The 60,876-nt window shown below is 35.2% G+C and overlaps 2 protein-coding genes across 3 annotated transcripts; one reads left to right on the top strand and one right to left on the bottom strand.

The window, feature by feature from the left end:
- Positions 1–2,727: 2,727 nt before the first annotated feature.
- LOC123531194 (heterogeneous nuclear ribonucleoprotein A/B-like) lies at positions 2,728–31,457 on the bottom strand. Its single transcript, XM_053516733.1, has 5 exons — positions 31,282–31,457; positions 20,639–20,697; positions 15,691–15,798; positions 6,421–6,458; positions 2,728–3,569 (listed from the first exon to the last, which is right to left on the bottom strand). The coding sequence occupies exons 1-5, from the start codon at positions 31,367–31,369 to the stop codon at positions 3,536–3,538; spliced, it is 327 nt and encodes a 108-aa protein (XP_053372708.1). The 5' UTR covers positions 31,370–31,457; the 3' UTR covers positions 2,728–3,535.
- A 20-nt stretch (positions 31,458–31,477) lies between these two features.
- LOC123531177 (nucleic acid dioxygenase ALKBH1-like) lies at positions 31,478–60,578 on the top strand. Of its 2 annotated transcripts, none has more exons than XM_045311961.2 (6): positions 31,478–31,765; positions 46,290–46,389; positions 51,771–51,927; positions 52,885–52,963; positions 53,688–53,881; positions 55,951–60,578. In XM_045311961.2, the coding sequence occupies exons 1-6, from the start codon at positions 31,559–31,561 to the stop codon at positions 56,564–56,566; spliced, it is 1,353 nt and encodes a 450-aa protein (XP_045167896.2). In that variant the 5' UTR covers positions 31,478–31,558; the 3' UTR covers positions 56,567–60,578. The 2 variants fall into 2 exon arrangements, with proteins under 2 accessions (XP_045167896.2, XP_045167903.2); XM_045311968.2 differs by lacking the exon at positions 31,478–31,765 and adding an exon at positions 35,019–35,402.
- Positions 60,579–60,876: the final 298 nt, after the last annotated feature.

Genomic DNA, 60,876 nt, shown 5'->3' with positions numbered 1-60,876 from the left:
GTCAGAGTTATGGACCGGACACGAAACAGACCCTGTTCATGCTATGTTAACATTTGACTGCTAAGTGTGACCTTGACCTTTGAGCTAGGGGTCTGAAAGTTGTGCATGACATATCGTCTTATTATGAGGTACATTTGTGCCAAGTAATATTAAAATCCTTTCACGGATGGCAGAGTTATGGACCGGACAGGAAAAAAGCCCTGTTGACCTTTGACCTCCAATTGTGACCTTGACCTTTAAGCTAGGTTTTGCGCATGACATGTCGTCTCATCATGGGGAACATTTGTGACAAGTAATATTAAAATCCCTTCATGGATGGGAGAGTTATGGACCGGACAGGAAAAAAGCCCTGTTGACCTTTGACCTCCAATTGTGACCTTGACCTCTGAGCTAGGGGTCCGGGTTTTGCGCATGACACGTCGTCTCATCATGGGGAACATTTGTGCCAAGTAATATTAAAATCCCTTCATGGATGGGAGAGTTATGGACCGGACAGGAAAAAAGCCCTGTTGACCTTTGTCCTCCATTTGTGACCTTGACCTTTGAGCTAGGTGTCCGGGTTTTGCGCACGACATGTCGTCTCATCATGGGGAACATTTGTGCCAAGTAATATTAAAATCCCTTCATGGATGACAGAGTTATGGACCGGACACGAAATTGCGGACGGACGGACGGAAAAGCGCATTCCTATAGTCCCCGAAACTGGTTTTCAACCAGTAGGGGACTAATAAAATCATAAATGAAACCACTATCGTGCAGACAAGAAATTGTTGACGGACGGACGCACAGACGACTGACAAAGGGTGATCACAAAATAGATTAGACAAACAATGTTCCTGTATTTGTGAATTTCGATAAGTCCTGCACTAAATGGCAATGTGTGAACCAATTTCAAAATCCAAAAAGGGCCATAATTCAGCCAAAATAGTTGTCAGAGTTATGTACTCTTGCCTACAGATGGCAATCATGATGATAAACAAGTGTTCAAAGTTTAAAAGCAATATGTCAAATAGTTTGACAAAACGTGGACTTGTATGAAAACAGAACAAATTTCCAAGTCCAAAAAGGGCTATAATTCAGCCAAAATAGATGACAGAGTTATGTACTCTTTCCTACAGATAGAGACTATTATACTGAACAAGTGATAAAAGTTTCAAAGCCATAAGTCAAACACTTTACACAAATTATGAACTGGTACAAAAAACTTAACCAAGATTTCTAAGTCAAAAGGGACCATAATTCAGCCAAAATCCTTAATGGAGTTATGTACTCTTGCCTATAACTGGACATGGTGATGGTAAACAGGTGTTGAAAGTTTCAAAGCCTTATCTCAAAAGACTTTGTCAAAATATGAACTGGTACGAAAAACTTAACAAGATTTCTAAGTCAAAAAGGGCCATAATTCAGCCAAAATCTTTGATGGAGTTATGTGCTCTTGCCTATAACTGGCTGTGGTGATGGTAAACAAGTGTTGAAAGTTTCAAAGCTTTATCTCAAAAGACTTTGTCAAAATACGAACTGGTACGAAAAACTTAACCATGATTTCTAAGTCAAAAAGGACCATAATTCAGCCAAAATCCTTGATGGAGTTATGTGCTCTTGCCTATAACTGGCCATGGTGATGGTAAACAAGTGTTGAAAGTTTCAAAGCTTTATCTCAAAAGACTTTGTCAAAATGTGGACTGGTACAAAAAACTTAACCATGGAGTGACGCCGATGTGAGTAGGATAGCTATACTTATTCTTCGAATAGTCGAGCTAAAAACCAAGTTTGATGATGATTCACCAAGCAGTTAATGAGAAGTTGTTTAAAGGTATTATTAGCTCTAGCTGCCCCTGTAAAGGTGGTGGTGCATCCATTTTAACAAAAAGGGACCTTATTATGTTACCAGTTCTGATAAAGATCCATCAAAGGGTTCATGAGAATAAATTGGTTAAAAGTTTTCTATTTTTAGTTCTAGCAGCCCCTAAAAGGGGTCAAGAAGAGCCGTTGGAATAAACTTCATAAAGGACCTTGCCCAAGTTTGGTGTAATTTTAACCGGTAGTTTTAGTGGAGATGTTTATGTAAATTGTGGATGACAATGGGTGCTGGACCATCCACCTATACAAATAACTCATCTGGAACATTTGGTACATTACCCCCAATTGTGTTTATTCCATTGAATTGTTGCTGATAGCATTATATTAAAAAGAGGGTCATGATGGCCCAATATTACTCATCCAACTAAAATGGGTTCATGGTTAAAGCTTGGTAGAGGACCTCTGCACAATGCTATTTTTATGCCAAATAGCTACACTCTAGGCCTTGAGGTTTTAGACAACAAGATTAAAGATTTTCTTATACAAGTCTACTTAAAACAAATGACCCTCATGAGCTCAGCAAACTTTGGCCCAAGGGAAATTATTTGAATAAACTTTGTAGAGGACCACTACCTCTTTGTATAAAGCAAATTCTGAGCCCCCTCCCCCCACCCCCAACACACAAAAAGGGGGGAAAACGAAAGAAAATGGCTTAATCCCCCTAGCAGTCCTGTTCTCAAATAGAATAATGTTATTTAGGTAAAAGGTCAACATGGAATCCTTTCTGTAGTTTTCCTAAGTTTTCCTAATTAGTACTGGGGACAAACTCCCAGCAGGGATAATCTCTCCTAGCCCTATATCAATCACTGTTGTCACAAATACCATTTGATCATGAAATCACATGACCACTGAAAAGAAATTCAAATATTATTTTCTTGTTTTCGATTTTATTTTTTCATGTTTTCTCCAACATTAACATTAAATCTCTCATCAACAGTTTCAATAACTAAAATCTAATACCAAATGATGAATTAATGACCTATCAAAGTCATGATGAAAGTGTTTGTGGTGGAAGAGGTCTCTTTACTTTACAGGAAGACCATTGCAGAGGAGATTGTACTGGGATATGGAGAACTGTAAGGATGTCTGATAGTTCAATAAGGGATCAGAAAGACTCTAAAACATCTTCCCAGTCATCAAAAAAATGGCAGCCAGTTCTTAAGGTATTTCTGTACAAACTTGTCAAGATATATCGAGGAAAGCTGGAAAATTTCAGGTATCCATTTATCAAGGGAAAGCCATTGTTCACGTAAGTAATGTAAAGGGAAAGCCATTGTTCACGTAAGTGATGTAAAGGGAAAGCCATTGTTCACGTAAGTAATGTAAAGGGAAAGCCATTGTTCACATAAGTAATGTAAAGGGAAAGCCATTGTTTTCAAAAGTACTGGGAAGGGACAGCAATAGAAAGGCTTAAATTTACAATTTATTAACATTTAAAACAAATCCAAAATAAGTGTAAAGAGAAAATGCTTATTAAAACTGACACAAAAACATATGTAGTTGATATTATAACATGGGTTTGCAAATTATTTCAAGCAGAGAAACATGAACATATTCTCAATCATCTGACTTTAGCTACAATCCTTGAAGAATGTTATATTACTTCAGTCGTAAAAAGTTTCACAGCTGCTACAGATGATCCTTCTGTTATATATGAAGTACCCATCAGAATTCGTCATGTGGTAGCTTGGTCTGTATCGTTTTGTTGGCTGAAAAAGGATGCGCCCTAGTGATATAATAATGCCCTCATGATATAATAATATGCATCTAAACGACAAACAATGATTTTATTCATGAGCAAATCACTGTTTGAGATATATTATTTCGATTCTAACACGTTATCAAGGATTATTATATATGTCCTTGACGATATCCATCAAATATTTGCCTGATATCTCCTGATTTCTTTTCCAGCATGCCGCTATGCCATCTAATGCTATGACGTAATAATTGTGACGTCAGAAAAATGAACTGTTGAATAATAACACACAGTTTTCAGCCTTCTTTGTTTAATAGGAGATCAAATTTGGTCGTGTTAGAATTAATATCATATAATCTTAAGATATGAAAATGCAAATTAAAGACACTTTCAACCCGTCCTGACAATGACCTTCAACAGTGGCTGATAGCATGTTATGATAATACTTAAGGAAGTAGTATACCATAAATTTGAATATGCGCATGTCCAAATGGAAGCGGAATGTGGTAATTTACTAGAATCTTTACAATAAACTAAACGCTTTTGCATGGAAACATGAGCCGCACACATACACATTTTAAGCTTCTATTGGAGAGCTAATGCATATACTAATAAAATTATCAACAAGGCAGACACTGCGTTTCAGAGTGAAACCAAATTAAGCTCAAAAGTATTAAATATTTCCTTCTTACATGACTCTACTTGATTTCCAGTTAACAAAAGAAGGAAATCAAGCTCTGTATATTCTGCGATAAACAACGGTTGACGCGCTGACTGTTGAGAGCATTATGACGTCAATTATGACGTCAAATTGCCGCATGACATCCGATCAATACTCCTCGGGTAAATGAAGTCCAGCATGATATTTATTAAAATATGTCAATGAGCATGTCAGAATGAAAACAATCAAGGCCTTCTTGTGACTTATCATCTAATTTACCATGATTCATTGTTTAGATGCTTTAGTATTAACCACTCGGGCTAACGCCCTCGTGGTTCAATTCCTACATATCTGAACTTTAAACCGTGGTAAATTAGACAATAAACCACTCGAAGGCCTTGATTATTTGTTAATTCAATATGAATTTCCATTAGAGGGTCATGTACCTAAACTCTGAATAAACTGTTTACTGGAACGGACACAGACAAACATGCATGAGATTTAAGTCACTAAAACATTTAAGTACATGAAGGTTATGAACTGCTACAGTTAAACAAATATGAATCTACCCTTGTTATAAGGTACCCTTCATCCTTAAATTAACAAGAGCTGTCTCCATAGGATGACACATGCCCCCGATGGCACTTTGAATGAATATATAGTTATGGCTGATGTTAGAGTTTAGGACCTTTAACCTACGGAACTGGGTCTTGCGCACGACACATCGTCTTACTGTGTCACACATTCATGCGTAGGTATTTTAAAATGCATGTATGAATGACAAAGATATGGACCGGACACGCCTATCAATGCACTATCATGAAAAATGACCTTTAACGTCTAAGTGTGACCTTGACCTTCGAGCTACGGACCTGGGTCTTTCGCGCGACACGTCGTCTTACTGTGGTACACATTCATGCCAAGTTATTTGAAAATCCATCCATCGATGACAAAGATATGGACCGGACACGCCCATCAATGCATTATCCTTTAACGTCTAAGTGTGACCTTGACCTTTGAGCTACGGACCTGGGTCTTTCGCGCGACATGTCGTCTTACTGTGGTACACATTCATGCCAAGTTATTTGAATATCCATCCATCGATGACAAAGATATGGACCGGACACGCCCATCAATGCACTATCCTTTAATGTCTAAGTGTGACCTTGACCTTTGAGCTACGGACCTGGGTCTTGCGCGCGACACGTCGTCTTACTGTGGTACACATTCATGCCAAGTTATTTGAAAATCCATCCATCGATGACAAAGATATGGACCGGACACGAAAATTGCGGACAGACTGACAGACCGACAGACAGACTGACAGACCGACAGACAGACGGTTCAAAAACTATATGCCTCCCTTCGGGGGCATAAAAACTACAATAAAACTAGTTTGGACACAGATGCACACCCCCCACCCGCCTCCACAACTTCTGCCATTGTACATGGCTTCATGACTCTAGTTGAAATATTTTTTAAGATGTTTGGAACACAACTTTTCAGAACTTTAAGTGTATTTTTCAGTAAGTGAAGGGCCATAACTCTGGCCTAGCTGAGTGAAATCCAAAAGAGAATACCAGGTGCACTCACATGCTAAATAACAATCCTCTATTGTTTTATGAATCTAGGTTAAGTACATTATGAAATAAATGTGGCAAAAACTTTTATTTTTTACAAAGTTAAGGGCCATAACCTTGGTCTTGCAAAGTTGCATAAACTCACATGCTGGATAATATTCCTACATGGTTTCATGACTCTAGGTGAAATATTTTTTTAAAGATATATGCAACACAAACTTTTAAGCACTGTATGTGTATTTTTCACTAAGTCAAGGACCATAACTCTCATCTGGCTGTGTGAGATCCAAATTAAAGACCCTGGTGCAGAATTTCCCAATCTGAATAACAATTCTGTCAAGTTTAATGACTCTGGGTCAAATACTTTTTGAGATATGAACAACACAAATTCAGACGGACAGACAGATGGACAGACAGACAAGGGTAACTCTTAAAAGTGCCCCCAACAATTCTGTAACCAATTTATGGCACAGACAGAAAATCTCAGATATGAATGAACAGAGACAAGGCCACAGTGAGCTTCCACCTAAAGATGGCAGCATCATTTATACTATTGGTATGAAGAATTAGAGAAAACTAAAAACTTTTAGTGAAACTGAAAAATCAGAAATCATAGTTACCTATCAAATCTATTTCCTTTATTTATTTGTACTGTCACCTGAAAAAAAAAGAAAAAAGAGAATATATCAGGCTTTAAAAATTGTCAGCAAATGGTCAAATTTTTCTGTAAATGTAAGTAACAATGCCATTAAATCACCAGTATTATTAACAAATATATGTGGCTCTGGTAAAATTACTTATTGAAACTATGCAAGCAATCTTCAACATAACATCTTACCATGTTAAACTTTGTGTAAACTGCCACAATTAATGTTATCAGAAAAAGCAACATGGTTTGTTGGAGATATTCTCTGATTTGTTTGTTTTGGGTTTAATGCCAATTTCAACAGTACAGTGCAACCTCTGTAGAGCAACACCTTTTGGGAGATACAAATAATGCAGAAGTTGTTGTTCTGGAGAGGTAAATTTGATAGTATATTTCAGCTAAGGGAAATTTTGACGATGTTGTTATAGAGGTTTTTGCTTAAGAGAGGGCTGCTCTGGAGAGGCTGTAATGTATTTCTTTAATGTAAGGATGGGCAGTTAACCAAACAGGTTGTCCTGAATTCTGTACAAATAAAAACCTGTTCCCCACATGTAACTGCTAACTTCCCTACATGAATCACAGGTGGAGGACCAATTATTTCAGACACGTCTTTTAACAAATTGCCACGGATAACATATGCCCTGGCGGGAATCAAACTTACTACTCGCGCTTCATAGATCGCGCTCTCCCTATTGAGCTAAGTGGGCAGACTGAAATATTCTTTGACACTGGCAAATAAGTGAGTTCCTTTCATTTTTCGTGAGCTATTCAAATCAAGAGTTAAAATAAAGGTACAAACTCGCATAGTGTGAAATCATTTATTTTTTTGATGGACTACTTTCATTGATTTTGTGGCTCAGTCATTCCAAGAAATGATATCCCAACAAACTACAATTTTCATTTATTAACTTAAAAAGTTGACTTCCAAAAATATCCCGTTAAAATTGCTGTTTTGGCAAAAACCATGAAATTTCTTGTTCAAAATAAAATGATTTCACAATACTGTGAAAAAATCATTTTTCTTGGGGGACTAATTTTCATAAATCTTACTTTTATTTTGCTTCTAAATCTTAAAGACCATGATTTCATGTCTCTGTGAAAGATCCTTTATGGGCAAAACCACAAACTTTCATGTCAACTTAATTAAATGATTTCACAACACACTGTTACATTCTTTCAGAATGAATCAATACCAGAATTAAACATTCAATATTTCCAAAAGTTTGTACTTGACTTGTTGTCCGTTTCCTGTTCTGACAACACTGCTGTCAGTTCTGATTTAACAATAATTTTTACCTGTATTTACTCAATTACTAATGGTACTTACTTCATAATTCAATCCAATTAATTTGTTAGTTCTTGATTTATTTCTGTTAGTACATACTTGCTTCACTACTGCTAATACTTGCCAGTACTTCACTACTACTTAATTGCTGTTCCTACTTACTTCATTTCTGGCAGTACTTTACTTCATTATTATTCTATGTATTAGTAGTTCACATCATATTTGTATCTGACATCAATTCTGTTAGTTTTGTTTGTTTGTTTGTTTTTGTCGGGTTTAAAGTCACACCCACTCAAATACAGGTCATATGACGACTTTCATGCTTTGATGGTGGAGAAAGATCCCAGGTGCCCCTCTAAGCATTATTTTATCACAAGCAGGCACTAGGGTAGAACCACTGACCTTCCGTAAGCCAGCTGGATAGCTTCCTCACATGAAGAATTCAATGCCCAAGTTAGGCTCAAATCCACATGAGGGGCAAGTGATTCATTGTCGGTGACCTTAACCACTCTGCCACGGAGGCTCCAAATTCTGTTAGTATGTACTTAATTTCATAACTTACATTTCCTTATTTTATTTCTATTGGTACTCTATTTCATTACTGCTGGTACCTAGCTTCATTTCTGGTAGTACATTACTTCACTGTCTTACTTCGTTTCTCTGACTTAATAATTAACTGTATAGCACATTCTCTAATCAGCCCCTGTGTCTATTTTTAGAATGACCTGATAAAACCCAGGTTTATGGTTTCAGAATAGTCGGACATACATTCAGAGAGATATGTGTTATTCATATAGTCCAGGAAGGTCTAATACGGGGAGTAGAAACTCCGTATAAATCAATACATTTATCTGTACTATGCTGTCTTCCATACCTGTAAATATCGACCAGTCGTTAGCGATCGATATTTTGTTTTTGCCACTATCGATTAGCGCGTAATTAGCATATTACCTCATGTTAATCATGGAGCTATAATACTTATTGTTCCAGTGTTCATTCCAGGCCGCGCCATGGGGCCACAGGCGCGTATTTTACCGTATTGGCGCATAAAAGTTTGCCCTATAGCGCCCATCGGGCGCACACTTTTTCAGAAAGCAGTCCGTTTACAATGAGCCAACTTCCAGAAGTTGTGAATCGAATACGTCTCTTCCGATGACGTAACGCGCATTTTCATTGGTCGATGTTAAAATAGTAGCCAGTCTCCGGTCGCCTAACAACATACAGTTTTCAATGTTGCTATGCAATGGCGGACAAAAAAAAAACAGTCGCGAATCGGAGAAAAAAGAAATCCAATTTTACGTTTTTCTCTAAACGTCGAAAAAAGCAGACGACGGAGAACAAATTTCCAAAGAAAGATGACATGTTCGAGACCGCTAGACCGCTCAATAGCGTAACCGCTTAGCCAAAATCAGGCGACAAACATTCATTCCGTAGTAAATCCTCATTCATGGCTGTCGGACTTTCCGTGGTTAAGTTTCGGTAACGGTCAAAATACTACCCATTAAGAAGACGTTTCCCGTTTGCCAGTTTGCAGTCGTTTACTTGTGAATCACTCAAACACCTGTTTGCCCTTCGTGACCTCGGTACATGTCTTTGAAGCTTACCCGACATGTCATCGGGAGTTGCGCGTGTACATTTTAGTATGGATGGAGTTTATCGATAGGCACGTTGCAAACACTCGGTTAGGCCCAAATCAAAATTTTGTTTGTTTTCCGCTTTATTTGTTTTTATTTCTGTTCATTAAAATATTTCTGTATCAGCCTGTCAAATTTGTAATCTTGCTATTGCTTTAAAATTCATAGAGTGCCCTTATTCGGTAAAAGTTTTACGTGGCTTCTGTTTTCTCAATACAATTTCTGGAATAAAAGATGTAATAGATTAGTATCGTGCTATCGGTTTGTTTTACTGTGTCATGCACTTTAAATGTAATAGTCGACTAAGTCCGTTTATTTGAATTGGACATGCGCACTCGTGTACAATAAATGTAAGTATGCCATGTATAGGAGAGCATAATGCCGTGAAATAACATCTACTTTTATTATTATTGTAATTTTATTTCATTATATCCAGTAACAGAAACAAAAACTTAAATTCGAATTAATGTAAATCAAGTATGTCATTTTGCGCTGTGTTGAAAAGACAACGTGAGTGGTCATGGCAGCGAAATGGAGAAAAAAACACTGTCGGAGATATCGCCAATTTTAATCTGTGAAAATTTTATAACAGACCGTCGAAAAATGAGGGGTGGCGCATTCTATAATAAACGAGAAAAACATATTATGCTTTTAAACATATATTTGTTATCGGTAATATGTCATTTGTTACGACATTGACAGAAAGGTATCAGTGTCTGATTCATGGAAGTGTCACATACATAGCGAAACATGTTTTATGAGGACTGTGTTCACAAATATGTGATTCAACGTTAAAAATCTCTTAATTGCAATTTTTACACGTCACATGTTTTTTCTGCAAAGACGTTACGAACAAATTGGATGTAACTGTTGTGCAATGGGAATTGTACCTATTTTTCAGTCGAATCTTCCCATCGCCAAAGCCAGTTTGCATCTCAAACAGCTTTTTTAGGTCATAATGGTGAGCTGATTTAAAGCTAATGGTGGGTAAATGATTGCAGAGATATCCCTTTTTCTGCATTCGAAATACTTTTGACAAGATCAGTGTGCGACTTTTGTCAAAAATTCGATTTATACTTTAATCAAAACACAAGTAAGACTTTTTTAAACGTGGAAAATTAATATTTCATATGCTTTTTCTGAACAGTTTCTGTCTTATTATTCATAACAATCGTCAACATATATCACAAAGTGGTAATTTTCGCGTTATACCCATATTTGATAAAAGTGTTTTTAAAACCTATTTGGCCGAGACATGCACCATACGACATCTTTATCCTTAGTGTTATGGAGCTGCTTGAAATTTAAGAATGAATCGGGACTATTGTTCGAGGAATCGCCAGTCTTTTCGGCGTCATGACATACATGTACTTTTTAAAGTCAAGATGCCCTTGACGGAAAATAATTCTTTCAAAATTGTATTTTGTTGAAACAGTGTCTTATACATTATCTATAACGCCATTCTGCTTTTTATTATTAAGAACGACACACTTTCTGAATGTCTCGTAAACAAGAGCTACTTTATACGTGTTTTGGCGGAGAAGTTGAACGTGCCTTCCATGATGTGCAAATGTTGACGTTACATTTTCGTGTAAATAGAAATGTTGAACTTTCATACTGCATTTGAACAGTTATCTTTAATTAGAAAAACCAATAGATAAAACAAACAACTAATTTTTAATTGGCCTACACGCTTGTCATTGTAAGAGTAAACGACAGCTGGCGACTGTGGCGTATATACTGCGGCGATATCAAACTATCGGTTTTTTGTTTGAAGTTGTTCAAAGTGAAACGCGGGAAAATTGTCAAACGGGAAAGATCTTCTTAACGTGTAGTATTATGAATTGTTTCGTTTTTGTCGTGTTGAGCGACCTGTGAAGTGTCCACTTTTCTCTTTGTAATTATGTTTTACAAACCGCGAAAATAATACCTTGAACTCCATGTAAGAAAATTGTTAGAAATACAGCCTTTCCTTTCATGTAAATCAGTTTTTCTTTCATGGCCCCTATTTTTTTCAAATGTCCCCAATTTTTTGCCATCATGGGGCCCTTTGACCCCACTTAAAAAAATCCTGGAATGAACACTGTTGTTCAAAGGGTTTACCAGTCACATGTTAAGTGGCATTAATTAGATGATCAGAGATTGATCTAAAGGGATTCTGAAGCCAAAACAGCATGCGACTGCATGTGGTGATATGCTTAATTATTATGAATTAACTCGAGCTCACTTCCCTGAAGAAATATTTTACCACGTAACTTCAAACCTTTATCAAAGGGCCGATTTTTGTTCGATTTGAATAAAAAAAAAGGAAAATAACAGAAAGCTGACACTTTGCTTAATCTTGTAGAGCCATAATTATAATTATTGTTTATAATGTCAGATTTCTAAATACAGAAACAAACATTCTTCTTGAACGTAGGGAATGTTTCAAATGAAATTGTTGTTTAAACTCCAAAATTAGTTAAATAAATTTAATCTTAAAACTGATGTGTGAAAATACAATGTATTTAAATTAAAATAACAATATTTTTTTTAAAAAAGGCTGACAACGAAGTTACATTTAGTATTCCGAACTTTTAGATAAAACTGCAGAAAATCATCTAGGTTTAACACGCATTTAAATGGTGAAGAACAGAGCAATATCATAAACAAATATTTTCAGGCAAAGTTTACAGTTTTGACTTGCTATTTTCATTAAAATATTGTCCTAATTTTTTTATTCTAAATACTCTGAATCAACAAGGCAAATATCATGTAAAAAACGACATCTTTCTCTCTAGGTAAGACAAGTCTAGATTTAGCCATTTTCACAGGGCGAAAAGTAACATTAATGTAGACATTTTCCATTTAAAAACAGATGCAGGCAATAATTTCATGGCAGAACTTTTGTTTTCAACAAAAAATTCAACAAAATGCTTTCCCAGATTTTCACTGAAAGGACGAGTTAAACTGTAAGGCGTAAGTGTTTGAGTAATAGCAGAATAACCTATGGCATACGCTTCGATTGGACGACAGCATCAGATAAGATAAATGCCTGTTTCCAGTCCCCGTATCAGTTGTTCCAGATATAGTCTCAATGAATGTTATGTGATGGTTGAATATTGTTTTACACATTATTTTTTCTGTTTAAGAACTTAAATGGATTCAGACATGTCATAGAACTCTGTTGACTGAATTACAGAAACATCTACTTTACCTGATGTTATTATAACATGTAGTAAACTGTTTTCACACCAAGTTAGATCATTAGTATATCTTATTTGTGTTGAAATTTAATTAGATTGACTATACTGAGAGCTATGACATTAGTTATAACAAATGATAATTCAGGAAAACTTGATGAATAAAAAATAGCATTAAAAATTGGTTTTAACTAAGATTATCATAAAATCAAATGACATATTGTTCTGTATTAATTATCATTGGTGAATGTAAACAACAGATGATACCGATAGGAAAATAAACCATCTGTTATTGAAGCCTTAGATTGAAATCTATATCAATAAAAAATACATATTAATATGAAAGTTACATAATGTGATCTGTCAGTATAAAACAATTTTCCCTTTTTTGAGAACCAGAGTGGGGAGATCACGAACAACTGTCTAAACTTTGTAAGAAAATTATTTTGTTTTTGTTTAAAACATATTCAGTATTTTAGACAACTCAGTGTGACCAATCCAGATGTTGCGAGTTTGATCTCGGTGACAATTTGACTAGAAAGAGTAAATCGGAAATAATTTGTTCTGGATCCAAATTTTGTGGGGAGGGGAAGTTGTATGACAGTTTACATTACTTCAAAGACTCATGATACATAGCCTAAATAGAACTAAAACGATAGTAATGCTGTAACAAACAATAAAGAAAAGAAAAAAACAAGTAGAATCTGTTAGAACAAATGTTACAAATTTATTATGTAACAAAAATTAAAAACAATATATTTTTCTGCATTTTTACTATCATTCAAGATTATATACAGTCTAAGGAATCTTGGTCAGATACAGAAAATATCTGTGGTTTGCCACCCAGCATGTTGTCTCATGATCACTGACAAGCTAACTGACCACAGTGAATTATGACCCAACACTGGAGGCTGATATAATGTTGAACATCTTGGTAAATTGTAATCTAAAACTCGTAACACATGAACTTTCTGTTTTTTTTTTTCTTGATCAAAACTTGAAACCTTGTCTAAAGAAAAATTAAAATGGTGATGTGTACGACTTCAGTCCAGATGCACATTTTACAATATCAGTGAGCTTCCAAGCATGTCTAAAAAGCACTAAAACACAGCATTCATGAGAGCACCACACAAAAAAGGTCTCAGACAGAAGCAATCTCTGAATTAACCCCTAAGTCTATCAAATATTGTGTAAATTGATTATGGAAGTGCATGTTACACTGACACTACAGTTCATGTGCAAATATAGTAAATGTATCATTTACTGGACATAACTAGACAGAGGGAAGGGAGTAGGGCATCAGACAAGGGCTTGGGGGAGTGTGTAGTTTGCCCCCACCTCCAACAAGTTTAGTGTTGATATGATGTAAGCTCAAGATCTAGACTACTTATACTAATTTCAGCCCGCCCACTTAGCTCAGTAGGTAGAGCGTCGGTCTACGGACCACGGGGTCGTGAGTTCGATCCTCGTGCGGGGCGCATGTTCTCCATGACTATTTGATAAACGACATTGTGTCTGAAATCATTAGTCCTCCACCTCTGATTCATGTGGGGAAGTTGGCAGTTACTTGTCGGGGAACAGGTTTGTACTGTTACAGAATCCAGGAACACTGGTTAAGTTAACTGCCAGCCGTTACATGACTGAAATACTGTTGAAAAACGGCGTTAAACCCAAAACAAACAAACAAACTACACTAATTTCATCTGTGGATATATTTAATTTTATTATAAGTTCGAAACATACTTCCAGACTCATATTTGTGTCCTCCCTGATCCCCATGATAATAGGACCCCCGCCCTCCTTGTTGAAATGGCTTCTATGTGGGTATGTATGTATGTAATTAATATATTACATATTTATACATGTATAAATTGTATACATCATGTAATTGTTAGGTTTTATTAATGTATTTTAGCTGGATTGTGAAGAAAGCTTGTAACTAAATTATTGTTCAAGCAAGGTCAAAAGTTCAAAACTATGTACTTTAAATAATTTTAACTCTAAGTATTATGCTAGCGGCAATTGCAGTGGCAATTGTATTTGCCTCTGCGACCATTGCAGAGCAAGATCATGATCTACACAGTTAGTAAGTTTTCGATTAATACCCCTATAAACTATAAATGGTACTGTCAAAATTGAAAGATGGGCAAGTTTATATTGTAGAAACAAGGTACATAGTAAAAGTTAAAGCTTCAAAAGGTTCTAATAAAAAAAATTAAGAAATCATGATCATTAATATTCTACAGTTGAATATAGAAAAAAATGTATTTTGTGTTGGCTAAATTTAAAACATACTTTTAATTATCATTGTTACTTATTTTTACTTTTTTGTTCTAAAAACATGAAAAGCCGGGTTTTTATATTGTAAAAGCATAAAAATGTTTGAGGTCAGAATGTTTAAATTAATGTCAACCAGGAGACTCAAGAACACCAAATTCATTTCTTTCCCGTCTGACGTTATACATGTAATAAGACATTATAAGACATGTGCATCCTTCTTATTATGCCTATTCAAATGTCAGGCTGGTCTGGATCCATGATGGTCGCAAAGCCACTATGTTTGTTTTTTCATGGCGCGGCTCATATTTTGTTTCATTTTCATAAAATGTTACTAATTGTTATTAATATATACATGTATTTTGTTACAGAGACTCTACATATTATAATTAAAAACTATAACTATTTAGGGCCTTTGATTGTTAGCAATGTTTTACCTATATTTGACATTGAAGAAAAAACTGAAATTAAAATATAACAGAATTTAGAATGATAATTTAAATTTATACTTTAATTTTGACACCCTATTTTTAAGAAGCAAAATCATTCACTAGCAATAACTGTATATACAAAAAGCAATCTTCAAATAAAAAATCATGAGATAATTGTTGCTATACTGATGTATAAATTATGCCCATAGGTCTTCTTTAATATTGTTTAGTTTCTGCTGTGTGCTTGTAATTCTTATCAGCCCCACTCTATCCCTCAGATGGCTGACCACTAGCTGACTGTCATGGTATATTAGATCAAAGGGTCTGTAGAGTAATTATAACTGTATTCCTGCTGAGGTGTTACTGCTCAGAGCTGAGCAGTTTCTTGTCAAGATTCCTTAGACTGAGAACTAACTGTGTTCTTGGAAAACTTACTTCCTGTCCATCAATATAATGGTGAGATTGTTTGAACACAGAGTCTACTGCTTCCTTATCTCTAAACTGCACTATTGCCTGCCCTTTACTAATTCCTCTGTAGGCATCCTGAAATATAAACAGCACAGTCTTATTGACATCAGACAGTTGTAAAATCTCTAAATTGTCATTATTTGAACATAAATCATACATAAGGACAGTAACTGTTGATTCTTGCATGCCAGACAGGACTTTCCCATTTTTGCCAGTGCTAGAAAACTATTGTTACACCTCGGGGTGTAAGATGACTCACGTGCTTAAATTTTTTGAATGAATGCGTAAATTCATACCCCACTATGATAAAATAGTGCTAAAAGAAAAGCATTTGTTTTTATATCATTTCTTCTATTCGTTGAAAAATATGGTATGCAAGAAAAAGAATCTATCACTAGCTGAAAGTGCGGATGGAAATATCTGGCTCTCTGGTAATTGTTTCATGGTAACTCGGCAGAGCCTTGTTACCTCCTTAACAGTTGCCTTTCAGCCAGATATCTAAATCCGCACCTTCAACAAGACTCTTATATTAGTTACTACTTATAAACTGGTTCCATCAAAAGATTTTTTTCCATAAAGCACAAAATTGTTACATTTACAAACAAGCGGGCCATAATCACCCTAAAGACATTGACCTAAAGACGATCATCTGATCCTGATCTTTTGACTGTAAGATATGTCATCACACACTGAGGAAGCTGGAGCTGTCAATGGCGTGTTTAATGACTCAAATGGTGGATGAAGATATTGCACAATAGCTTGAGTCTGTGTAAAAAATATTAAGTAATAAGAAAGATAAAGTGTATCAAAACACTTAATAAGTATAATTCTATGCAAAAAGGGGGCATAATTAATAAAATATTGGTGCAAGAGTTATGCACCTTGTGTCATATGATGTGGGTGATGATGTGGAACAACAACTACTTCAAGTTTGAATCAAATCCATTTAGTAATAAGAGAGATATAGTGAAAATGCATCAAAATTAACCTTAAATTCTAAGTAAAAAGGGGCAGTAAAAAGGGGCATAATTCATGAAATATTGGCACCAGGGTTATGCACCTTGTGTCATATGATGTGGGTGATAAGGTGGAACAATACTTTAAGTTTGAGTCAAATCCATTTAGTAATAACTGAGATAGGTGAAAGTGCATCAAAACTATCCTGAAATTCTCAGTAAAAAGGGGAGATCAAAGGCCTGAATGGCCTGAGTCGGCTAATGATTGATGTACTGACAGTATAGTCTACCAGTTTCAGTTTGTTTTTAGTTTTTTTCTTAAAATTTCATAACACAGCTCGATATTTACCAAAAATATTATATCCGGATACGATTACACTTTTCTCCAGTTTGAACAATATATTTTACAAATTGTGATGATACGAAGACATTTAGCAGCAATTGGCAGTATCTGACATTGAAGTTTACGGTTAAATTACCTCTTATTTAAATCTTTTCATAAAAAAGTTGTTTCGTTTAGCCAAACATAGACGATCTACTTTCGATTTCAAAAACTACAAGAAAATACAATTTAATGTTTCGCCGATTTCTTTATTTCTCGAAAAATAAGAATTAAAATCATTTTTAATATCAGTAGTAACTAAACAAACCAGTAACAGCTTCTTCTTCCGTTAATTTATCCGTTTACTGACTGCAAATTCAACCCACGCAAAGTTTATAGAAATCATACGATGCGTGTTTACGTTCAATGTGGGAGAATTAAGGCTGATCGGCTATGTTACCTAACGCATCCAGACGATTCAGATTTTGTTTTTAAAAAAGCATTGTGTGCGTTTCTGTAATTTTATATACGTTTTTATACGCTTAGAAATTATTAGACATGCGTATTTGCATTATTTCTATACGTAATTTACGCTAATACGCATCTTATCTGGAGCCCTGCTGGAACTATTTTTGTCTTTCGCTGGATGTTACCCAAGCTTTGTAAGCCTGCGCAGTTCTTAAATGCACATTTATGCTTAATGAGTTACATTCGAGAATTGCACAATTACAAGTCATAAATATGACAGATTACATCGTATATTGGTCATAGCAAAGGGAATTGACACAACTTAACTTCATTCATGCAGTGAACTGTTTGAAATTTGAGAAATCTAATGGAACTACATCCCTTCACATGTTATTCGGTCCATTTAGAGAATCGTTGGATAGCAAGGACTCGTCAAAAGGCTTTCAGCCTTTAGCCGACTCAATAATTCATGAAATTTTGGTGCAAGAGTTATGGTTCTTGTGTCATATGATGTGAGTGATGATGTTGAACAACCATTTTAAGTTTGAATCAAATCCATTTAGTAATAACTGAGATAGAGTGAAAGTGCATCAAAACTTTAACCTGAAATTCTTAGTAAAAGTGAGGGATAATTCATGAAAAATTGGAGCCAGAGTTATGGACCTTGTGTCATATGATGTGGGTGATGATGTGGAACATCTATTTTAAATTTGAATCAAATCCATAAAGACTTAAAAGTAATAACTGAGATAGAGTGAAAGTGCACAAAAACTTTAACCTGAAATTCTAAGTAAAAAGGGAGGATAATTCATGAAATATTGGTGTGAGAGTTATGGCCCTTATGCCAGATGATGTGGGGGATGATGAGGAATAACTATTTTAAGTTTAAAGCAAATCATCAAGTAATTACCGAGATAAGGAGAAAAGAGAGAAAGTGTAAAAAAACTTTAACCAAGGTGGGGATGTGGAAAGACGCCAATGGCGGGGTGAGTAGGATAGCTCTCCATATACTTCGTATAGTCAAGCTAAGAAAACCATTTGCATAAAATTGAGAGAAAATGCTACAGACCAAGTTTTGCAAAGATTCATCAGGCAGTTTATCAGGAAATGTTTTCTTTTGGATGCTCAAATGACTCCTAAGTGCAGTCGAGTTGAACTGAACCACTTGAATAAAACTTGAGAAAGGTCTTCCCAAGGATGTTACAAAGTCTGGTGAAGACTCACCAAATGGACAGATCATAAGGAGAAACAGAACACCAGGTGTGCAATTTCAAATGCTATACAACAATCCTCTCATCTTTGACAACTCTCAAGTCAATTACTTTCTGAGATACATGCGGCACAAACTTTTAGGTCCTTACAATCAAGGCCATAACTCTGGTCTGATCAACAGAAGTCTGGAATAAAACTTTAATGCTCTTTTATGCATATTTTTGACCAAGTCAAAGGCCATACCTCTGATCTGGCTGAATGAAATCTCTTACAAAACCCCAGGTGCACAACATGCTGAATATTCCTATGAAGTTTCATGACCCTGGGTGTGTGTGTGTGTGTGTGTGTATGGGGGGGGGGGGGGGGGGGGGGGGGGGCATAAAACTTTAGAGGTGAAAATTAACCAATGACAGTAGGGGGATTAACCAGGGATGGGGTGGGGGAAGAGAAGACTGCTGTTCAGATTTTTCTCTTTTTTATGTATAAAATCTAATTGAACTTTTGAACGTTTACAATGTCTATCCATGATTTGACCTAGTGACCTAGTCTTTGACCTAGATAATCAATTTCAAATTTCGCAATCCAGTTTTGATACTGGCCTATATTTCACAGAGACAAACACTAACAAAGTTTATTAAAGATAAAACAAAAATTAGGACCTCTGTGGTTTCAACAAGGTTTTTCTATGATATGACCTAGTGACCTTTAATATTTTATACTTTGTGTATATTTCATTATTTTGTTGTTGTTGTTGTTGTAATTGGGAGTTTAATGTGTTTACCTTTATTTTAAAATGCTATGTATTTTTTATCATTACATACTCGTTTCTATTCCCTGTAAAGTCACAATGGTACCGAAAAAGTCAATATTTTTCCTTACACTGACGCCTGAATTTCATATTGGGTGCGTGACGTAATTTAATCTGTGTCGTTGCATTAATTCTTTTATTTAGTTCAGTATTGTCAATCTTATTCAGACTATTGAACAAATTCATAATATTTACATTACATTTATACATGTGGAAATGCATGTATATTAAAAAGGTTATCATCTTTGCATTGGGAAATATGCACTCGTTCTGTAGCGGAAGACTACTTCGCTCCTAAAGTCGCGCAATATTTCCGCTGCAGAACTTGTGCATATTTTCCGATACAAAGCTAATAACCTATAATTAGCACAATGTAATTTTATTTACATGAAAAGAGTGCTAAATAAATGTAGTATATAATAATAATAATAATAGAGACAATCTGGAAGAGAAGTTTTATGAAGATCAAACAAAAAATGCGGCCGCTGGGGTGACAAGGTTTTTCTGATTTGACTTAGTGACCAAGTCCTTGACCTCAGGTAACCCAGTTTTAAACTTGCTGTACCGGTATATTTTATAGAGATACTGGTAAACACTCTTACAGAGTTTCATAAAAATGAGGTAGAAAATTTGGCATCTAGAGAGTAAAAGTTTTCCTATTAATTGAGCTGGTGACCTAGTTTTTGTCCCCAGTAATGAACTTGTTCACATTATATCAAGGGTAATATTCTGACCAAGTTTCATTGACATAGGACCAAAATTGTGAATGTCAAACAGTCAAATTGTTGATGACGGACGACGACGGACACAGGGTGATCATAATAGCTCACCTTGAGCACTTTGTGTTGAGCTAAACATCCAACTGGAAAAAGAACTGGGCTGTTACATCAGTCTATTGAAACTAAATTAAATGGTGTATAAAAAGCAGTACATGAAACCATAATTTGTATCACTGTATTTCATTAACTGACTTTTTAAAACTGACTTTTTAAATATGACAGGATTGCAAAATTACTCAATCACAACCAAAGATGGCTGGTCAGATATCAAAGTAGGCTTGGGCTTTCACACAGAACTATCTGTGACCTTATATTAACAAAATCATTTTTAAAACACTTACCAACATAATAGAATAGAATGCAAAGTTACCATGAATATAAATGTATCAGCTACTTTTCCAAAGTCGTCAAAGTAATTCCTCATTTCCTCTGTAAAGAAATACAGTACAAGAATTATTACATATAAACTGACATACCATAATATTAATTTGCCAAGCTTATGAGGTTGTCATCTATTTTCAGTCACATCTTGGCCATTTTATTTTCATCTAGGCTTCTACTTAAAACACATCTTTTATATATATATTCTTACCACTTTTAGCCATAACAAATCAAAGGGCATAGCATTTTAAGACGAAAAATCCCAACTGCCTGTCACGGGGTTCGACCCCAGGCCGCTAGTCCAATGCTCTAACCACTGAGCCAAAGAGTCGACTCCCTGAGGCAGTTGTCACAGATTGGCTTTGAACATACAGGCTATGCTTAAGTCATCATTTATGATGAGGTGTAAGCTATTTTGGCATAGAAAGTGCTATTTTCGGCACGAGATAAAGTTTGTACCCCAGATGAGTTATGACTTTTTGTCGTAACAGAAATAATAGCACAGCATTTTATGACAAAAAAATCCCAACTTCCTGCAGTGGGATTCCAGCCCAGGTCACTCGGGTGCTAGTTAAATGCTCTGTACCACCGAGCCAAAGCATTGACTCTCTGACGCAGATTGGCTTTAAACGTGCAGGCTATGCTTAGTGACTGTAACAATCTAAAAAGTTTTAAATGGATGCTGCCCTGAACAACATTGGTATTGTTTTAGCAGATTTCAGAAAATGTTGAAAAGCCCTTCGAGAAAGCTCTGTTTATTACTTTCTTTAAGGTATTAGATACATAACAGAAATATTTAAAGAATTGCATTAGATTTTACAAAAGTGTAAAATGCACGGAACCGGTGTAAATGTAAACACCATATGCCGACGAGGAAACTTAGCAAAATGCGCACTTTGCAATGATTGTTTTCGGTAAATTAATTCCTCAGAATTTTTTATAGCCCAACGGGATACAGTCTGCCAATTTTCTGTTGCCCGAGCCAATTTTTTGTAGCCACGGGCGATTGGGCTACCGTTAATGTCACACACTGGGCTTAGAGGGATGACAACTATAAAATATCAGATCATAAAACAAGAGCTGTCCGTAAGACAGCCAAGCTCGACTATTCGAAATATTGTCCCAGAAGCAGGAAAATATTACCCAAAAAGGTTAAATATCAAAAGAGTTTTAAGTTCAAAAGGGGAAATAATTTGACCAAAATGCATATCAGTTATGGGACTTTCTGCTATCAACTAGTTTTATAACCCCGAAGGCACATGTAAAGTTTCAATTCAATATCTGCATTAGTTTTGGAGATAGAAACTTGCATGTAAAACTTTAACCAGCATTTTCAAAGTCCAAATGGGGGCATAATTTGCCCAAAATACATGCCAGAGTTATGTACTTGCACGCAAAACTTTAACCAGAATTTGCTAAGTCCAAAAGGGGACATAATTTGGCCAAAATAAGGTCAGAGTTATGGGACTTGCTGCTATCAACTAGTTTTATAACCCCGAAGACACATGTGAAGTTTCAAATCAATATCTGCATTAGTTTTGGAGATAGTAACTTGCATGTAAAACTTTAACCAGAATTTTCTAAGATGTTTGAAAGAATGAAGCTCTTTTGTTATATCATAAATGAGAAAAATTATGAGTATTAGATATGATTATTGCATGAAAAATTCTGATTTAGTTGCATGAATATTGTGGGGCTACGGACTCTACAGGGCTACAGACAACCATTTTTTGTACAAAACTTTTTTCTGCTTCTTCTCTGAAGAAATGTCTTTTCTGTAGTAAGTATGAGGGATAACACGAAAATAATCAGAGGTTCATTTTTATATTGCTCTTGTTTTTGTGCAAGCAGTACACTGTTGAAAATGGGGCTACGGACTCTACATAAAAATGTCAAGATTCAGCTATCATTTTTCAGAATATAATGTAGTGCAAATCAATATCTTGCTTTTAGATGCTGGCAAATGTGTTCCTTTTTCATGATTATAATGATTATATCTGCCAGTTTAAAGAATAACTTTGGTATTTCCTTTGTAAAACTGTAACTTGCATGTAAAACTTTAACCAGAGTTTTCAAAGTCCAAAAGGGGGCATAATTTGCCCAAAATACATGTCAGAGTTATGGGACTTGATTCTATCAACTAGTTTTATAACCCCGAAGACACATGTGAAGTTTCAATTTAATATCTGCATTAGTTTTGGAGATAGTAACTTGCATGTAAAACTTTAACCAGGATTTTCTAAGTCCAAAAGGGGGCATAATTTGCTCAAAATACATGTCAGAGTTATGGGACTTGACCCAGTGAGGTAGGTAATTGATCTAGAAAAAGAAAAAATAAGTTTCAAATCAATATGTCTTTTAGTAATAGCTGTATGTACTTGCACGCAAAACTTTAACCAGAATTTTCTAAGTCCGAAAGGGGGCATAATTTGGCCAAAATACATGTCAGAGTTATGGGACTTGACCCAGTGAGGTAGATAATTGATCTAGAAAAAGAAAAAATAAGTTTCAAATCTATATGCCTTTTAGTAATAGCTGTATGTACTTGCACGCAAAACTTTAACCAAAATTTTCTAAGTACAAAAGGGGGCATAATTTGGCCAAAATGAAGGTCAGAGTTATGGGACTTGGTGCTATCAACTAGTTTTATAACCCCGAAGACACATGTGAAGTTTCAATTCAATATCTGCATTAGTTTTGGAGATAGTAACTTGCATGTAAAACTTTAACCAGAATTTTCTAAGTCCAAAAGGGGGCATAATTTGCACAAAATACATGTTAGAGTTATGGAACTTGACCCAGTGAGGTTGGTAATTGACCTAGAAAAAGAATAAATAAGTTTCAAAGCTATATGCCTTTAAATGATAGCTGTATGTACTTGCATGCAAAAACTTAACCAAGGTGTGACGCCGACGCCAACGCCAGGGTGAGTAGAATAGCTAGACTATTCTTCGAATAGTCGAGCTAAAAAAGATTTTAAATATCAAATAACAAAATATTTCACGATATTTTCACTATGTTAAAAATTGGGGGTGAAAAGTCTAGGGTTTGTAAAATTGGGGGTGAAAAGTCTTGGGAGGAAATGTCTTGGGGGTGAAATGTCTAGGGGAGGAAAAGTCTTGGGGGTGAAACGTCTGGAATTCTACCCTGACACTGGTTTCAATTAACAACAGACTGCCGATTTCACTAAACTGCAGAAACAAAGCACAAAATATATGTTGAGGGCAAATAACCAATCTGCGCTATTTACCAAACGCGCAGCGCATATAACAAATATTTGTACGTTGGTTATGGATAAATTTAACCTGCGCGATTTACCAAATGCACAGCAGCACAAATAACAAATGTAACTTTATATATCAGAAATTTGCATTTCGTGTTTGATAAATCATGCAGTTGGTCAATTTATTAATAATTCTAACACGATCCGCAGCAGCTGCTATATAAACATATAGCGAAATCGCCTATACATGAATCTACGATAAAATATAGCTCTTCCATTCCGCCCTACGATTGTACTTCCAATATATACAGTATAATATTAATACGTACTAAATAGGCTATTCGACTTTTTCAGTGCTAGTAGTAATAAAAAGTACATCAAATTTTCTGAAACAAACTATTTCTAACTGATGAATTTATTTGTTTATATTTTTACCGTAAGAAAATGTTTCAGCCCGGTAAGTTTCAACTTCAACACCAGTGCATCTATGTCTGGTCGTGTGTGTAGTTTACAATTTCTGCGTTGTAGGCACCACAGATGTCAACTAGATTCTACTTTAACAGTTATTAAATCATAATTCATGTTCCAATCTTCCAGACTCAAGTGTTTACGTGTTTATATGCCGCCGCAATGTCCTAGCATGTATGTTTCAGTGCCATCATGTAGGTGACGTGTACTATTTTTAGAAACAGCATATATAAACTCTGAATTAGTATTTACCTCTGATTTCTATATCCGACCTTAGATGTTATTAAAAATAACATTTTCTCGGCAATAACTACTTAATAATTTAATTAAAACTTATTGAATATCGGAAAATTCAGTTTGATGCACGCTTTCCATTCGTGAGGAGGTTTTAATAATAGCATATGGCCAGCCGAATGACATATCGCGCTAAAATGTAGTGCTGTAAAATGCGAAGAATTTGCGTGGTTAGAATCGAAATAATAAATATGTTCCAATAATTTTATCAGTTAATAAAATATGGGCAGTCGTTCGGATGCGAATATTAAATCACTCGTGCTACGCACTCGTGATTTAATTATTACGCATCCGAACTCCTGCCCATATTTTATTAACTGATAAAATATAGGCACATATTTATTATTTCTTAAATATAGATGTCAAATGCTGAATATCTTGGTACTTAAATTATGTGTCATAAATTTGTTTCTACATCAGTAAATTCACGGCAGTCGGTCACCAGGTTTCAATACCTCTGATCTTATACAAGGTGCAATAAAACCCAAACATGCGTGAAGGTGTGATTTCCTCCAGCTTGCACAGGTCGTCCTCTGGTATGTTTTAGGCTATTTTTATAATTTTCTTCTTCACCCGAACACACACTTAGCAAAATATCGTTTTTATTATATTGAAATATCTTGAAATTTCACAAAAATATTATTTTTACCAACGCGAGCATATCTCTCAACATGTCTAAGATAAAAGAGGAAATAAAAAAGTCACCGAATTAAAAGAAAATTCTTACAGATCTTATCTATATTATTATTATTATTATTTTATAGTAGAAAATCGATTGAATAAAGAGTAGACCTAATTTTCATCAAAACGTAAACGAAATTTTATATTTTGTAGCTGAACAAAGATATGTGTTCGGTGCCCTGTGCTAAATGAAAATCTGGAAATTACTCTCATATCTTGAATATCTTTTATAAATCATATTAACTTTTACTTAGATTTACGATTACAGACTAAAACTATAGTTTTTTTTACAAATCTAAATGGATCTATAATGTTACACCTGTAACTTGCCTGGGAGGTCGGTCCTGCTATTAGCAGGTCGGTCCTGCGCTAATAGCAAAGTTTGAAATTACACTGTATTTCAAATATATTTCATTCATAAAACATACTATTTATGTAACTTTCAAATGAATACTGTAAAAAAATGATTAGAAAAAGATTGATTTCTGTCATAAAGAGAACGAAATATTACATTTTTTATCTGCGCAAGATGTGTGTCTGCGCTAATAATAAATCTGGAAATTACTCTGATAACTTGAATATCTTTTATAAATCATATCAACTTTTACTTTGATTTACAATTACAGACTAAAACTATAATTTTTCTAAATGGATCTATAATGTTACACCTGTAACTAGCGTGGGAGGTCGGTCCTGCGCTAATAGCAAAGTTTGAAATTACACTGTATTTCAAGTATATTTCATTCATAAAACATACTATTTATGTAACTTTCAAATTAATACTGTAAAAATGAATAGAAAAAGAGTGATTTCTGTCATAACGAGAACGAAATTTTACATTTGTTATCTACGTGGTTTATGAAAGATATTCAAGTAATCAGGATCATTTCCAGATTTTTTATTAGCGCAGGGCCGACATCCCGCGCCAGATACAGATGTAACAAAATATTCATATGGCAAAAGCTACAATTACAGCCTGTAATCACAAAACAATGATAAAGTTAGCATGGTTTATGAAAGATATCCAAGTTATCAGGATTATTTCCAGATTTTTTATTAGCGCAGGGCAAACACATCTTGCGCAGATAAAAAATGTAATATTTCGTTCTCGTTATGACGGAAATCACGCTTCTTTCTATTTTTTTTCTACTCCGAAATCATTTTTTATGAAGTTACATAAATAGTATCTTTTAGAATTGAAATATGTTTGAAATATCGGCGTCAGTTCAGAATTTGCTATTAGCGCAGGAACAACATCCCGCGCAGGCTACAGATGAAACATTATATTCAGATTTTCAAAAGCTACATTTTTAGACTGTAATCGAAAAACGAAGTAAAAGTTAAAATGGTTTATAAAAGATATTCAAGTTATTGGAGTAATTTTCAGAGTTCTATTAACGCAGGACACACATCTTGCGCACCTACAAAATGTAAAATTTCGTTCACATTTTGACGAAACTTATTATCTATCTATCTATTTATACTGCAACATTCCTCTCTGCGAGTATTATGTGCAGCTGCGCACCTGTACAAGATGTTAAAAGTAGATTGGATAGGAGGATAAAAGTAATACACGGTGTGTATTGCAAGTATGAATACAGTTGATAGTGTTAAAAACAAGAATGATTTACAGATAAAAGCAGTTTAAAAACAGGTCTATCATGTTAAGCATTGTGTACAAGTTTGGTCACACCCTGCTTAAACTGATTCAGGGTGGGAGCTTGCACAAGTTGTACTGGAAGGGAATTCCAAAGCACTATGGTGGCTGGAAAGAAAGAGTACTTATAGTAATTACAGGGAGTGAGGATCTGAGTATAGGAGTGGGGATGCATATGTCTTGTTAGACGGGATGTGGGGCTGACATAGGGGGGTTGGGGGGGGGGGGGGGGGGGGGGGGGGGAGTGGCACAGCAACCAAACCATTCACTATCTTGTAGAACATAAGGAGGCGTGAATCAGATCTCCTATCTTCAAGGGTACGCCATCTCAGCTGACATAGCATGTTTGTGACACTGCTGTAAGGGGAGTAGTCATGATTAACCCATCGCGCTGCCCTCCGCTGAATCATTTCGATCTGGTGGATGTTTTGTTGGGTGTAAGGGTTCCAAACACAGCTAGCATATTCTAGCTGTGGCCTGACTAGGGCTTTAATTAAAGCTACTTCTCGAACTTTTGGGTTCTTGCATGGGATATTTCGCTTGATGAAGTTTAGTGTTCGGGTAGCTTTGGACGTGACTAAATTGATGTGTTTATTCCAATTAAGATCTGGGGATACAGTGACCCCAAGGTACTTTGCATCAGGAACTGTTTCCAAGACTTGGCCATGGAGTGTGTACTTTGATTTGGAAGTGTTTTTTGACCTTGTTATATTCATAACAGTGCATTTTGAGGGGTTGAACTCCATGTCCCACTTACTTTTCCATAGCTGTAACCTATTTAAGTCTTGCTGGAGGATGTTTTCTTGGGCAGAACTATTTACAGTTAAATAGACAGCAGTGTCATCGGTGAATAAACGAACCTGTGAAATCAGATTTTCAGGCAGGTCCTTAATGTAGAGTAAGAATAGAAGGGGGCCTAGGACAGAGCCCTGTGGGACTCCGGACGTTACTGGAACTTCTTCTGATGTTTCACCATTCACAAGGACAGACTTGTTGATTAGTTATTCTATCTGTCTCACTATAAAACATTAAAAAATGATATAAGTATAAAAGATCTGTTAGAATCGTCTTTTAATTCTGCTTATTTTTGTTTTATTTTTAATCTTGGCCATGTCAGGAGATATGCTCACGTTGGTAAAAAAGAATTGCGCTTTTTTTAATATGATGAAAACAAGCGATATGGTGAATTGTGGCAAGTGTGTGGCAATTCAGTCTTTTATGTAAGTCTCCTTTATGTTCTATATCTGGTATAAAATGACTGCGTGTGATCGAATGAAGTAAAAATACTTTAGTTATAAAAAGAATAGAGAGGACGATATGGCTATCCGAAGGAAATCACACCTTCACGCATGTTTGAGTTTTATTGCATATTGTATCATACTGCAGATATTGAAATCTGGTGACCGACTCCCATGAATTTACTGATGTTGAAATATATTAATGACACATTTTTAAAACTAAGATTTGCAATATCAGTCTGTAATTGTTAAACAATGTAAAAGTTAGCATGGTTTATGGCAGTTATTCATATTATCAGAGTAATTTCCAGATTTTCTATTAGCGCAGGACACATCTTGCGCAGCAACAAAAATTTGTTCACGTTCTTGCAAAAATTACTCTTTTGTACTACAAAGCATTAAAAAATATCAATACGATCTGTAAGAAATGATCAATATATATTTGAAATATTGGTGTCATTTCAGGATTTGATATTAGCACTGGATCGACATCCCGCCGTTTAAAAGTTAAAAAAAATAAATAAAAAAAACTTGTGATATTAAATATACTTTGGATATTTTGTATCATTTTAAAGTTTTTTAACACCTATGACAAATGACTCTTAATACCGTCGTCAACAGAAATTTTCAGTCCATAAACTACCAGGAACGTGAGCATCTCATTGAAATTACCGCATAAATACGCTCATTTACTTTAAAAATATGTTCTTTACAAATTAAGCACAGTCAATTCACACCTTTACGTGTGCCTGATCATCGTCAGTTTTATAATTCAACAGTTTTATGTAGGCCTACAAGTCTAACCCTGTAATGATATTCAATTTTATCGGGAGATATCATCCATATGTTAAAAGCGCAGACTCATTTACCAAACGCGCAAGACAGTTACCCTGCGCATATAAGAAATATATAAGGTTGCCCGATTTACAAATCGTTGCGCAGATAACAAATTGGTTATTTGCACTGCGCGATTTACCAAATGCGCAGATTGGCTATATGCGCGTAACATATACATTCATAAAATGTCAGGGAGGCAAGTTTATGCTTTAATGTCAACATAAATGCATTTTCTGAGATGTAATCATAAAAACAACTTTGTACATGTACCAGAAAACGTTCCCAACAGATTTCAATTGGGGATTTCCTAGCAGAAATATGTAGAATAAGTGTGGACGTGACCGAGACAGCGACAGTCAAAAGTTATCACGCTATTATTTGGACCAGCATATGTGTATACATATGCATGTAAATATATTAATTCCCATACTGAGGGTAAAAGTAAAAGCACTATTAACTTAAGCCAAGTTAAGATTTTTTAAATGCAAATTGTCTAACTTATTTTATTTTTTAGGCAGTGGCTACGATTACGGTACCGTAATCCTAGCCTCCGGTTCTAGGATTATGGAAGTTCGGTATTCCTAGACAACCCTATGAGGATAGGCTAGGATTACGGAAGTATTTTAAGAGGCATAAAGTATATGTTAGGACACGCATAAAATTTAATGATGTTGTAACTTACTTATTTCACTTAATTTTTCATGCCTGCCTTATTATTTCGTGTTTTCTATCCGCCATTCTGGGTTAGTAAAATCTTAATGGCGGCGCGCGGAAATATATAGTCGTCTGCATTTTCTCGCGTCATTGGTAATTTCGCGTTATTTCCGTTTTGCACTGCAACGCCATCTGGACATTGTTTACAAACAACCTATTTTCATTTTCAGTTCAAATTTAAATCAATTTATCCAAAATGCATAGAATTTTGACGAGTATACTTTCAAAATAGTTGAAATACTTAAATTTATATCCAATTAAACCAAAATCTTGTATTTTTCACTTGAAAACATAGTTTTCGCCAATGCTTTGTTTATGTCGTCTGTTATAAATAGGCCCGATTCGGATGAACGACGATCCCACAATGCCCCACTTCCCTTTAATTTCCGCCTTGGTACCATAATTTCCGAAACTGACTGGATTTAGTGGTTACATACCGCCAAATTACGCATGAGGGACAGCTTTCAGGTGCACACACTGTCAAAATGAGTAAATTGTCAAGTACTGGGTGTGGAACATTTCACATAATTTTACCAATATTGTTAAAATTAAACTGTAATTTTTACAAACAGACACAGTATTCCTTAGTGTACCGAAAATAAACAAATATGGTGGCATGTAACCTAACAATAATTCTACAACTACAGTAACAACATTTCTAACGCGAAAATACCAAGGACATACAAAATCAAAATGGTAGAAAGTGTACATGTTGACACGTGATTGTCGGGAGTATTTTAATCATATTTTGTGTCAAAACTTGTACGTTTTGATAGATAATGAATTGTTTGAAATTATTTATTAAAAGAAATAACTGTTATATTTTTATTTGCTTGCTTACTGTAAATATTGTCACTAGTACCGCGAGAATATAGGGGAACAGGCTATTAGAAATATGAGTGTCAAAGTTAGATTAAAAAAAAAAAAATTCTATACTTTGAATTTTATGATTTATAACCATTTTGTATGTTATTAAAGACCATTTGTGTTGACTTGATGAAAAAAAATGCAGGTATATACGAAACATAGATAATTCTATAATATTTCCGCGCACCGCCATTAAGATTATACTAACCCAAAACGGCCGATCGATAGCACGAAATATTAAGTGAAATTGAGTGAAATGAGTAAGTTTATAATGTCATTTATGCATGCCCTAACATAAATTTGATGTCTCTTAAATACTTCAGTAATCCTAGCCTATTCCCATAGGGTTGTCTTGGAATACGGAACTCCCGTAATCCTAGAACCAGAGGCTAGGATTACGGTACCGTAATCGTAGCCACTGCCTGTTTTTTATAATGTCTTGTTTTAAATGGCAATTCTTGATTTATTTGTTCGTCTTGTTTGTATTGTGTACTACATCCTAAAATAAATAATAAATTAGCGAATGCTATTGACGATATTATTGTCATACAAGATAGTGTAAAACGCGTAGAACATGTAAGTGTCCGCGTACTGGTAGCGTCCGCGTACTGGTCCTGGCTGTCTAGCATTTTTCTATAATAAATAAATCTTACGTGTTCCTGTCTTCCAGTTGAGTCCATTTATAAATATAGAATTCTTATTTAGTTTTCGTAACCGTTGTATCCGTCGAAACGATGCCATTTCTTGTTGTGCGAGGTGGGAGAGTTTTTTGTTGTTGGTTTGTTTTGTTTTTTTTTTTTTTTGCTCTCGCACATGTGACCTTGACCTTCGAATCTAATGTGGAGAATCTAATACTTACTAAAATTATTGTTCAAACCCTTTTTAAGGGGATGAATAATGGAATTAAATATATTATGATGTAACAGAGCTATGTTCTTTTTTTGTAGAATATCATATAGAATCTACGGTTCCTCCGCCAGTCCGTACTTTCGAATGAAAAAAATGGCTGCGCCCACGGAAAATGATGGTTCGCGTCCTGACAACTTTAAGCATGTGTATAAGCGATTCAAACGTCGTGATAGACCTTTAGATCTAAAGGGAGTCTTTGAATTTACTGAAGAACAGACAGATGAAAATGTTCGTTATTCTGTTATAAATGTATAGCTTAACAAAAGTACAATCTCTAGCCGGAGTGCCCCAGATAACTTTTTGGCAGTGGCTAGGATTACGCCTCTGATTAGAATACCAGTCGTTTCACCCCCTGGATGTTTCACCCCTAGTTGTTTCACCTCCCAAAACCCTAGTTGTTTCACCCCCCATGTGAATATGAAAAGTATGATTGATTTTAGTTAAAGTTTCAGTTTAAATTATCTAAAATGAGGTTTAATCCTAAAAAGAATGGCTATAAACATGCAGTTATGATATATAATAATGTTAGTTGATGTATGGTTTGTAGATAATAGAGCAACTTTTTTTTGTGGTTGTTTTTTAATGTGTCAATAGCTATTCTGTTAAATTATAAATTTAAATATTTTGTGTTTTCAAAACACTAATAATTAAAATCAGCAACACATAAATATAATTAATGTCATAATTTAATCATAAAAAGATATATTTGATTGATGTAAACATGTATGAATAAACAATTTATCACACCTTATTACAAATAATGTTAAGTTACATGTGTACATAATCAAAGGACTAATTTAATCCAATTATCACATACCATGATTAACATGATTAAAGGGTCAGTTTGCATTGTAGTTCCAACAAATAAAAAATAAGAAACCTGTAAACTTTTGTTAACTTCATTGAAGTAATGTCATACACAGATAAATCTGGATATTTATTAAGTTGATATTAACCTATCATATAAAATATTAATCACATCAGATTTTTCTTCGTTTCTTGATTAGTATAAGTTATTTGATTTTTTTTTAAATAGTGCATATGAATGAAAAATTATTTTGGCAATTTTCACATTTTTTCGTTACAGGTATCTACGATGGCATAGAGGGGACACAGGAAATATTTTATTTATCAAACGTCCTATGTCCCCTCTATGCCAACGTGATCAATAAAATAGTTCCTATATAGATACGAACGTGATAGGTATCACATGCAAACGTGTTAGCTACCATATGCGAACGTGATAGCTAACACGTGCGAACATGATAGTTATCACATGCGCACGTATTAATTAACACGTTCGCACGTGGAAGCTAACACGTGCTCACCTAATAAATAAAATATTTCCTATGTCACCTCTATGCCACCATAGGTATCACACGTGCTGATTACAAGAAAGCCGTAGATGAGGGCAGGGACCTTCAATTTGTGTGTGTGTTCGGGTTTAACGTCTTTTTCAACAGTTTTTCAGTCATATAAACGACGGTGTCTTACTTGAAGCAGTGAGCACAGTGCCCACCTTTATAGTGCTGCCTCACTGGAATATCACGTCTTAGACACGTGGCATGATACCCCACCCAGTCACATTATACTGACACCAGGCTGACCAGTCCTAGCACTATCCTCTTAATGCTGAGCGCCAAGCGTGGAAGCTACTAGTACCATTTTTTTTACGTTTGAAGAATTTTGTTTCACAGTGATGATAAGTAGAAAATACAGTGGATGATAAATTATACCTTAAATTACAATTGTAAAAAATGAAGACTTCCACTGTATGTAGTATAAGTTACAATTATGAAGAGTTCAGCTGTAAAATTGAATTCACTGCCAATTTTGTAGAATTAATTCATTATTAAAATGAATAATCAAAATTCTTAGGACCTATGTTTTACTTATTGTTGTTACAATTAGAGGTAATGGATGTTGAGGTTGAACCAAGTATCATCGTAAACCAGCTCAACCAATCCTTTACGGCGTTTATGTGTATAGATGAAAGTGGTCATACTTGTTAAAATATTTATGTGATATTAAATATAAGTTGTTGTTTATTTTTTCAAATGCGCTTACATATGTGTCATTGATGATTACATAAGGACTATGTGTATGAATGAAAGTGGTGATACTTGTTAAGATATTTATGTGATTTTTTTCAAATGTGCTTATTTTTGAAAGGAAATAGTTCAGTGATGTATAATATAATAAAATATCTGAAAATACAATTGTTTCCTTGTTTAATTCAATAATGAATTAAGAATGACCCTTTCTGTCTTTAGTTATACTTCGTCTGGAATGTAGACTGTGTATCAAGTGTCAGCTGCCAATCAGTGACACATTAATTTCACAGGAATTTCAAAAATGAATTGACATAGAATTTCACAGGAATTTCATAGGAATGCACACCTCCCTGAGTAGCCTCTCCCCAACCCAACTAGCAAAACCTTGCCATTTTGTCTTTAACATCCATTAAAATTCGGTATTTTTTGGCTTTTTTTTTTTAAATTCTATATTCTGAAATAAATATGCAGTTTTTACATTCATTGAAATAAGTCTTTTTGTGTAATGATGCTTTTTCAGAAATTAGTATGTAGTCAATTGTATTGATATAACTAATTAATTTTTCACCGATTTTTTTTCCATTTGACTCAAAGTTATTTACACATTTTGCCTAAAATAAACATTAAAGCAATTAATTTTAATGAATAGTTTACAAATTTAACTATAATCTGTAACAACTTTTTAAATACTACAGAATTATTATTAAAAACTTAATCAAAATTATTCTGTAATTCAAGAGGTGTAATAAATTTTCTAAGTTTCTAAGTTATGTAGTGAAATAAATAACAATTTTTTACTGATTTTTTTTTTTTCAGTTTGACTCAAAGTTTTCTACACATTTTGCCTAAAATAAACATTCAAGCAATTCATTTTATTCAATAACTTACAAGAAGGAATATTATAATTTTACCTTTTTATATTTTTGTGAGTTTTGTTAAAAAAAATACTTAAATTATTTTGATTTACAATTGACATATTTAATTCAATAGACCTATAAACCTTTTTTTTTTATAAGACTATAGAATTATTCTTAAAACTTCATCAGCATCATTTTATATTTCCAAATAATAATCAAAGTTGCTGAATATGTTGATTTAGTATGTGCTCAAGTTCTGCTGTTATGCTTCTTTGATCTGAGACTGCTCAACACCTTGTAGACCATTAATCAAAGATCAATAAAATATAACAGTAGAGCATTTAACACCTATTTAATCACTATAAATAATCAGGGGGTGAAACATCTAGGGGTGAAACAACCAGGAGGTGGAAAGTCTAGGGGAGAAACGTCTAGGAGGTGAAACGTCTTGATACCTCTGATTCTAGGATTACGGAAGTTCCGTATTCCTAGACAACCGTATGAGGATAAGCTAGGAGTAGGAGGCATGACATGCATAAATGATGTTGTCAAACTACTTATTTCACTTAAAATAGCGATTTTTTGGTAGCAATACGTTTTGACCCCTTGACACCTTGACCCCTAATAAAATAAGATGACACCTTGACCCCTAGACACTTTGTCCCCTATTGTCAATTTTTTCATAGTGACACTTTGACCCCTAATTTATTTTTTTTATTTGCTTGGTTTAAGTGAAAAATTTACATGTTACATGTCGATGTGCAGTATTTATAGTTAGATTTTAGTGTTTTTGTTGAATATTGACAGAGATTCTGGCTCAAATATTTCACATTATTTTACTGTTTTGAAAGGAACAGACATCAGAAAATAAGACAATTTTAATCAAATTATTTGAAGATTTTGACATCACAAGACACATCAAAGAATATGTAAAAAGGCGATAATGATATAATGGTAAGTATAAATGCTGTATTAAAATATATTGACTTTGAATCGATTATGAAAAATGTTTTGACAGGATAAATAGGTCATTTCTTTGGCAAAAATTAACAAGAGAAAGAGTAAGCTCTAGAATGGTCGAAGCAATAAAATCTATGTATAATATTGTGCGTTCATTAAATACAAAAATCAAATATCTGAACCTATTGTTTCAAATTTTGGCGTAAAACAGGGGGACCTTAGCTCTTCTTTGATGTTTATGATGTTTGTAAATGATACTGTTGATTATATAAACTCTGATTTAGAGCGAATATTTTCATACAAAGACTTAACATTATTTCTCATCTTGTATGCAGACGACCAAGTGCTCTTTGCAACTTCACCAGAAACTTTACTATCGATGTTACATGACGTTGAAATATATTGTAATACATGGGGATTAAAGATCAATACTACGAAGACTAAGGTTATGATTTTTCAGTGTTCATTCCAGGCCGCGCCATGGGGCCATAGGCGCGTATTTTACCGTATTGGCGCATAAAAGTTTGCCCTATAGCGCCCATCGGGCGCACACTTTTTCAGAAAGCAGTCCGTTTACAATGAGCCAACTTCCAGAAGTTGTGAATCGAATACGTCTCTTCCGATGACGTAACGCGCATTTTCATTGGTCGATGTTAAAATAGTAGCCAGTCTCCGGTCGCCTAACAACATACAGTTTTCAATGTTGCTATGCAATGGCGGACAAAAAAAAAACAGTCGCGAATCGGAGAAAAAAGAAATCCAATTTTACGTTTTTCTCTAAACGTCGAAAAAAGCAGACGACGGAGAACAAATTTCCAAAGAAAGATGACATGTTCGAGACCGCTAGACCGCTCAATAGCGTAACCGCTTAGCCAAAATCAGGCGACAAACATTCATTCCGTAGTAAATCCTCATTCATGGCTGTCGGACTTTCCGTGGTTAAGTTTCGGTAACGGTCAAAATATTATGAATTGTTTCGTTTTTGTCGTGTTGAGCGACCTGTGAAGTGTCCACTTTTCTCTTTGTAATTATGTTTTACAAACCGCGAAAATAATACCTTGAACTCCATGTAAGAAAATTGTTAGAAATACAGCCTTTCCTTTCATGTAAATCAGTTTTTCTTTCATGGCCCCTATTTTTTTCAAATGTCCCCAATTTTTTGCCATCATGGGGCCCTTTGACCCCACTTAAAAAAATCCTGGAATGAACACTGATTTTTGAAAAAAGTACTAGACACACTCATTACGACTTTTCTTTATATAATACACAATTAGAGATTGTAACGTCATTTAAATATTTGGGGGTGTACTTCTTTAAAAATGGAAGTTGGCATAGAACACAAAAATGCATAGCAGTTCATGCGTATAAGGCTATGCATAAATTGTTTACAATTTTTAATAAAACTGAGTGAGAACTATAGAATTTTTAATGAACGAAAAATGTACATTGTTTTATTCATTAGTTGCTACTGTTTTTAACTACTGCTCTGAAATTTGGGGTATGAATGATGGGAAAGACATTGAAAATGTTCACACCAAGTTTTGTCGTAAACTTCTGTGCGTTAACAAATCAACCAACTTGATTGGTTTGTACATAGAACTAGGAAGAGTTCCCATGATAATATGTAGAAAGATAAATATAATACACTACTGGTTTCATTTACTGAACTCGAACGAAAATTCATTGCAAAACAGAATTTATCATATGCTGAGTAACGATGCGAATTAAATAATATTACATATAATAATTCAAACTGGGCGTTGTAGTTATTGCAATCAGAATAGATAGATATCAAGGATGTGTTTGTTGATTAATTAATGTAAATGAATATATATTTTGTGGAGTGAAAATTTCACTAATAAGATTTGAACAATTAAAGTCTATGAATGAATAACACTTATTATAATAGCATTTTATTTCACATTTATCAATTTTTTCAATGTATTTTCATAAAAGTGATATTTCAATTTTAAATTAATTTCAAATATAAAATTCTTCAAAAATAACATAAATTACAATTATTCTTTAAAACAGATTATCAAATTTATCTATCATTTAATTTATTGTTTAAAGGCATACTTGAACACCATCAATAGGGTGGTGATTGGATTAAAAACTTATTGATGTGTGAAAATTGGATAACACTGCACTATAAACTGAAGTGTGCCCCTAATTACTCTAATCTAGGTACAATACAATAAACCTGTGTCCTTTAAATGTTACCTAATGGGGTCTCACCTTCACAACATGCAATTAGTAGGTACCGTATATAGTAGGATTAACGTGTTTTTATAAGAGTGATATTATCTTTGTACCATTATTTGTCAGTAGGGCATATGAAAGAATGCAGGTTATTTTGTATAAATTCAGTTTTACTCAAATACCGGATTTACTAAAATTTGACGTTCATTAACACTTTGAGTCATTTGCAATTGCAAATGCCAAACAGTTAATATGGATTTCTCAAAAATACTCAAAATTGAACTGCTGAACAATTAGCTTTTGTGAGGAGTTTGCATGTTGGCGAAACACGATGACAGATCTATACGTTGATTCAAGAAGATAGCCAGTTTCCGAAACTACAAAAAAGGCTGACAGCAAATTGGAGGTAAACATGTTGGATAAAAAAAAAAATACTGCTGTTTGAAGAATCTGTTGGTTTTTTTTAAGTATGGACTAGTGCTTACTGGTAATATACATAATCACATACAAATTATCAGATTCTATTAGAAATCACTTTTCAACAATCGGTATAAAGTGACAAAATAGTTATGGTTATATTCATTTTTTGTTCTTATAAAACAGGAACCAGTGTCGGGTTTATTTATTTATTTATTTTGTTTATCAGGATATAGTTAGTGCGTAGATGCTCATGGGACTACGAACACTTCTTACTATATCGCGCCTTTCTTGTAAGAATGATGTAGTTGTTCTACTTTCTAACAGGGCTCAGTTGTTCGAAACTTTAACGGGCTGTTAAAGTTTCGAACAACTGGATCCAGTTGTTTGCAAATGTAAGAATCGTGTTGACATGCCTGTTTTATAACAAGTGAACATAAAAAGTTACAACTGTTGGAAACGTTTCATTGAATGTGTAAATTACGTATTTACCCAGTTGGTTCTACACTACAAATATGGAGTTTCTTGTGATTCAAGTATAGTTATTCCAGTCTTGTATTTCAGTCATGTGAACCCTTTTATTGGTATCCAATAACATGGGGTCATTTTTACGATATCAATATTTAGACGTTGTCAACTGACGTTGTTTACCTCCAAGTCAATCTTATTGTTTTATCCCATTGATAACTGGTGAGAATATTGCAAGGTCATTTAACTCAGGCGTTAGCCTGTATTGTTAGATGGTAAACTGACACGAAATTCATGCGTTTTTTGTAGTAGTATAAAAATAAATGTGAGGTTTCGAACAGAGATTTATTTTATTAATTCAATTAGTAAATGAAGTTATTTGTATTTATAATTACTAACATGATTAGTAATTTCATCTAAATAATTTCTTAGATAATTGCAAACGTTTGTGAAACATCATTGTTAATAATACCAACATGAGTAAACAACACACATAAACCATACTTTGTCACCTACTCATAGTCTAGAACTTGTACAAGTCCATCAATACAGCTTTTATCAATGACTTACATGCACATTAAGAAATTAAACTGCAGAAAAATATACCCCTAGCCACAAAAAAATCTAAGGGGTCAAAGTGTCAAATAAAAAAAAAGTAGGGGTCAAGGTGTCACTGAAAATAGGGGTCAAAGTGTCACTAAGGGGTCAAGGTGTCATCTTTGGTAAAAAAAATTAAGGGGTCAAGATGTCAAGGGGTCAAACCGTCTAACATTCGATTTTTTATGCCTGCCGTTTTGTTTCGATCCGCCATAATTTGGGTTAGTATAATCTAAAACAATATATAAGCCCTTTTCTATTAATGGTGGCATGAAGAAATATATCGTGGTGTGGCCCGGATGTAGTTTTACAATTATGTAAACATTACTATTTAAGAAAATTTTAACTTTTATTATTCATAATCATTCATCAGCAACGCATATATAATTGTCCACCTATAAGTCTAAACACTCGCTTATAATACCAAGTAGGAGGACAACAATATTTCCGTGTGCCGCCATAATTTAATAGATAATACAGCAAGTATTAAAAATTGCTATTTTAAATGAAATAAGTAAGTTTACAACATCATTTATGAATGTCCTAACATATATTAAATACTTATAATCCTATAGCCTATCCTCATAGGGTTGTCTAGGAATACGGAACTTCCGTAATCCTAGAATCAGAGGCTAGGATTATGATACCGTAATCCTAGCCACTGCCTAACTTTTTAGGCCGATGAGTATATACTCATCATAATTCTTGCAAATGAGCAAAATGGTAAAATCTGAACTTTACTCGAGTAATTTTACTCCTGAAAATTTCTGTTACTGAGAAAAACCCAGAAATCAGTTTTTAACATTTATTGCAAGTAACACCTGTAGGTTTGTTTGAAGTTAATTTGAAATTCAGCACTGCAGTCAAGGTAATATGAAATTAGGTGCTACCTAAAAGGCAGAGCTCCCTTGAAAAGTCACCAGTGCCCCATAAAAAAATAAAGAAGTGGTGTTATTGCAATGGTTACAGATGTAAATCGCAAATGTCATACAGCCATGTTGAATTACCTACAAATTAAGAACATCCGAAAATACTTAACAAAAGCAGCCACTGTCTGTTGTTATTTCACATCTGGATTATTGCAATGTCATACTGTATGGTGTAGCTAACTATAAGGTGCGTAAGATGCCATGTATTCAAAACATGTGCACAAAACTTGTCCTTAACAGGAGGAAATTTGACAGTTCTAAACAAGCATTGTATCACTTACATTGGTTGCCGGTGAAAGCAAGAATTGAGTTCAAGATACTTTCTTTCATGTATAGCTGTCACACTGGCAGAGCACCTCTGTATTTAACAGAATTGCTTACAGAGTATATTCCTAGTAGACAAGGTTTGAGATTGTCTGAAAATTCTGAATGTCATTATGTTGTTCCATACAACAAGTGCAAAACATTCAATGATAGAAGTTTCTGTACTATTGGTCCAAAACTTTGGAATGAACTGCCCTTAGAACTACGCAAAAGTAAATCACTTGACACATTCAAAAATAATCTTAAGACGCTGTATTTCAGAGATTTCGCAGCATTGTTTTAAATTTTTTGATAACTGTTTATTATGCGAAAACAGCAGGTGATAGTTCTTAAATTTTTATAAAAGGTTTTACATTTCAACATTTATATTTCCAAGGTTTGTTTAATTAAACGCACTTGTTGGTAAGGCTCTATTGGTAGGGCAGTATGTAGAGTTTCTATCTTAAATAGTATATGATGGCACCATTAACCGAGGGGTTTGAACCTCTATATGCAGCTCGTCTGGGCTTACCATGTGATGCTTTAAGCACTGGTATTCACAATAGGGGTAAAATGACCTCAAGGGGAGGGGTGCGGTCATGACTGTTTGTTACAATAAGGCTGTTATCATTGTCATTATTAATATTGTTATAATAATTATTATTATTATTATTATTATGTACAACGCCATTGAATATATCATTGAATAAAAATAGGTGTTTAATCAAATTATTAAGTTTCAGTTTTGGTTACAAATATCTGGAATTACAGATCCGTTTAAGGAAGTTTATGTTCTATTATTACAATTATTTGTATTAATAATAATCCATGATTTCTGAATGCAATATAAGTTTGTTATGTCTTAGACTGCATTAAGATTAAATCTGGACATGACGTGAAAACCCGACAAATGTCTAAACAAATAGAAAGGTATAGATTTACATCTGCACCAAGATGAAGAGAAAAACTTATTTGAATAATTTCTGTTAAATTCATATTAAAATGTACTGCAATTTTACATAAATTATCATCATAGAAACCAGACACTAATAATAACTGCTTCAAATTGAAAAGCTTGGACTGTGAAATTTTTAAACCAAACAGAATCTCATTAGGCCGTTTCACATTGAAAATATTGTATTACAGTCTTTTTTCTATGTAGAAAATATATTAGGTGCTAATTTCTTATTATCAAACGCTCATAAATTACATTGTTATTCAATGTTCAAAGCAGTAACCCGAACAAGAGCGATTCCAAAAAATACCCCAAATTTTCAACTCGATTGTATACACGATATCTGTTTCCTTTTTCACATGTTTAACTGCAAAGCAAAGCCAGTAGCTCTGCTATTACCCACTGATGAGTGGCTGGTTTTGGGTTATACTCTGCCACTGGTCCTCCAAAAGGATCACAAACAATTTTTTTTTTAGAAATATTATTTCCAGAATGACGGCAATGACCAATGAATGAGTTTTTTAGCTTGACTATTCGAAAAATAAGTAGAGCTGACCTACTCACCTTGGTGTCAGCGTCACACCTTGGTTAAGTTTTTCGTACCAGTCCACTTTTTGACAAAGTCTTTTGAGATAAAGCTTCGAAACTTTCAACACTTGTTTACCATTTCCAGGTCCAGTTGTAGGCAAGGATTTTGGCTGAATTATGGCCCCTTTTAACTTAGAAATCATGGTTAAGTTTTTCGTACCAGTTCACATTTTGTGTAAAGTGTTTGACATATGGTTTTGAAACTTTTATCACTTGTTTATTATAAAAGTCTCTATCTGTAGGCAAGAGTACATAACTCTGTCAACTATTTTGACTGAATTATGGCCCTTTTTGGACTTGGAAATTGATACAATTTGTGTACAAGTCTATGTTTTGTCAAAACTATTTGACATGACATGTGGCTTTGAAACTTTGCAGAATTGTTCATCATCATGATTTATATCTGTAGGCAAGAGTACATAACTCTGTCAACTATTTTGGCTGAATTATGGCCCTTTTTATACGCCCGAAGGGAGAGTGCTGTACCCGAAGGGACGTATTATGTTATGACGCTGGTGTCCGTCTGTCTGTCTGTTAGCAATTTCGTGTCCGCTCTGTAACTCTTGAACCCCTTGAAGGATTTGAAGGAAACTTTACACAAATGTTCACCACACCAAGACGATGTGCAGAGCACATGTTTTGGATGTCTCGCTTCAAGGTCAAGGTCACGGTTAGGAGTCAAAGGTCATATCAGTTTGTTTCATGTCCGCTCTGTAACTCTTGAACCCCTTGAAGGATTTCAAGGAAACTTGACACAAATGTTCACCACACCAAGACGATGTGCAGAGCGCATGTTCCAGATGACTTGCTTCAAGGTCAAGGTCACACTTAGGGGTCAAAAGTCATATCAGTTTGTTTCGTTTCCGCTCTGTAACTCTTGAACTGCTGGAAGGATTTCAAAGAAACTTGGCAGAAATGTTCACCACATTGTAACGGTGTGCAGAGCGCATGTTCCAGATGACTTGCTTCAAGGTCAAGGTCACACTTAGGGGTCAAAAGACATATCAGTTTGTTTCATGTCCGCTCTGTAACTCTTGAACTGCTGGAAGGATTTCAAAGAAACTTGGCAGAAATGTTCACCACATTGTAACGGTGTGCAGAGTGCATGTTCCGGATGACTCGCTTCAAGGTCAAGGTCACACTTAAGGGTCAGAGGTCATATATGACTGCTTTGTGTATATTGCTCTGCATTGCAGTGCTCTTGTTTTTATTTGGCAGATCTCTTTTTTGTACTTAAAATAATTTTTTTTTTGAATTACTTCCCTTTTATGTTACTATAAATAGCTTATTTTGAAACTTTTTTTATTATAGGCCATAGGGAAAAACCGAGACCACTTTTCTGTGGTACAACATGGATGGTACCTCCAATTTTAAGGTGTATTTTTACATACCTGTACCTGATAAGGATTTTTTTGTAGACTTTGAATATTTTTTATGTGGAATTAGATTTGTTTTTTGAAGTTTTCGTTTTGTTGTTCCAGTCCTTTGGGGCTACAACAGTCAAGTTCTTAAAATTTTGCTCCCATCCTATGATGTAAGCCTTCGGGCGTATATAGCCCCGCTTGGCGGCGCTCTTGTTTGTCTTTGAAATTGGTTCAGTTTCCGTACAAGTCCATGTTTTGTCAAAACTATTTGACATGTGGCTTTGGAACTTTGAACACTTGTTTATCATCATGATTGCCATCTGTAGGCAAAAGTACATAACTCTGTCAACTATTTTGGCTGAATTATGGCCCTTTTTGGACTTGAAAATTGGTTTAGTTTTCATACAAGTCAACGATTTGTCAAAGCTATTTGACATGTGGCTTTGAAACTTTGAACACTTGTTTATCATCATGGTTTCCATTTGTAGGCAACAGTACATAACTCTGTTAACTATTTTGGCTAAATTATGGCCCTTTTTGGACTTTGAAATCAGTGAAGTTTTTGTACCAGTCTATATTGTGCCTAACCTGTTTGTCATATGGCTTGGAAACTTTGACCACTTGTTTACCTGTCTACTTACCTAGGACAAGGACTTGAGCTCAGTTATGGCCTTTTTCTGGACAAAGTAATTAGTTAGGTTTCGCATACCATTCGATATTTTTGTCTATCAACTGTTTGATATATGGCTTTGACACTTTGAACACTTGCTTACCAACATGGTCACACATTGCATTATAGTGCAAAACTTATCCAAATCTACAAATGCAGGTACATTGTTTGTCTTATCTGTTCCTTTTCTTTTGTCTGAAAATCTCAGGTAATATTTTGACCCTATACTTCTATCAATGCTTCAAATAGTCGAGCACACTGTCAACAGACAGCTCTTGTTTATGTTGACAATCAGACTTTACATCCGACAATTGGTGTTATTTTCTAACACGTTTTAACTAAATATGACATTTGGTACAAATATAAAACTCAAAAATTAAAAAAAAAAGACGAAATATTTTCGATTTGTCAGCAGACAGAATTATAACATTGTCACAGGGTGAGAAAAAAATGTGCAGCCAGTCCGCCACTCAAGTCCATGACTCCTCACTTACAGGGAGAGTGCTGTACCAACCAAGCTAAACATCTGCCTACATAGATTTCCTTTTTTAAATAATCAAGTCCTATGCTGTGACAAAATACTTAAATTTGTAGTCAATGAAGCCTTTCATTAAGTTAACATAAGTTAAACATGATATTGCAAATTTAGTACATTGTAATTGTTTAGAACTTCAACAGAAATCTATGAATACAGAATTTAAATAAAAGTCATCCAGAAATGTGTTATGAAATCTACCATGTCTCGATTTGATTGCCAGTTAAACAAAGAAGAAAGTCAAGCTCTGTATATTCTATGATAAACAACAATTATTGAACTGATATATATACAGTAATGTATCAAATATGTCTTTGATTATTGGACATATAAATAGTTATGCCCCCCTTCGAAGAAGGAGGGGTATATTGTTTTGCAGATGTCGGTCTGTCGGTATGTAGACCAATCCGTTTCCTGATGAAAACTCAAGAACGCTTGGGCTTAGGATCATGAAAGTTGATAGGTTGTTTGATCATAACCAGTAGATGACCCCTATAGATTTTGAGATCAGTAGGTCAAAGGTAAAGGTCACAGTGACCCAGAACAGTTAAACAGTTTACGGATGATAACTCAAGAACGCTTAGGCCTAGGATCATGAAATTTGATAGGATGGTTGGTCATGACCAGCAGATGACCCCTATAGATTTTTAGGACAGTAGGTCAAAGGTCAAGGTCACTGACCCAGAACAGTTAAATGGTTTCTGGATGATAACTCAAGAACGCTTGGGCCTAGGATCATGGAAGTTGATAGGGAGGTTGGTCATGATAAGCAGATGACCCCTATTGATTTTGAGGACAGTAGGCCAAAGGTCAAGGACACAAGGACCTGGAACAGTAAGACCGTTTCCAGACAATAACTTGAGAACGCTTGGGCTTAGGATCAAGAAACTTAATAGGGAGATTGATCATGGCCAGCAGATGACCCTATTGATTTTGAGGTCAGTAAGTCAAGGTCACAGTGACCTGGAACAGTTAAAATGTGTCCGGGTGAAAACTTGAGAATGCTTGGGCCTAGGATCAGGAAACTTAATAGGGAGGTTTATCATGACCAGCAGATGACCCCTATTGATTTTGAGGTCAATAGGTCAAAGGTCAAGGTAACTTTGACCAAGAACAGTAGAACTTTTGTGCACAGTGACCAAATAATTTCTGTTCCTTGTGCAATTACTGAATGCGGGGCATTTCGTGTTCTACGGGCTCTTGTAAAAACAATGTCTGCGATAATCAAATATATTTTGTTTTTATCATCAAACAAAAGTAACATAGAGCAAACTGAATATGCATCAGTGCTTATGACAAAATAATTTTTACATTCTGAGTGATTTCAGTCAGAAGTTAGACCATTACTGTAGTTAAATTGATTATGCCGGAATGAAATGAATACCTTGAATATCTGACAAAAATATCCTTCTTGGTCAAAAGTGAGTTTTGGTAGGAGCCGTTTTACAGCAAAGTAAAAAGAACAACAACAAAATTTAGGATTGCTGTATTAAGACATTGCAGATGTTGTGTGATTGTCATGAGAAAAAAACACTTACATCTGGCCTTTGTAAGTTTTTTTTTTACTCATATACATGGCAGGTAGAACATGCTGTCTGCCCAGTTTTAACCTTTAGCCAGCAGATGGCAAGTGATTCTGCCTTTGTGACCAGTGCAAACCGTGCAGGCTGATCATGGTCTGCACTGTTTGCTATTTAGTCAGTAAATTTTCAGTGAATTCCCTTTTGATAAAAAAGTGGTACTGTCCAAATTGAAAGATGGACCAGTCCATTTTAGAAAATTAGCAGGGTGAAGGTTAAATAGTCAAACTGTCCAGTAATCAGCTTCTAAACACAGTTTTTTTACAATTTCAGGTCTTACCAGTTCAGCTTTATGAACCCAAAGATTTGCCCAAATTTCCAGGCCTCAGACCTGTCAAGGAATGGAAAGCTTTTCAGCTGAAACAGTGTGAAGGTAAGCAAAACTATCTTCAGTTTAAGTTCTTGATGAAATCAACCATATGGTATAGATTATGTGGTTCTTTACCTGTAACTTCTTATTTGCTTCGGTCAATTTTTTAACAAAATCTGTAATATCTATCATTATATGACTGTTGCAGCCAGATTTAACTATCTGATAACCATTTGGGGGGAGGGCATATTGTGTTCTATTTATCTCTGTGTGCACAAAAACCTGTCCGCTCTATAACTTTATTGTGCATTGTTGGATTTTCAAATAACTTGGCACAAATAACCACCATAACAAGATGATATGTCACATGCAACTTCCAGACTCCTAACTCAAAGGTCAAGGTCACACTTAGTGGTCAAAGGTGTATGTTCATTTTTCTTGTCCACTCTTGTATCTTTTTATGCATGGATATTAAAAAAGCATAGCACAAATAACCACCATGACAAGATGACATGTCTCATGTGAATCTAGACTCCTAGCTCAGAGGTCAAGGTCACACTAGAGGAGAAACAGAAAGAATTAGGGTCATCTTTATAGGCCCGTTTGAAAAACGGGACGTATTATGGGAACGCCCCTGGCGGGCGGGCGGGCGGCGTCCACAGACTTTGTCCGGAGCATATCTTCTACATGCATGGAGGGATTTTGATGAAACTTGGCACAGTTGTTCACCATCATGAGACGGAGTGTCATGTGCAAGAACCAGGTCCCTAGGTCTAAGGTCAAGGTCACACTTAGAGGTCAAAGGTCAAATTCAAGAATGACTTTGTCCGGAGCATATCTTCTTCATGCATAGAGGGATTTTGATGAAAGTTGGCACAATTGTTCATCATCATGGAAAGGAGTGTCTTGCGCAAGAACCAGGTCCCTAGGTCTAAGGTCAAGGTCACACTTAGAGGTCAAAGGATACAAAAATGAAAACATTGTCCGGAGCATTTCTTCTTCATGCATAGAGGGATTTTGATATAACTTGGCACAAATGTTCACCACCACGAGACGTAGTGTCATGCGCAAGAACCAGGTCCCTAGGTCTAAGGTCAAGGTCACACTTAGAGGCCAAAGGTCAGATACAAGGATGACTTTGTCCGAAGCATTTCTTCTTCATGCATGGAGGGATTATGATGTAACTTGACACAATTATACACCAACATGAGACGAAGTGTCATGCGCAGTTCCCTTCTTTAGAATTACTTCCCTTTGTTGTTACTATAAATAACTTATTTTGTAACTTTTTCATTACTAGTCGTAGGGAAAAATCGAGACCACTTTTCTGTAGTACAACATGCATGCTACATCCAATTTTGAGGTGTATTTTGACCAGTCTCTACCTGGTAAAGATTTTTGTGAGTTACAATTTATTTTTTTTGATTTTTTGATTTTTTTTTTTTTTTAAGATTAACTTCCCTTAGTTGTTACTATAAATAACTTATATTGTAACTTTTTTATAATTGACCGTAGGGAAAAACCAAGACCACATTTCTGTGGTACAACATAGATGTTACTTTCCAATTTTAGGTGTATTTTAAGGTATCTCTACATTTGTACCTGGTAAGGAGTTTTTTTTGTGGACTTAGAAAAACAAAACACTTACAGTTATTACTAAACAACCACAAAATTAAAATTCCATTTGCAAATACATGTGCTAGAGTAAAGAAATTTGCTGTGACGGGCGTATATTGTGACATTCTTGCACTCTTGTTCCTGTTGACACTATTACTTTTTTTATGCAGGTATAGATATTAAACAACTTACAGGCACACAGGCCAAAATATTCACCGTAATGATAATGTAACAAGATTATTAAGTGTCACATTCAAGACCCATAACCCTGTCTTAAGGTTAATGTTACACTGAAAAGGTAAAAAAAACACCATAATTTTTAGCTTGAATGTACGAAGTACGGAGACCTGTCCTACTCAACTCGGCGTCTGCTTCGGCATCCTTCCACATCTGCACCTTGGTTAAAGTTTTGCTACACTTTCTCTTCGTCTCTTTTATTACTAGATGGATTTGATTCAAACTTAAAATACTTATTCCACATCATCACCCGCATTATATGACACAGGGTCTGTAACTCTTGCACAAATATTTCATGAATTATGCCCCATTTCTACTTAAAATTTAAGTTTAATTTTGATGCATTTATTGCAAAATGAATTTAATTAAAACTGAAAATATTTTTGTCACATCATCACTCACATCATTTGAAACAAGGGCCATAACTTTGGCACCAATATTTATGAATTATCCCCCTTTTTACTTAAAACTTCAGGTTAAAGTTTTCACTCTATCTCTATTATTACCAAATGAAATTGATTCAGACTTAAAATAATTGTTCCACATAATCACGCACGTTATATTACACAAGGGCCATAACTCTTGCTCCAATATTTCATGAATTATCCCCCTTTTTTCTAAGAATTTCAGTTTAATTTTGATACATTTTCACCATATCTCTATTGTTACTAGATGGATTTGATTCAGACTTTAAATGGTTGTTCCACATCATCACCCACACCATATGACACAAGGTCCATTATGCTGGCACCAATATGTTATGAGTTATTCTCTTTTTACTTAGAATTTCAGGTTCAAGTTGTGATGTTCTTTTGCTCTATCCCAGTTATTACTAAACAGATGTGATTCAAACTTAGAATAGTTATTCCACATTATTAGTCACATGATATGACACATGGTGCATTATTCTTTCAGAAATTGTCCATGAGTTATGTCCCTCTCGTACTTAATGTTTTGGTAGACTTTATCCCTATCTCTGTTATTACTTAATACTTTTGACACAGACTTAAGCTATTGTCAAATATCTTCATCCACATCGGAGTCAGACTCAGTAAATGTTTCAGTGACAGCTCCAGCTTCCTTAGATATGCCCAATTTCATTATCCAGCATCGAAATAGTCGAGCGTGCTGTCTCCTGTAACAGCTCTTGCTTGTGTTTTGTCTATAACTTTTGTATGAATGGATTGATGTTTATATAGTTTGCTATAAACATCCATCATTACTAGGTGATAGGTTGAGTTCTAGCTTAAAGGTCAAGGTCACAGAGGTCAAATATTTTGCTTATAGTTTCCAGTTTCGCTGCCCAGTGATAGTCGGAAATCGACAGTTGGGTGGAAGATGTAGATGTTTCTTGTTTGATCTATAACTTAACCGCAGGTCAATGAATTATTGCAGCCTCTTAAATATTTTTATGCCCCCGAAGGGAGGAATATTAGTTTTCAACTGTCCGTCCGTTTGTTCGTTAGTTAGTTAGTTCGTCACAATGTTAACTTTTTGCATGAAGGCACTTTACTCGCAAACCATTGCACCCAGGACCTTCAAACTTGTTCACATGCTGATAGTACTTATTGAGTACACCATCCTTACTGACTTTGGGGTCACCAGGTCAAAGGTCAAGGTCACATGGGCCAACGTTAACTTTTTGCATGAAGGCACTTTACACGCGAACCACTGCACCCAGGACCTTCAAACTTCACAAGCTGATAGTACTTATTGAGTACACCACCCCTACTGACTTTGGGGTCACCAGGTCAAAGGTCAAGGTCACAGGGGCCAACATTAACTTTTTGCATGAAAGCACTTTACTCGCGAACCACTGCACCCAGGACCTGTAAACTTCACATGCTGATTGTACTTATTGAGTACACCACTCCTACTGACTTTGGGGTCACCAGGTCAAAGGTCAAGGTCACAGGGGCCAACATTAACTTTCTGCATGAAGGCACTTTACTCGCTAACCACTTCACCCAGGACCTTCAAACTTTACATGCTGATAGTACTTTATGAGTACACCAACCCTACTGCTTTTGGGGTCACCAGGTCAAAGGTCAAGGTCACAGGGGCCAACGTTAACTTTTTGCATGAAGGCACTTTACATGCAAACCACTTCACCCAGGACCTTCAAACTTAACATGCTGATAGTACTTATTGAGTACACCACCCCTACTGACTTTGGGGTTACCAGGTCAAAGGTCAAGGTGCTGTGGGGGCATTTGTCACCATTAGTGACAGCTCTTGTTAAGAAGTAGAGACTGCATCTCAAATGTCTATATTCTTGATGCCAAGATCAAATGCAGCTAAAATGTGGTCAAATTTATCTTGAATGCAAAAAAAAAATCCTGAAATTTTAATTTCTACTATAAAATCGCTGTTCATTTGTTTAAACACAATACCATAAATCTGTTGCTTTTATGGTATTTCCATTACAGGGCATTCCAACTAATATGATATATTTTAGCATCTGTTATATGTGAAATGTATTTGAAGGGAAGTAGTGCAACCCAATTTTGTAAATTAACATATTATCAAAGTTAAGTTTTTCCAGTGCATATTTAGCCTTGAGTGTCAGTTAGGCTTATCTTCATTGTGAAGCACAGAAAAACACCAGAGCTGGGGAAGGTTAAAACAGAAAAACAAAAAATGTCACACTTACACTTCTGTATTATGTCTCCCACCACACAGTGATGTGGGTAACATATTTACCTTACTCCTGTCTGTGTATGTATGTATGTTTGTGTGTCTATCTGTCTGTCACAAATCTTGTCCGCACTCTAAGTCGAACATTTCTCATCCGATCTTCACCAAACTTGAACAAAATGTGTTTGACCATAAGACCTCGGCCAAGTTTGCTAACTAGTCAAATTGGCCTAGGCACTTAAGAATTATGGCCCTTGAATTACCGAAAATCGGCCTTTTTACTCCTGTCCGCGCTCTAAGCCGAATATTTCTCATCCGATGTTCACCAAACTTGAACAAAATATGTTTGCCAATAAGTCCTCGGCCAAGTTCGATAACTAGTCAAATTGGCCAATGCACTTCGGAATTATGGCCCGTGAATTACCCAAAATCAGCCTTTTTACTCTTCAAAGGTATATTTGTAGTGAGTAAACAGTGTATAAAGACTGACTTACTATTTAGATGATTAGGCAGTTGTGTGAGACATGTGCTTTTCTCAAAAGCAGCTTTAGTTTTTTTCTTATTTTTTAAAAACTACCTATATATAGGAATAAACATTGTCTGCTCAATAACTCAATTTAGGTTACAGAAAATGAAATGAAACTCCAGCTATAAGTAAGTGAAATTGCATATGACACCAGGAAAGTTTAGGTTTCTGATTTTAAACATTAGAAAATGTAACTGCTAATTAATAAGAGAAGATTCATTTAGATTGAAGCTTAGTTCTTCCAAATTGTTTTTTGAAATACCTTGTTTTCACGGAAGTTGCCATGTGACCTATAATTGTGTCGGTGCGACGTTAAACCCAACAAAATAAATAAAATAAATTGTTTTCACAGAATTCCCACATCACTAGTTTTATTGAAAGATATAATAATGAATCTTGTGTCATGTATTTTATTCAAATTTTGCAGGATTTATTGTAATACCAAATCCATTTGAGCCAAAATACCAACGTTACTGGATTGAGAGATGCCTCCTAGACTTCCCAACAAAACCAAACAGGACCAATCTAGATGCTCACATGGTACGACCATCTCAGGTCTGGCATCATTGTGTGGAAGATGACAGGTAAAAACACATTTACACATTGTAACAAGTGACCATATTAAACCATTCCCAGCAGGTAAAATTACTTGTAAAATTATTCATTAAAGGACCATGTACAAAATTTCTTGAAAGGCATTCCTCTATTTAGCAGATAGGTTTATACATATGAGCCACGCCATGAGAAAACCCAACATAGTGGCTTTGCGACCAGCATGGATCCAGACCAGCCTGCGTATCTAGGATCCATGCTGTTCGCTAATGGTTTCTCTAATTGCTATAGGCTTTGAAAGCAAACAGCATGGATCCTGACCAGACTGTGCGGATGCGCAGGCTGGTCTGGATCCATGCTGGTCGCAAAGCCACTATGTTGGTTTTCTCATGGTTCGGCTCATATATATATATGTATAATTAACCATTCTTATAGTCAAGCAAACATACAACATACTCAGACAGATTTTCACCATCATAAAATAAATTTTGAACAATATTTATTGTTTTGAATACAAGATATATCAGCAGTTCTGCGCATTGTCATTCTAAATTTACTGCAATCTGTTAAGAGATCATGTTATTAAGAGACCACTTTTTTCGGCCACTTTTGTGGTCTGTTAAAACAATATCAACTGTGCTATAAGGTATTCTGAAACAATGTAGAGTTTCCTGAATCATGACCTTTCAGCTGCTAATCACTTCTATCAATTGTGTGTAGAAATGGAAACCAGTAATGTTTTAAATATTGTTATAGTTATTTGTGACATTTTAGTAAGAATTTATCCATTGAATAATATGTTGAAATTTGGAATACCGGTAGTTGATTTTTGTTAAGAGTTGCCAAAAAATAGGAAATTATAAGTATTGTGTATATTATATATTAAGTTAATATTCTGATATTTGTATGTGAGATATCGTATGTTGTATTGAGCTCATATAAGCTAGCAGAAATCATTCTGCCAAAAGAAATATTCTTGTTACTTGTAGCCTAGACCTTAGAAAGGACAGTTTACTGATGAAATTAAGATGGGCAACATTGGGGTATCAGTACGAATGGAATACTAAGGTAACATACAGCTCCCCTGAGCCAAAAATCTACATTAAAGTATACAGGATATTTAAACACCAAAAAAACTTGTATTTTGAAGAAAATTTTCTTTTTTCAGTCAAGAAATCTTGCAAGTCCAGTAAAAAAAAAGCTCTTGGTCTGCCCAGCAAGCTCAGTTGATGTACCTGTATTTATGTCATGGAATTCTGACTTTCACAAGCTATCCATCAGTCTTAGTGAAAAAAAAGTGTTTCTCTTATTTGGCAGCAAAACTGATTTAAAAAAAAGATGAATTGTCATTTATCACGCATACCGGTAATTGTTAAGTCTTATTTTGATAATTGACAGTGTGGAACTTTAACTGCAGAAAGTAAACAGATTCATTATTTTTGCAAGATAAAAACTGACCTTGCTTATTGTTTGTTTGTTTGTTTTGGGTTTTAACGTCGTTTTTCAACAGTATTTCAGTCATGTAACGGCGGGCAGTTAACCTAACCAGTGCTCCTGGATTCTGTACCAGTACAAACCTGTTCTCCGCAAGTAACTGCCAATTTCCCCACATGAATCAGAGGTGGAGGACTAATGATTTCAGACACAATGTCGTTTATCAAATAGTCACGGAGAACATACCCCCCGTCCGAGGATCGAACTCACGACCCCGCGATCTGTATACCGACGCTCTACCTACTGAGCTAAGCGGGCAGGCCCTTGCTTGTTGTAATGTTTTACCCATTTTTTACAGGAATACTTTGCAGACAGAGTTCAGGCATTTCCAGATGATCTACGCCATTTATGTAGCTACATTGCAGCAGCATTAGGTTACAATGCCTACTCCTCTGAGGCTGGTATCGTGAACTACTATCGCATGGAGTCAACATTGATGGGACACACAGACGTTTCAGAGCTCGATAAGGCTGCTCCCCTTATTTCATTCAGGTGACATAAAATCTTTTAATTTGGAGATAAAAAATCTTCCAGTTCTCAAAGGTCATACAAAAATAAAAAATATCTGTTCACATTGGTGACATATAATCATTGTTTATTGAAACATCCAACATTTTGTACAAAGTAGAACAATTGTATATTGTTAATTTTGGCAGTATTGAGAACATGTTATTATACAAAATATATGGGGGTTTATAATGGTGTCACCCTAGTCTGTCAGTCTATTCATCTATAATGTCTGCTTCTTCTTAACTGCTTGGAATATTTTCATGAAACTATCTACTTATTAACCTCATCAAGAAGATGTGCAGAGTACACAAAGCAGGTCAGTAGGGCCAAGGACAGTGTTACACTTAGAGGTCAGAAGTCAGTTAGTTTACCATATCTTTTAAACTGTGGGGCAGATTATCAATCTGTTTACCTTCAGTGATAACTCTACTTGATTTTAAATGAATATCAGTGAATAATAACCTGTACTGTTAAAAAACCCAACTGTGTGCTATGGATTTTAAAAATAGAAGATGCAGTCTTTTTTGGACGGATTTTAGAAATAAATATGGAATAGGAGAGCTAAGACAAACAGAATTATAAAATGGTAACAGATTATGTTAAGTTATTGTTAGCTCGACTATACAGATATATATTGAGAGCTAGCCTACTGGCGTTGTCGTCCGCATCTGCGTTATTCTGCGTCCACACATTGGTTAAAGTTTTGATGCACTTTATCTCTGTAATTACTTTAATAATTTATTTGCTTTAAACTCAAAATAGTTATTCCTCATCATCACCAACATCATTTGACACAAGGGTCATAATTCATGCACCAATATTTCATAAAGTATCCCCCTTTTTACTTAGGATCATGTCGCCAACATGAAGTGTGGTAGATATATTAATTTAGTGTAGACTGTCTGTCACAAAATTTGTCCACGCAATTAGTCAAATTATGCCCCCTTTTGGACTTAGAAAATTCTGGTTAAATTTTTGCATGCAAGTTACATCTCAAAAACTAATGCAGATATTGATTTGAAACTCTACATGTGTCTTTTGGGTTATAAAACTAGCTGATAGCATCAAGTCCCATAACTCTGTATTTTGGCCAAATTATGCCCCCTTTTAGACCTTGAAAGTCCTTGTTTAGGTTTTGCATGCATGTTACTATCTCAAACTAATGCAAATATGGAATTGAAACTTCACAAACTAGGTCATTGCATCAAGTCCCATAGCTCTGACATGTAGCTTGCAAGATTATGTCCCCTTTTGAACTTGATAACTTCTGGTTAAAGTTTGGCCTGCCCACTTTGCTCAATAGTTTATCTATGGATTGCTGGATTGTGAGTTCGATCCCTAGGCAGGGAGTATGTTCTTCGTGACGATTTGTATAAAGACATTGTGTCTGAAATCATTCATCCTCTACCTCTGATTCATGTTGGGAAGTTGGCAATTACTTATGGAGAACAGGTTTATACTGGTACAGAATCCAGGAACACTGGTTAGTTTAGCTGCCTGCTGTTGCATGACTGAAATATTGTTACAAAAACGGTGTTAATCCCCAAACAAACAAACAAATCTGGTTAAAGTTTTGCATGCAAGTTACTATCTCCAAAACTAATGCAGATACTGGATTGAAACTCTTTAGATATTTTAACATTTAGGGTAATATTCCTGTATCTCGGAAGTTAACAGTTTGAATAATCAAGCTTTGGCAGTCTTACAGACAGCTCTTGTTTTGGTATGAAATCATGTATGAAATATGCAAAACCAAACTTTTACAAAATTTTCTCACAATTTGCTCTTTTATCTCATTTAAGGGCCGAAAAAACAGGCTAGTTTGTTCTTAAGAGTTAAAAAACCAGCAAGAAATGCCGTTCAAATATCAAAACATAGACATGGCCATTTTATACCTTCAGTACCTTCGTAAATTCAAAATTACGATGCTGAAAGGCAAAACCGATGCTTAAAACTTTTGTGACACCAATGCCAACAAAAGGGTTGAAACAATAGCTCTACCCCTAACCCTAAACCGTAGTCGAGCTAAAAATGAATTTATTATATTACAGTTTTGGCCAGTCGTGTATATTTTTGATTGGAGGCCCAACCAAGGAGACAGAGCCGGTTCCTTTATTCCTGCACAGTGGTGACATCTGTCTGATGACAGGCAAAGCAAGGCTCAGTTATCATGCTGTACCTAGAATTTTACCAGGGAAGAAAGAACGTTTAAATTTGTGTTTCTATGGAGACAGTAAAAGAAATGGTGTTTCTAGTGGAGATCATATGAAACCAGATGATACTGATAAAGAACATCAGGCAGAACTTGATAGGAAAAATGACCAGTTTTCTCAAGGAGAGGATTCGGAAATGGAAGATGACCCATATGGTGGAGGAATTGATCAAAAGCCACCATCTATAAATATTATCCAGTCAGAAATGACTAAATCTAGCCTTGATGAGAATGTAATAGTGACTCCAACGGTAAAAGGAAGTAACTGTTCTGTGAATGAACTTGCTGATTTAATGGATTCAGTGATAGAAAAAACAAAATGGGAACCATTTCACTTGTATATGGAAAGGTCAAGAATAAATGTCAATGTGAGGCAAGTGTTAAAAGATGGACTGTCTCTGGGTATGAGCCCAGAAAAAATAACACCGTGTCAAAGGTCATGTCAGAAAACATGAAGAGAGTGAAATTTTAACTTCTTTCTTTACATTACTTAGGTCTGCGGCTATTATAATTTAGCTTAGGCCTAACAAAAAAATGTTTGTTTCTGGTAGCATGCTAAAAAAAAATTAAGAGTAAATAGGTCGGTATTTTTTTTTTTTTTCATTAATTTTGTGTCCAAAAATGAATACAAATAAGGGGGTTATGCCTTTAGAGCATCAGTAAGTTGATTTCTAACATCACTGACCATGTTTAAAGCATAAAAATTGCAGTTTTGCAACTTTTTGTTAAAAAGTTGAAATTTTTTTTTTCCAAAGCCATAAAAACATTCAGGGTCCAGCCAAAAATTTAGGGTAGGTCGGGATACCGGAAACAATTTTTTTAAGCCTTACCAGAGACAAGGACAGCTGTTGTGATCACTCAAAGTCCATCCACATTTTATTCAAAATATATCTCTCCTGAAATGATTTACAGGAAGTTGATGAAATGGTACATGGACAATCCTTGGATTGGCTTCTTTCAAGTTGAAATATTTTAATAGTTCCTGGTAGCTGTCAGTTCAAAATTAGAAAAAAAGCACCATCTGCTCCTTAACAATTGGTCAGATTTTAAAATGATTTCACAAAAATGTTCCATGGGTAACCTGCTAACAAAATTAACGATTTATTCATATTCTTTGAAAAGCTTGGCTGCTAGAAGGGGGATGATACATAGTCACTTCTCCATATGTGTATTAAAGTGAGAACTTGTCAGAAATTGCTGGTCCGATTTCAAAATAGTTTGCTATGTCAAAAAAACTAGGCCACCAGATGATGGTTAATATGTAAATAGAAGAAAATTCAAAAACCTATATGTAAATAGTAGAAACTTCAAAAATTTTCTTTACTGAAACTGCTGGCCTGATTTTGAAATATTTTCACAGAAATATTTCTCCATTGACCCTCTACCAAGAATATATAAATCATTCTGATTTGATAAAAAAAAATGCTGTGAGAGGGCATGGTCACTTTCCCTTTATGCATTTAGCAGAAACTTTATATACTACTAATATTGTTCAAAGTATTTGTAAACATACATTTTTAGCTCACCTGTCACAAAGTGACAAGGTGAGCTTTTGTGATCGCGCGGTGTCCGTCGTCCGTCCGTGCGTCCGTAAACTTTTGCTTGTGACCACTCTAAAGGTCACATTTTTCATGGGATCTTTATGAAAGTTGGTCAGAATGTTCACCTTGATGATATCTAGGTCAAGTTCGAAACTGGGTCACGTGCCTTCAAAAACTAGGTCAGTAGGTCTAAAAATAGAAAAACCTTGTGACCTCTCTAGAGGCCATATATTTCACAAGATCTTCATGAAAGTTGGTCAGAACGTTCACCTTGATGATATCTAGGTCAAGTTCGAAACTGGGTCACGTGCGATCAAAAACTAGGTCAGTAGGTCAAATAATAGAAAAACCTTGTGACCTCTCTAAAGGCCATATTTTTCATGGGATCTGTATGAAAGTTGGTCTGAATGTTCATCTTGATGATATCTAGGTCAAGTTCGAAACTGGGTCACGTGCGGTCAAAAACTAGGTCAGTAGGTCTAAAAATAGAAAAACCTTGTGACCTTTCTAGAGGCCATATATTTCACAAGATCTTCATGAAAATTGGTCAGAACGTTCACCTTGATGATATCTAGGTCAAGTTCGAAACTGGGTCACGTGCCGTCAAAAACTAGGTCAGTAGATCAAATAATAGAAAAACCTTGTGACCTCTCTAGAGTCCATATATTTCATGAGATCTTCATGAAAGTTGGTCAGAACATTCACCTTGATGATATCTAGGTCAAGTTTGAAACTGGGTCACGTGCCGTCAAAAACTAGGTCAGTAGGTCAACTTATAGAAAAACTTTGTGACCTCTCTAAAGGCAATATTTTTCATGGGATTTGCATGAAAGTTTCTGTGAATGTTCATCTTGATGATATCTAGGTCAAGTTCGAAACTGGGTCCCGTGCGGTCAAAAACTAGGTCAGTAGGTCTAAAAATAGAAAAACCTTGTGACCTTCCTAGAGGCCATATATTTCACAAGATCTTCATGAAAATTGGTCAGAACGTTCACCTTGATGATATCTAGGTTAATTTCGAAACTGGGTCACGTGCCATCAAAAACTAGGTCAGTAGGTCAAATAATAGAAAAACCTTGTGACCTCTCTGAAGGCCATATTTTCCATGGGATCTGTATGAAAGTTGGTCTGAATGTTCATCTTGATGATATCTAGGTCAAGTTCGAAACTGGGTCACGTGCGGTCAAAAACTAGGTCAGTAGGTCTAAAAATAGAAAAACCTTGTGACCTCTTTTGAGGCCATATATTTTACGAAATCTTCATGAAAATTTGTCAGAAAAAACCTTGTGACCCCTCTAGAGGCCATATTTTCCATGGGATCTGTATGAAAGTTGGTCTGAATGTTCATCTTGATGATGTCTAGGTCAAGTTTGAAAGTGGGTCACGTGCCATCAAAAACTAGGTCAGTAGGTCAAATAATAGAAAAACCTTGTGACCTCTCTAAAGGCCATATTTTTCAGTGGATCTTCATGAAAGTTGGTCTGAATGTTCATCTTGATGATATCTAGATCAAGTTCGAAACAGGGTCAAGTGCGGTCAAAAACTACGTCAGTAGGTCTAAAAATAGAAAAACCTTGTGACCTCTCTAGAGGCCATACTTGTGAATGGATCTCCATAAAAATTGGTCAGAATGTTCATCTTGATGATATCTAGGTCAAGTTCGAAAGTGGGTCACGTGCCTTCAAAAAGTAGGTCAGTAGGTCAAATAATGAAAAAACGTTGTGACCTCTCTAGAGGCCATATTTTTCATGGGATCTGTATGAAAGTTGGTGTGAATGTTTATCTTGATGATATCTAGGTCAAGTTTGAAACTGGGTCAACTGCGATTAAAAACTAGGTCAGTAGGTCTTGAAATAGAAAAACCTTGTGACCTCTCTAGAGGCCATACCCTTGAATGGATCTTCATGAAAATTGGTCAGAATGTTCACCTTGATGATATCTAGGTCGAGTTTGAAACTGGGTCATGTGCCTTAAAAAACTAAGTCAATAGGTCAAATAATAGAAAAACCTTGTGACCTCTCTAGAGACCATATTTTTCAATGGATCTTCATGAAAATTGGTCAGAATTTTTATCTTGATAATATCTAGGTCAAGTTCAAAACTGGGTCACATGAGCTCAAAAACTAGGTCACTATGTCAAATAATAGAAAAAACGACGTCATACTCAAAACTGGATTATGTGGGAAGAGGTGAGCGATTCAGGACCATCATGGTCCTCTTGTTGCTAATGGGAGCAGCTAGTTACCATAGATATTTATTTATATGTGTTTAAGCTGTGATACTCTGGTGAGAGAGGGCAATTATGTCTCCCTTGTTAGTTTTAGCTCACCTGTCACAAAGTGACAAGGTGAGCTTTTGTGATCGCGCGTCATCCGTCGTCTGTCCGTCCGTCCGTAAACTTTTGCTTGTAACCACTCTAGAGGTCACATTTTTCATGGGTCACGTGCGATCAAAAACTAGGTCAGTAGGTCTAAAAATAGAAAAACCTTGTGACCTCTCTAGAGGCCATATTTTTCATAGGGTCTGTATGAAAATTGGTCTGAATATTCATCTTGATGATATCTAGGTCAAGTTCAAAACTGGGTCAACTGCGGTCAAAAACTAGGTCAGTAGGTCTACGTCGTCCGTGTGTCCGTGCGTGAACTTTTGCTTGTGACCACTCTAGTTTAAGATCCAGCCTTGAAATTTGGATGACATGTACAGTTTTGCACACCAATCTTTAAACTTTCAGTGACCATAAATGTGACCTACTGATCTACTTTCTAATATTTTAGCATCAGATTGCCATTTGAAACATGTGGTTCAATATACTCATTTGAGCGATTCAGGGTCATCATGACCCTCTTGTTTTAACTTTAGTTAAAACAGAAGTGTTTTTAGTATATGCTTTGTGGCTACAAAAAATAAATTCAGTTTATACAATAAATTAGCTGTTTTCATTGTGAACAGGTATTTTTATGCACCTGTGAAACAGGATATATTATGAGGTTACCTGTGGCGTTTGGACAGCGACCACTAAAGTTGTCTGCTCTCTTACTTGAGCAGTTTACATTCAGTGTTCACCAATCTTGCACACAGTATATATGGGCATTATATATGCCAGTTTTAATAACCAGCTGGATTGTCCTAGAGGCTCTGGAGTTTATGTCCTTGATTTACTAAAAATTGCCAAAATTGACGATGTTGGTTCTCTAACTTGAGCAGTTCATATCCAATGATCACCA

The sequence above is a fragment of the Mercenaria mercenaria genome, chromosome 1 (genome assembly GCF_021730395.1).
Source record: "Mercenaria mercenaria strain notata chromosome 1, MADL_Memer_1, whole genome shotgun sequence".
NCBI lineage: Eukaryota > Metazoa > Mollusca > Bivalvia > Venerida > Veneridae > Mercenaria > Mercenaria mercenaria.
This window is presented reverse-complemented; position numbering and strand designations above follow the sequence as displayed.

Coding starts and splice junctions, on each gene's coding strand:
- LOC123531194 (XM_053516733.1), bottom strand. CDS start 31,369: ATGGCATCGTTTCGACGGATACAACGGTTACGAAAACTAAATAAGAAT. Junction 15,799..20,638: donor CTGATACATTTATATTCATG/GTAACTTTGCAT, acceptor TTTATATTTCAG/GATGCCTACAGAGGAATTAG. Junction 3,570..6,420: donor AAAGGAAATAGATTTGATAG/GTAACTATGATT, acceptor ATCCTTTTTCAG/CCAACAAAACGATACAGACC.
- LOC123531177 (XM_045311961.2), top strand. CDS start 31,559: ATGTTCTTTTTTTGTAGAATATCATATAGAATCTACGGTTCCTCCGCC. Junction 31,766..46,289: donor AAGAACAGACAGATGAAAAT/GTTCGTTATTCT, acceptor TTACAATTTCAG/GTCTTACCAGTTCAGCTTTA. Junction 52,964..53,687: donor AGTACGAATGGAATACTAAG/GTAACATACAGC, acceptor CATTTTTTACAG/GAATACTTTGCAGACAGAGT.